Source organism: Triticum aestivum, chromosome 5B (genome assembly GCF_018294505.1).
Source record: "Triticum aestivum cultivar Chinese Spring chromosome 5B, IWGSC CS RefSeq v2.1, whole genome shotgun sequence".
In the NCBI taxonomy this organism is placed as follows: Eukaryota; Viridiplantae; Streptophyta; class Magnoliopsida; order Poales; family Poaceae; genus Triticum; species Triticum aestivum.
Window position 1 is genome coordinate 548,472,278 of NC_057807.1, and position 70,736 is coordinate 548,543,013.

The 70,736-nt window shown below is 47.8% G+C and overlaps 4 protein-coding genes across 5 annotated transcripts; 2 read left to right on the top strand and 2 right to left on the bottom strand.

Annotated features, from left to right (window-relative positions):
* Window positions 1–20,336: 20,336 nt before the first annotated feature.
* LOC123113111 (protein SUPPRESSOR OF FRI 4) lies at window positions 20,337–25,185 on the top strand. 2 transcript variants are annotated; one of them, XR_006455912.1, is made up of 7 exons: window positions 20,337–20,706; window positions 20,873–20,970; window positions 22,156–22,276; window positions 22,387–22,772; window positions 23,710–23,828; window positions 23,933–24,133; window positions 24,234–25,185. XR_006455912.1 is itself a non-coding variant. In XM_044534249.1 (7 exons), exons 1-7 carry the CDS (start codon window positions 20,516–20,518, stop codon window positions 24,828–24,830), a joined length of 1,038 nt encoding a protein of 345 aa, XP_044390184.1. In that variant the 5' UTR covers window positions 20,338–20,515; the 3' UTR covers window positions 24,831–25,185. The 2 variants fall into 2 exon arrangements, 1 of the variants encoding a protein (XP_044390184.1); XM_044534249.1 differs by having other exon boundaries at window positions 20,338–20,706; window positions 23,933–23,986; window positions 24,762–25,185.
* Window positions 25,186–25,732: 547 nt separating this feature from the next.
* LOC123113112 (extensin) lies at window positions 25,733–27,996 on the top strand. The gene is made up of 3 exons (XM_044534251.1): window positions 25,733–25,999; window positions 26,353–27,615; window positions 27,724–27,996. The coding sequence occupies exons 1-3, from the start codon at window positions 25,846–25,848 to the stop codon at window positions 27,753–27,755; spliced, it is 1,449 nt and encodes a 482-aa protein (XP_044390186.1). The 5' UTR covers window positions 25,733–25,845; the 3' UTR covers window positions 27,756–27,996.
* LOC123113113 (mitochondrial amidoxime reducing component 2) lies at window positions 27,982–31,081 on the bottom strand. Its single transcript, XM_044534252.1, has 8 exons — window positions 30,719–31,081; window positions 30,468–30,617; window positions 29,683–29,859; window positions 29,462–29,550; window positions 29,287–29,351; window positions 29,067–29,169; window positions 28,494–28,604; window positions 27,982–28,404 (listed from the first exon to the last, which is right to left on the bottom strand). The coding sequence occupies exons 1-8, from the start codon at window positions 30,867–30,869 to the stop codon at window positions 28,276–28,278; spliced, it is 975 nt and encodes a 324-aa protein (XP_044390187.1). The 5' UTR covers window positions 30,870–31,081; the 3' UTR covers window positions 27,982–28,275.
* Window positions 31,082–49,220: 18,139 nt separating this feature from the next.
* On the bottom strand, window positions 49,221–51,789 carry LOC123116870 (mitochondrial amidoxime reducing component 2). Its single transcript, XM_044537754.1, has 8 exons — window positions 51,507–51,789; window positions 51,250–51,399; window positions 50,561–50,737; window positions 50,344–50,432; window positions 50,167–50,231; window positions 49,936–50,038; window positions 49,643–49,753; window positions 49,221–49,558 (listed from the first exon to the last, which is right to left on the bottom strand). The coding sequence occupies exons 1-8, from the start codon at window positions 51,664–51,666 to the stop codon at window positions 49,430–49,432; spliced, it is 984 nt and encodes a 327-aa protein (XP_044393689.1). The 5' UTR covers window positions 51,667–51,789; the 3' UTR covers window positions 49,221–49,429.
* Window positions 51,790–70,736: the final 18,947 nt, after the last annotated feature.

Consider the following 70,736-nt stretch of genomic DNA (forward strand, 5'->3'; position numbering starts at 1 on the left):
AAGATGATGATGGCCATATCATATCACTTATATTGATTGCATGTGATGTTTATCTTTATATGCATCTTATCTTGCTTTGATTGACGGTAGCATTATAAGATGATCTCTCACTAAATTATCAAGAAGTGTTCTCCCTGAGTATGCACCGTTGCGAAAGTTCTTCGTGCTGAGACACCACGTGATGATCGGGTGTGATAGGCTCTACGTTCAAATACAACGGGTGCAAAATAGTTGCACACGCGGAATACTCAGGTTATACTTGACGAGCCAAGCATATACAGATATGGCCTCGGAACACAGAGACCGAAAGGTCGAGCGTGAATCATATAGTAGATATGATCAACATAATGATGTTCACCGATGAAACTACTCCATCTCACGTGATGATCGGACATGGTTTAGTTGATTTGGATCACGTGATCACTTACAGGATTAGAGGGATGTCTATCTAAGTGGGAGTTCTTAAGTAATATGATTAATTGAACTTAAATTTATCATGAACTTAGTACCTGATAGTATCTTGCTTCTTTATGTTGATTGTAGATAGATGGCTCGTGCTGTTGTTCCGTTGAATTTTAATGTGTTCCTTGAGAAAGCAAAGTTGAAAAATGATGGTAGCAATTACACGGACTGGGTCCGTAACTTGAGGATTATCCTCATTGCTGCACAGAAGAATTACGTCCTGGAAGCACCGCTGGGTGCCAGGCCTGCTGCTGGAGCAACACCAGATGTTATGAACATCTGGCAGAGCAAAGCTGATGACTACTCGATAGTTCAGTGTGCCATGCTTTACGGCTTAGAATCGGGACTTCAACGACATTTTGAACGTCATGGAGCATATGAGATGTTTCAGGAGTTGAAGTTAATATTTCAAGCAAATGCCCGGATTGAGAGATATGAAGTCTCCAATAAGTTCTATAGCTGCAAGATGGAAGAGAACAGTTTTGTCAGTGAGCATATACTCAAAATGTTTGGGTATAATAATCACTTGATTCAATTGGGAGTTAATCTTCCAGATGATTGCGTCATTGACAGAATTCTCCAATCACTGCCACCAAGCTACAAGAGCTTCGTGATGAACTATAATATGCAAGGGATGAACAAGACTATTCCCGAGCTCTTCGCAATGCTGAAAGCTGCGGAGGTAGAAATCAAAAAGGAGCATCAAGTGTTGATGGTTAACAAAACCACTAGTTTCAAGAAAAAGGGCAAAGGGAAGAAGAAGGGGAACTTCAAGAAGAATGGCAAGCAAGTTGCTGCTCAAGAGAAGAAACCCAAGTCTGGACCTAAACCTGAAACTGAGTGCTTCTACTACAAGCAGACTGGTCACTGGAAGCGGAACTGCCCAAAGTATTTGGCGGATAAGAAGGATGGCAAGGTGAACCAAGGTATATATGATATACATGTTATTGATGTGTACCTTACTAATGCTCGCAGTAGCACCTGGGTATTTGATACTGGTTCTGTTGCTAATATTTGCAACTCGAAACAGGGGTTACGGATTAAGCGAAGATTGGCTAAGGACGAGGTGACGATGCGCGTGGGAAACGGTTCCAAAGTCGATGTGATCGCGGTCGGCACGCTACCTCTACATCTACCTTCGGGATTAGTATTAGACCTAAATAATTGTTATTTAGTGTCAGCGTTAAGCATGAACATTATATCTGGATCCTGTTTGATGCGAGACGGTTATTCATTTAAATCAGAGAATAATGGTTGTTCTATTTATATGAGTAATATCTTTTATGGTCACGCACCCTTGAAGAGTGGTCTATTCTTATTGAATCTCGAGAGTAGTGATACACATATTCATAATGTTGAAGCCAAAAGATGCAGAGTTGATAATGATAGTGCAACTTATTTGTGGCACTGCCGTTTAGGTCATATCGGTGTAAAGCACATGAAGAAACTCCATACTGATGGACTTTTGGAACCACTTGATTATGAATCACTTGGTACTTGCGAACCGTGCCTCATGGGCAAGATGACTAAAACACCGTTCTCCGGTACTATGGAGAGAGCAACAGATTTGTTGGAAATCATACATACAGATGTATGTGGTCCGATGAATATTGAGGCTCATGGCGGATATCGTTATTTTCTCACCTTCACAGATGATTTAAGCAGATATGGTTATATCTACTTAATGAAACATAAGTCTGAAACATTTGAAAAGTTCAAAGAATTTCAGAGTGAAGTGGAAAATCATCGTAACAAGAAAATAAAGTTTCTACGATTTGATCGTGGAGGAGAATATTTGAGTTACGAGTTTGGTGTACATTTGAAAAATTGTGGAATAGTTTCGCAACTCACGCCACCCGGAACACCACAGCGTAATGGTGTGTCCGAACGTCGTAATCGTACTTTACTAGATATGGTGCGATCTATGATGTCTCTTACTGATTTACCGCTATCATTTTGGGGATACGCTCTAGAGACGGCCGCATTCACGTTAAACAGGGCACCATCAAAATCCGCTGAGACGACGCCTTATGAACTATGGTTTGGCAAGAAACCAAAGTTGTCGTTTCTGAAAGTTTGGGGCTGCGATGCTTATGTGAAAAAGCTTCAACCTGATAAGCTCGAACCCAAATCGGAGAAATGTGTCTTCATAGGATATCCAAAGGAAACTATTGGATACACCTTCTATCACAGATCCGACGGCAAGACTTTTGTTGCTAAATTCGGAAACTTTCTTGAGAAGGAGTTTCTCTCGAAAGAAGTGAGTTGGAGGAAAGTAGAACTTGACGAGGTAACTATACTTGCTCCCTTGTTGGAAAATAGTACATCACAGAAAACTGTTTCTGCGACACCTACACCAATAAGTGAGGAAGTTAATGATAATGATCATGAAACTTCAGAACAAGATACTACTGAACCTCGTAGATCAACCAGAGTAAGATCCGCACCAGAGTGGTACGGTAATCCAGTTCTGGAAGTCATGCTACTAGATCATGATGAACCTACAAACTATGAAGAAGCGATGGTGAGCCCAGATTCCGCAAAGTGGCTTGAAGCCATGAAATCTGAGATGGGATCCATGTATGAGAACAAAGTATGGACTTTGGTTGACTTGCCCGATGATCGGCAAGCAATTGAGAATAAATGGATCTTCAAGAAAAAGACTGACGCTGACGGTAATGTTACTGTCTATAAAGCTCGACTTGTCGCAAAAGGTTTTCGACAAGTTCAAGGGGTTGACTACGATGAGACCTTCTCACCCGTAGCGATGCTTAAGTCTGTCCAAATCATGTTAGCAATTGCCGCATTTTATAATTATGAAATTTGGCAAATGGATGTCAAAACTGCATTCCTGAATGGATTTCTGGAAGAAGAGTTGTATATGATGCAACCAGAAGGTTTTGTTGATCCAAAGGGAGCTAACAAAGTGTGCAAGCTCCAGCGATCCATTTATGGACTGGTGCAAGCCTCTCGGAGTTGGAATAAACGCTTTGATAGTGTGATTAAAGCATTTGGGTTTATACAGACTTTCGGAGAAGCCTGTATTTACAAGAAAGTGAGTGGGAGCTCTGTAGCATTTCTGATATTATATGTGGATGACATATTATTGATTGGAAATGATATAGAATTTCTGGATAGCATAAAGGGATACTTGAATAAGAGTTTTTCAATGAAAGACCTCGGTGAAGCTGCTTACATATTAGGCATAAAGATCTATAGAGATAGATCAAGACGCTTAATTGGACTTTCACAAAGCACATACCTTGACAAGATTTTGAAAAAGTTCAAAATGGATCAAGCAAAGAAAGGGTTCTTGCCTGTGTTACAAGGTGTGAAGTTGAGTCAGACTCAATGCCCGACCATTGTAGAAGATAGAGAGAAAATGAAAGATGTTCCCTATGCTTCAGCCATAGGCTCTATCATGTATGCAATGCTGTGTACCAGACCTGATGTGTGCCTTGCTATAAGTTTAGCAGGGAGGTACCAAAGTAATCCAGGAGTGGATCACTGGACAGCGGTCAAGAACATCCTAAAATACCTGAAAAGGACTAAGGATATGTTTTTCGTATATGGAGGTGACAAAGAGCTCACCGTAAAAGGTTATGTTGATGCAAGCTTTGCCACTGATCCGGACGATTCTAAATCGCAAACCAGATACATATTTACATTGAACGGTGGAGCTGTCAGTTGGTACAGTTCTAAACAAAGCGTCGTAGCGGGATCTACATGTGAAGCGGAGTACATAGCTGCTTCGGAAGCAGCAAACGAAGGAGTCTGGATGAAGGAATTCATATCAGATCTAGGTGTCATACCTAGTGCATCGGGTCCAATGAAAATCTTTTGTGACAATACTGGTGCAATTGCCTTGGCAAAGAAATCCAGATTTCACAAAAGGACCAAGCACATCAAGAGACGCTTCAACTCCATCTGGGATCTAGTCCAGGTGGGAGACATAGAGATTTGCAAGATACATACGGATCTGAATGTTGCAGACCCGTTGACTAAGCCTCTTCCACGAGCAAAACATGATCAGCACCAAGGCTCCATGGGTGTTAGAATCATTACAGTGTAATCTAGATTATTGACTCTAGTGCAAGTGGGAGACTGAAGGAAATATGCCCTAGAGGCAATAATAAAGTTATTATTTATTTCCTTATAATCATGATAAATGTTTATTATTCATGCTAGAATTGTATTAACCGGAAACATAATACATGTGTGAATAAATAGACAAACAAAGTGTCACTAGTATGCCTCTACTTGACTAGCTCATTAATCAAAGATGGTTATGTTTCCTAACCATGAACAATGAGTTGTTATTTGATTAACGAGGTCACATCATTAGTTGAATGATCTGATTGACATGACCCATTCCATTAGCTTAGCACCCGATCGTTTAGTATGTTGCTATTGCTTTCTTCATGACTTATACATGTTCCTATAACTATGAGATTATGCAACTCCCGTTTACCGGAGGAACACTTTGGGTACTACCAAACGTCACAACCTAACTGGGTGATTATAAAGGAGTACTACAGGTGTCTCCAATGGTACATGTTGCGTTGGCGTATTTCGAGATTAGGTTTCGTCACTCCGATTGTCGGAGAGGTATCTCTGGGCCCTCTCGGTAATGCACATCACACAAGCCTTGCAAGCATTACAACTAATGTGGTAGTTGTGAGATGATGTATTACGGAACAAGTAAAGAGACTTGCCGGTAACGAGATTGAACTAGGTATTGGATACCGACGATCGAATCTCGGGCAAGTGACATACCAATGACAAAGGGAACAACGTATGTTGCTATGCGGTCTGACCGATAAAGATCTTCGTAGAATATGTAGGAGCCAATATGGGCATCCAGGTCCCGCTATTGGTTATTGACCGGAGACATGTCTCGGTCATGTCTACATTGTTCTCGAACCGTAGGGTCCGCACGCTTAATGTTACGATGACAGTTATTATGAGTTTATGCATTTTGATGTACCGAAGGTTGTTCGGAGTCCCGGATGTGATCACGGACATGACGAGGAGTCTCGAAATGGTCGAGACATAAATATTGATATATTGGAAGCCTATGTTTGGACATCGGAAGTGTTCCGGGTGAAATCAGGATTTTACCGGATTACCGGGAGGTTACCGGAACCCCCCGGGAGTCATATGGGCCTTATTGGGCCTTAGTGGAAAGGTGAAAGGGCTGCCCATAAGGGCTGCGCACCTCCCCCCCTCCCCTAGTCCTATTAGGACTAGGAGAGGTGGCCGGCCACCCCTCTCCCTCTTTCCCCCTTGGGAATCCTAGTTGGAATAGGATTGGGGGGGAGTCCTACTCCCGGTAGGAGTAGGACTCCTCCTGCGCCCTCCTCCTGGCCGGCGCACCTCTCCCCTTGGCTCCTTTATATACGGAGGCAGGGGGCACCTCTAGACACACAAGTTGATCATTGAGATCGTTCCTTAGCCGTGTGCGGTGCCCCCTGCCACCATATTCCACCTCGATCATATCGTTGTAGTGCTTAGGCGAAGCCCTGCGTCGGTAATACATCAAGATAGTCACCACGCCATCGTGCTGACAGAACTCCTCCCCGAAGCTTTGCTGGATCGGAGCCCGGGGATCGTCATCGAGCTTTACGTGTGCTAAGAACTCGGAGGTGCCGGAGTAACGGTGCTTGGATCGGTTGGATCGGGAAGAAGACGTACGACTACTTCCTCTACGTTGTGTCAACGCTTCTGTTGCGATCTACAAGGGTACGTAGATCATACTCTCCCCTCGTTGCTATGCATCACCATGATCTTGCGTGTGCGTAGGAATTTTTTTGAAATTACTACGTTCCCCAACAGTGCCCCCATGTTTGGTTTTGGTAATTGATGACAATCTCTATGGACTAATGGTTGTCTTGAGTTATATTTGAAGGATTTGTCCATAGGCTTTTCTTGAAGTCCATGTGTTGGTTTCAAGGAGTTTATGAGTTTACCAAGGTGCTATTAAGGAATTATCCAAAGATTGGTCATGTGAGTGTTGAGCTTATTGCAAGCATGTCTTGAAGAAGAAGGTTGTGTGATCATTCATGTTTACCTTCAAGACATCATCCAAATGAAGAGAGTTGCAAAGATTCAAGGTTGATCAAGACTAAGTCAAGAGTGAATCAAGTTGATCAACTCACAAAGCATAGAAGATGTACCGAGAGGGATCAAGTGATCCCATGGTATGGTAAGCATTGTCCATTGCACTTTGTGTACTAACCCATGGTCTATGTGAGAGTTCTATGTGGGGTTAGGTACTTATCCATGGGCTTGCGTCAAGAGGAAGATATCATACAACCCATGGAAAGGATGACATCAAGTGGTGATCGTCATCAAGATTGTCGTGTGCAAGTTCAAGTGGAGCATCACGGAGAGATCAAGTGCTTGAATCTTGCCATCCATTGTGGTGTCAATGGACTTGTGAAGATGTGCCAAAGAGTGGCTCACCCATAGTGAACTATGGGGGAGCAATCATCTAGTCTTCATCGAGCCAACGCAATCAAGAAAGGTGGTCCAACTTGAGGGAGTCAAGATCGTCATCATCTAGCTCAAGTGGACCATGTGCAAGGTAATGGTTTGCCCTTGATAGGTTTTCTATTTTACCGATCTCGTGGTGGTAGTTGGGAGACCGGGTTATAGGATCGTTTGTCGTACTATCAAGGGGGGCTCTCAAGTTGGTAGCTTGATCGTATCATTAGTAGAGAGCTCAAACCTTTGCATCCTTTCTCCTTTTTTTCTTTCTTTTTTTCTTTTTCTTCTTTTTTTCCTTTTTGTAAAGTCCAAAGTCTCATCCCGACTTGTGGGGGAATCATAGTCTTCATCATCCTTTCCTCACCGACATAATGCTCTAAGAATGAAGATCATCACACTTTTATGGATTTACAACTCAAGAATTACAACTCAAAGCTAGAACAAAATATGACTCTATATGAATGCCTTCGGCGGTATACCGGGATATGCAATGAATCAAGAGTGACATGCATGAAAATTATGAAGGTGGCCTTGCCACAAATACGATGTCAACTACATGATCATGCAAAGAGCAATATGACAATGATGAAACATGTCATAATAAACTGAACGGTGGAAAGTTGCATGGCAATATATCTCGGAATGGCTATGGAAATGCCATAATAGGTAGGTATGGTGGCTGTTTTGAGGAAGGTAAATAATGGGTTTATGCTACCGGCGAAAGTTGCGCGGCATAATAGAGGCTAGCAAAGTGGAAGGATGAGTGTGCATATATCCATGGACTCACATTAGTCATAAAGAACTCATATACTTATCGAAAAAGTCTACTTAGGCCTTGAAGCAAAGTACTATTACACATGCCCCTAGAGGGATAGATTGGTAGGAAAAGACCATCGCTCATCCCCGACTGCCACTCATAAGGAAGACAATCAAAAGAGCGCCTCATGCAACAAATTTGTCACACAACTTTTACCATACGTGCATGCTACGGGACTTGCCAACTTCAACAAAAGTATTTCTCAATTTCATAATTATCCACTAGCATGACCCTAACATTACTACCTTTATATCTCAAAACAATTATCAAGCAACAAATTGCTCATAGCATCCAATTCACTTCCTATGATAGTTTTTATTATACCCAACTTGGATGCTCATCATTCTAGGACCAAATTTGTAACCAAAGCAAATACCATGCTGTTCTAAAAGACTCTCAAAATAATATAAGTGAAGCATGAGTGGCTAGCAATTTATTTAAAATTAATCCACTGCCATGCTCTAAAAGATATAAGTGAAGCACTAGAGCAAAAACTATTTAGCTCAAAAGATATAAGCGAAGCACATAGCATATTCTAATAAATTTCAATCAAATAGGCTTCTCCCAAAAGGTGTGTACAGCAAGGATGATTGTGGTAAACTAAAAATCAAAGACTAATATAATACACGATGCTCCAAGCAAAACACATATCATGTGGCGAATAAAAATATAGCTCCAAGTAAAGTTACCAATGAAAGAAGACGAAAGAGGGGATGCCTTCCGGGGGCATCCCCAAGTGAAAGAACATGCGGTGCCCCCATGTTTGGTTTTGGTAATTGATGACAATCTCTATGGACTAATGGTTGTCTTGAGTTATATTTGAAGGGTTTGTCCATAGGCTTTTCTTGAAGTCCATGTGTTGGTTTCAAGGAGTTTATGAGTTGACCAAGGTGCTATTAAGGAATTATCCAAAGATTGGTCATGTGAGTGTTGAGCTTATTGCAAGCATGTCTTGAAGAAGAAGGTTGTGTGACCATTCATGTTTACCTTCAAGACATTGATACGTCCATTTTGCATCATGCTTTTATATCAATATTTATTGCATTATGGGCTGTTATTACACATTATATCTCAATACTTATGGCTATTCTCTCTTATTTTACAAGGTTTACCATGAAGAGGGGGAATGCCGGCAGCTGGAATTCTGGCTGAAAAAGGAGCACACGTTGGAAACCTATTCTCCACAACTCCAAAAGTCCTGAAACTCCACGAAACCACCTTTTGGATTTATTAAGAATTTATGAGCGAAAGAAATAGGCCAGGGGGCCCACACCCTGTCCAGGAGACAGGGGGGTGCCCCCCCCTATAGGGTGCGCCCCCTATCTCCTGGGCCCCCTGGTGGGCTTCCGGCGACCATCTTCTGCTATATGAAGGGTTTTGTCCTGGAAAAATTCATGGGCAAGCTTACTGGACGAAACTCCGCCGCCACGAGGCGGAACCTTGGCGGAATCAATCTAGGGCTCTGGCGGAGCTGTTCTGCCGAGGACACTTCCCTCCGGGAGGGGGAAATCATCACCAACAATCCTCTCATCAGGAGGGGGTCAATCTCCATCAACATCTTCACCAGCACCATCTCCTCTCAAACCCTAGTTCATCTCTTGTATCCAATCTTGTATCCGAAACCACAAATTGGTACCTGTGGGTTGTTAGTAGTGTTGATTACTCCTTGTAGTTGATACTTATTGGTTTACTTGGTGGAAGATTATATGTTCAGATCCTTAATGCATATTATTACACCTCTGATTATGAACATGATTATGCTTTGTGAGTAGTTACTTTAGTTCCTGAGGACATGGGTGAAGTCTTGCTATTAGTAGTCATGTGAATTTGGTATTCGTTCGATATTTTGATGAGGTGTATGTTGTCTCTCCTCTAGTGGTGTTATGTGAACGTCGACTACATGACACTTCACCATTATTTGGGCCTAGAGGAAGGCATAGGGAAGTAATAAGTAGATGATGGGTTACTAGAGTGACAGAAGCTTAAACCCTAGTTTATGTGTTGCTTCGTTAGGGGTTGATATGGACCCCTATGTTTAATGTTGTGGTTAGGTTTACCTTAATACTCCTTTTTGTAGTTGCGGATGCTTGCAATAGGGGTTAATCATAAGTGGGATGCTTGTCCAAGTTAGGGCAGTACCCAAGTGTCGGTCCACCCACATATCAAATTATCAAAGTACCGAACGCAAATATTATGGACGTGATGAAACTAGCTTGACGGTAATTCCCAATGTGTCCTCGGGAGCTCCTTCATTATTATTAGAATTTGTCTAGGCTTATCCTTTGCTACACAAAGGATTGGGCCAACTTGCTGCACCTTATTTACTTTATTTACTTTTGCTCGTTACTATTTATCTTATCACAAAACTATCTATCACCTACTATTTCAGTGCTTGCAGAGAAAACCTTACTGAAAACCGCTTATCATTTCCTTCTGCTCCTCGTTGGGTTCGACACTCTTACTTATCGAAAGGACTACGATAGATCCCCTGCACTTGTGGGTCATCAGACATCATCCAAATGAAGAGAGTTGCAAATATTCAAGGTTGATCAAGAGTAAGTCAAGAGTGAATCAAGTTGATCAACTCACAAAGCATAGAAGATGTACCGAGAGGGATCAAGTGATCCCATGGTATGGTAAGCATTGTCCATTGCACTTTGTGTACTAACCCATGGTCTATGTGAGAGTTCTATGTGGGGTTAGGTACGTATCCATGGGCTTGCGTCAAGAGGAAGATATCATACAACCCATGGAAAGGATGACATCAAGTGGTGATCGTCATCAAGATTGCCGTGTGCAAGTTCAAGTGGAGCATCACGAAGAGATCAAGTGCTTGAATCTTGCCATCCATTGTGGTGTCAATGGACTTGTGAAGATGTGCCGAAGAGTGGCTCACCCATAGTGAACTATGGGGGAGCAATCATCTAGTCTTCATCGAGCCAACACAATCAAGAAAGGTGGTCCAACTTGAGGGAGTCAAGATCGTCATCATCTAGCTCAAGTGGACCATGTGCAAGGCAAAGGTTTGCCCTTGATAGGTTTTCTATTTTACCGGTCTCGTGGTGGTAGTTGGGAGACCGGGTTATAGGATCGTTTGTCGTACTATCAAAGGGGGCTCTCAAGTTGCTAGCTTGATCGTATCGTTAGTAGAGAGCTCAAACCATTGCATCCTTGCATCATGTTTCTTGGTTCTTGTTTGGTTATCTTTGTGAGTCTTAGAGCTTATGGTCATCTTGATGACAAGCTTGAGTTCATCGAAAATGGAGTTCGCATGCGTCTTCTATGATGTTTTCGGTGTTGGAGGTTTTACCGGTCTTATCTAAGGAAGGGTTCTCACCTTTTTCTTATGGGACTTTTCTATTTTGCTTCTTATTGATATTCTTTCAATATTGTGTTAGCCCTTGTCGCTAGCTTTCCAACAAACTTGGTTTCATCGAATTCGGAGTCCGTTTGCAAAAGTTGTGGCAGTTTTGGTGTTCTAAAAAGGCTGCAGCGGTACTACCGCGAATTGGAGCGGATGTAATTTTTTACTACTGCTCCAGAGCAGTACTACCACGGCTCCTACAGCGGTAGTACCGCTCCGGACCAAAAACTCGTTCCAAGTCATGCGGTGGTAGGCACAGATGTATTTTTTAGTACCGCTCCTTGGAGCGGTAGTACCACTCTGTGCGGGCTGTCAGGATAACAGTTGGATTTTTTTCCCACCTATAAAAGGGGGTCTTCTTCCCCAATGAACCTCATCCCTTCAGCTTGTGTTCTTCCCCCATTGTTGACCTTCTTCGAGCTTGCTAACTCTCAATCCCTCCATGGATTCTTGCTAGTTTTTGAGGGAAAAGAGAGAGGAGATCTAGATCCACATTTCCACCAATCACTTTTTTCTCTATGTGAGGGGAACCCCTTGGATCTAGATCTTGGAGTTCTTGGTGTTCTCCTTCTTGTTCTTCCTCTCATCTTCCTCCCTAGCATTAGTTGCTTTGGTGGGATTTGAGAGAGAAGAACTTGGGCACTCCGTGTGCCCTTGTCATTGCATTTGGTGCATCGATTTGAGTTCTCCACGTGATACGTGGAAGTTACAAGTTGAGAAGCTTATTACTCTTGGGTGCTTGGTACCCTTGAGCTTGTTACTCTTGGGTGTTTGGACACCCTAGAGCTTGTTCCTCTTGGGTGCCTTGGCGCCCTAGACGGTTGGTATTGTTCAGAGCTCAATCATTGTGGTGTAAAGCTCCGGGCAAGCATCGGGGTCTCCAATTAGGTTGTGGAGATCGCCCCGAGCAATTTGACGGATACCGGTGACTGCCCCCAAGGGTTGCGAAAGTGTACGGGTTTGGTGACCGCCCCCAAGGGTTGCCATTTGTATGGGTTCGGTGACCGCCCTCAAGGGTCCCTTAGTGGAATCATGGCATCTTGCATTGTGCGAGGGCGTGAGGAGATTACGGTGGCCCTACTGGCTTCTTGGGGAGCATTGTGCCTCCACACCACTCCAAACGGATATTAGCATCCGCAAGGGTGTGAACTTCGGGATACATCATCGTCTCCGCATGCCTCGGTTATCTCTTTCCCGAGCCCTTTACTTATGCACTTTACTTTGTGATAGCCATATTGTTCTTTGTCATATATCTTGCTATCACATAGTTGCTTATCTTGCTTAGCATAAGTTGTTGGTGCACATAGGTGAGCCTAGTTGTTTTAGGTTTTGTGCTTGACAAATTAACCGCTAGGTTTATTCCGCATTTGTTCAAGCCTTAACCGTAATTATTTTAAAGCGCCTATTCACCCCCCCCCCCTCTAGGCGACATCCTCGATCTTTCACCAAGCTTAGGCTTTTGGCTATTCTTGAATATCTTGGGGTGCCATAAGCATTCCCAAGCTTAGGCTCTTGCCACTCTTTATTCCATAGTCCATCAAAGCTTTACCAAAAACTTTAAAACTTCACAACACAAAACTCATCAGGAAATCTTATAAGCTCCGTTAGTGAAAGAAAACAAAACCACCACATAAGGTACTGTAATGAACTCATTCTTTATTTATATTGGTATTAAACCTACTGTATTCCAAGTTCTCTATGGTTCATACCCTTACATACTAGCCAACCCTTTCTGTCACTGGGTAAGGACACCGCAAGATTGAACCCAAAGCTAAGCACTTCTCCCATGGCCAGAAAGATCAATCTAGTAGGCCAAACCAAACCGATAATTCGAAGAGACTTGCAAAGATAACTCAATCATACATAAAAGAATTCAGAGGATTCAAATATTATTCATAGATAAACTTGATCATAAACCCACAATTCATCGGATCTCGACAAACACATCACAAAAAGAGTTTACATCGAATAGATCTCCACAAGAGAGGGGGAGGACATTGTATTGAGATCCAAAAAGAGAGAAGAATCCATCTAGCTAATAACTATGGACCCGAAGGTCTGTGGTAAACTACTCACAACTCATCGGAGGGGCTATGGTGTTGATGTAGAAGCCCTCCATGGTGGATTCCCCTCTGGCAGAACGCCGGCGACGGCTCCAAGATGGGATCTCGCGGATACAGAAGGTTACGGTGGCGGAAATATTTCTTCGGTGGCTCCCTGGATGTTTTTGGGGTATGTAGGCTTATATAGGAGGAAGAAGTGCGTTGGTGGATGCTCGAGGGGCCCACGAGACAGGAGGGCGCGCCCTCCTATCTCGTGGCCGCCTTGGATGCTTCTTGACTTGCACTCCAAGTCCTCTGGATCACGTTCGTTCCAAAAATCACGCTCTCGAAAGTTTCATTCCATTTGGACTCCGTTTGATATTCCTTTTCTTCGAAATACTGAAATAGGCAAAAAAAACTGCAATACGAGCTGGGCCTCCGGTTAGTAGGTTAGTCCCAAAAATGATATAACTGTGTAAAATAAAGCCCATAAACATCCAAAACAGGTAATATAATAGCATGGAACAATCAAAAATTATAGATACGTTGGAGACGTATCAAGCGCGTCTTCACCATCGCCCACGCCTCTCGCGCACCTTCCCGGCATGCTGACGACTTCCATAGTTCGAACCGGCGTCGGGCACCTTTGAACAGGTTCGCCAACCCCTCCATGCTTTCTGGAGGTGCATCAGATGGCCATAGGGCTTTGATCATGCTCTTCATTGCTTTTTGGGCCCGCTCGTTCACTCTAGACAGTTCCTTTAGAACATTGCCTTGAAATCCGGACACTTCTTCTTCAAGACATCCGGTTAACAGACCTGCAAGGACGGCATTATAAAATGTCGTATTATTAGATGAGTCCCCTGGATAGTTCAAAGGACATACTGAATATACCGCCTTTAAATTTTCTGTTCTCTTCTTGCGCGGTCGATAATTGAGCCTTTAAGATCCTTATCTCTTCGGCTTGCTTGTTCCTTTCCTCCTCCAGTTTTTTCCGTTAACCAGTGGTCATTGGGCTTTTCTTCATTTCCTCTAGTTCTGAGGAGGTTGCATTCAGCTGTGTCCGGCTTGCTTCAAGCTCTTGGGACAGCACGTTGTTCTTCTCTTTAAGAACCTACAATCATAACGATCCTTAAAACGGTTAGTTTATACCGCTTCAAGTCTCGGAGGCCATTGGCACATATCTATTAATTTGCACAAATTTTCACCTGTATATCTTTTGAGAACAGGCGAGCAACTCTAGTAAGTCCATCCCGGGCAGCTCGGATATATGTGTCCACGGTGCTAAGGGCGGTAAATTCCTGCTCAGCAAAAGCTGGAGCGCGCAGGGTCTCTTTTAGGCGTCGATGATTCATCGCACTCTCCACTTCGGAATTGGTGACGGATATGTCATCCGAATCCTCATGAGGTGGATGAGTCGATGCCGCCTCCATATGGTCCCTCGTCCTAATCGACGAGTCCGACGCTGGATTGGATGAAGCTCGGCTAGCCGGGATCTTGGGTACGGTTCGTCATGCACTTCTCCTGAGATAATAGAAGGGGGAGAAACATGACAATTTGATCTTATGCCTAGGCATATATTAAGAGTTATACCTCTTTGATGATGGAGGAGGATCAGCGGCGCTCTTGGACTCCTTTCGTTTTGAACGCTCACCCCGCGAAGATGCTGCCTTCCTTGGGGCTGCCCTTGATTTGGTTCGGCTCGTTGAATGCCGATCCTATAAGACATGGTTCAGTATGATGGGTGAGGTGCAAACAAGGGGTCCTCTTTTTGAATATGATTTCCGAACACTTACCTTAACAAAAGAGTAAAGGCCAGGGTAGTCGGCCGTAATGGCCAGTTCTGAGCCGTCAAAACTCGCTTGATAATAGACTCCATCATCAAACTCCACAAATATATCTGGATCCTCATGGAAGCCAGGGTCTTCGGTGCGAGCATGATCCTCTGGCTGAGGGGAAGGGCAGTGAATGTTTTCAACTACCTTCCTCCATGTCTGTTTCAAACGACAGTCGGAATGGTTAGCGCCCCTCGATAACGAGGTAAAACAATGCTGATGAAACAATAAACTTACCCAGTCTATGGGGTTATACATGGAAAAGCCTTCCCGGCAATTTAAGCGGAGAAATTCTTATCCCCCCTTGTAAAGATCTGCCAGAATGGCGGCCGAGGTATCAGGACCCTCGCGCTTATAGAGAGATGAGTCGCCATCCCCGTTGTAGCACCATAACGGGGTCACTCTGGATTGGAGAGGCTGGATACATCGCTTTATCGCGATAGCCATGACTTCGATTATCGAGAGTCCGGAGTGGGCAAGTAATCTGATCTTGCTAACTAACCTCATTACTTCCGCACTGTCTTCTTGCTTGGGGCTTCGAGGACGCCAATTAAGTAACTTCTTCGGAGGGGCACTGGAGAATTCGGGAAGCCCGCGTCGAACTGGGTCCGGAAGGGGAACTGATACGTCCATTTTGCATCATGCTTTTATATCGATATTTATTGCATTATGGGCTGTTATTACACGTTATGTCAAAATACTTATGCCTATTCTCTCTTATTTTACAAGGTTTACATGAAGAGGGAGAATGCCAGCAGCTGGAATTCTGGGCTGGAAAAGGAGCAAATATTAGAGACCTATTCTGCACAATTACAAAAGTCCTGAAACTCCAGGGAAGTTACTTTTGGAATTAATAAAAAATACTAAGCGAAGATAATACCAGAGGGGGCCACCCACCGTCCACGAGGTTGGGGGGCACGCCCTGCCCCCCTGGGCGTGCCCCCTGCCTCGTGGGCCACCTGGCAGGCCTCCGGTGCCCATCTTCTTCTATATGAAGTCTTTTACCCTAGAAAAAATCATAAGCAAGCCTTGTGTTCGACCGGCCACATTCGAAACGGGATCCTGTTCATCGGGAGGGGTCTGGCGTACCGCAAAATGAAGGAAACAGACCTCCTATGGTTAAAACGGGGGTCCTATTGATCGGGAGGGGTGTGGTGTACTGCAAAACGGACAAGACGGACTTGTGTTGGAGCGCTACGGTCGAAACAGGGGCCCTGTTCATCGGGAGGGGTGTGGCGTACCGCAAAACGGGACTCCACGGGATACTGTTCATCTCCACCATCGACCTCCTCTAGCCTCCACGGGCTCCTGTTCATCCAGCCTCCACCGCGCGCTACTCCACCGACTACTGTTCAACCACCCCTCCACGGGCACCCCTCCACTGTCTACTGTTCATCCAGCCCTCCACGGGGTCGTCCTGTTCATCCAGAGACAACGCCACGGGGTCCTGCTCATCCACGCGCCCATCGCTCACTGTTCATCCACCCCCCCCCCCCCCCCCCGCAACGCGCAACGCTCACTGTTCATCCAATCGATCGGCTTCAGTTAGCAGCAGTAGCTAAGGAATCGCTCGATCGGGTTCAGTTAACAGCCATCGATCGATCGCTCGGGTTCAGTAACGCATAGCCTGCAGTGCAATCGCTCGGGTTTAGTTAGAGCCCAACGCCTCACTCGGGTTCAGTTAGAGCCAACGCCTCGCACACACGCGCGTGCGTGTACGAGAGAAACGCAAATCGCTCGGCCCCCGACCTCCCACCGTAACCGGGAACTCGCCGAAATTTTCCTCGCCCTCGCTTCTACCACGGTTTTTTCCGTCATGGACGGCCCAAAGAATGTCATGCAGCTGCGTCTCCGGCCCGCTCAGGACGAAAAGCCCATTTACTGTCATGATTTTTTGTCATAGAAGTAGGAGCCCACCACATCTATGATGATACCGGGTTTTGTCACAATTATCGTCATAGAAGTGCCATAAGTATGACAGAAAAAAGTTTCGTTCGACCCAAAATGTCACGGATGTGTCTTTTTTTGTAGTGTAGGAGCCCAAGTAGGATTCCTCCTACTTGGGCGCTCCTAGGGTTGCCTGTCTCCCTCTCCCTCCTTTATATATGTGGGGAGGGGGCGCCTAAAACACAGATCAACTATTCCTAGCCGTGTGCGGCACCCCCCTCCACAGTTTACGCCTCCGGTCATATTCTCGTAGTGCTTAGACGAAGCCCTGCGCAGATCACTTAACCATCACCGTCACCACGCCGTTGTGTTGGGTTGGGGAGGTAAACTCTAGAATGATACTTTTAAGATGATCAAGCAACACCATTTGAAATTATTTTACAGAGCACATTGCATAAGCTAATAAGACAAAAATGATTTACGGGTTTAGAAGAATCAATCTTGGGGATCATTACAATTGTTGTATTATTCCACTCAGCTGGAATCTGTCTCGAGTTAATTGCTAGAATGACCTTTTGGGTTATTTTTCCCCCAATATATGCTAGGACTTCTTGAAAAATATATCATGCAAATATAGGTCACCAATAATAAAGATTGCTTTACGAACATTATCATGAGTAAATGGGGCAAGAAGCATATCATTCATTCGCATAGTGACTTTTGTATCAACATTTTCCAAATTAAAAGGATCAGTTTGTTCCACCTTAGACGTGAACAAGTTAACAAAATAATTCCGAATGAAAGGATTCAAAGATGTTGTAGCTTCCACCCAATTTGCATCATTATATTTATCTTTTAACTTTCCCATAAAATTCCTTTTCCTTCTTGCAGTAGCATAAGCTTGGAAAACCCCGTGTTATGGTCCCCACAATTCAAGCAATTCACCCTTGATATTTGCACCATATGAATCACTTCCAATTCTACTAGACACTCTATTAACTCTGATAGCTTTTCTTAACATCATTTTCATCATCCAGAGGCCCTGCTATCACCTTCTCAAGAAATCCTTTTGTGGCCTTACGAAGATGTCTTTTTGGTTTGTTGAGCGCTCGCTAGTCCCAGTCATGGAACTGATCATGCATTCAGTGTAGCTTCTCAAACATACTGTTAGCAGTTGGATCAACCCCACCTTTGTCCAAGCTTCCATGACCACCTCACCGAAACCCTTCTCCCTAAGCCATGACCTCAAATCTCCTAGTTTGATTGCCACCCTCCCCTTGCTGCACATAGTGTTTGATGTTAACCATTAAGGGACGGTGATGCAAGTGATTATATTGCAAATTCTTATGTAGAACATGAGGAAACATTTGCGCCCAAGAATTATTAACGAGACCATGATCTAACCTCTTTGCCAAGTGAAACAGTCACCAACAAAGCCTAGATCCTGAAACTCACGAGCATCTATGGCACCTTGAAATGCCTGCATGTACTATTGTGGTCTTGGGTTACCACCTTCGTTCTTGTGCAAGAAATGGATTTCGTTTAGGTTGCCGATTAGTATCCATGGAAGATCATGAGCCTGATGTAGTTGGCACATGTGCTCTCATGTTTCAAATTTATTTTCCCACCGAAATTCACCATATATACATCCCCGTTAACCTCCAGGTTTGATTGTTTCCATACTCAACCCTCACATCTAGATTTTAATCACTTGCAGAAGAATACCAGATTGTCTCTGGATTTTAATCTCCTTCTATATATATGATCCAGACCGCCTATGGATTTCAATCTCCTTCTTCCAGAAGAATACCGGACCACCTTTTCTTCCATCACTTGCACACACTATTTTTTGGTCCAACTCCAATTTTTTCCACAAACACTATGTTGGATATCTATCTAAGTGAGTATCCGACAAAAACATCACATCTAGGTTACAACCTCGTCGGGCATTCAGCAAGGCTCGAACGGCCAGGGCATTCCCAAGCCCCCAGGAGCTCCACGTTAAGAGTTTGATTATTCACGACTATCTCCCATGCTGGGAGCCGCCGACCCATCCAAAATTTGTAGAGAACTATTCACACCGAGTGCCTCTCCATCAGCACCTTTCCGCTTCTTCTTATTTGCATTCCTTTGTGGAGTGTTAGGGAGTTTTGCAACCATTACCGTCCTCGGAATGATTTACAATCGCAAAAACTACTGAGTTCTTGTCAACCGGGACAATTGCACTATTAACCAGAGAGGGGTCAACTGAATGCGCTAGTAATAAAGCAAGTATACCAGTGTCATCATCCGACCTTCTTCCCAGGACATTTTCCATCATGCATATGAACATCTTGGTTACCTAAAGCATTTTTTGGGTGCATTACTAGCAGGAGCATTCGTTCCACCAGTCGCCTGTGTTTGGAAAACACTATTAAATCTCCAACTCCCTCCACGAAACGTTCCATCTCCTGTACTTCGAACCCTGTTGCATCAAGGCCTCTACCTCTCCCTCTTCCATTCCTTTCCCGGCCATAGCATGAGCCACGTCCTCCCTGTCCACGACCTCTAGGATAGCAACTAGGGTGAAGTCACCCCACTCAAAATTTGCCTTATCATGCTCACGGTTACCACATTCTCGATGCGAATGACCGAATAAACCACACTTTGCACAAAACACTAGGAGCTTTTCATACTTAACTTGATACCACTCCTTTCTCATCCTCTCCGTTATTGACACAAATATCATGATTTGCTGGTTTACTTTCATCTTGAAACGAAGCCTCGCAAATTTTCCAATGAACCATGCATGTAGCTTGATTTGAACCTCAGCTTATGTACCTGTGCCCAGACCACAAGCTTGTTAAAGGACCATTGCCCTAGGGTTCTGAAACCTACCGTACTCCATGAATTGAGCTTGATTCCTAAAGAACCACAGACTCATCACCATCGCCTTCACCTAAACAGCCGAACCACACCATGAAGAGATTGACATCGATCCGCCTCCAAACTACATTTTCAGCTGGATCCACCGCCGATCCCATGTCGGCAAACAAAGCGCTAGGTCTAAAACCTCTCGTCGTGTGGACTTCCGCAATCAGTAGCCACTTTTGCCTTCTACGATTGATCATGGATCTCTTCTTCTTTTCTTTAAAAAAAAAAGACTGCCGGTTCAATCGTCCGCACCTTCCAATTCTGTTTTTTCTTTTAGACAAACCTTCCAATTCTGGTGCAGACGAAGATGGCCCAACCTGGGCCAGCGGCTCCAACGAACGAGCAGGCCCATCCCAAGCCCGCCCGCAGCGACACGGGGCACGGCACACGCAAGGCGCTGACCGCAAAACACCCAAACCCAAGGGGCCCCGAAGGAAAAAAGGCGCAACCCCAAGGGCGCCCGTGGTGGCCCACACGCCAGCCTCCGGACCCCGGCGCGGCCACGCCATATTTACAAACTCCCCCTCCGGACCCCCGCACCGACCCCGTCACCCCCTTCCAAATCGCACCGAGGACTCGCGTGCTCCCTCGCCGCCTCCTCCCTTCCTCCCTCCCCCCGCGGCGTCGCCCAACGAAACCCTAGCTCGCCCGCGCCGTCGTCTCGCCGGAGGGCGGAGAGGGCCGGGGAGCGGAGCGGGAGGCGGGGATGGGGAAGAAGAAGAAGCGGGTGGAGAAGGTGTTCTGCTACTACTGCGACCGGGAGTTCGACGACGAGAAGATCCTGGTGCAGCACCAGAAGGCCAAGCACTTCAAGTGCCACGTCTGCCACAAGAAGCTCTCCACCGCCGGCGGCATGGCCATCCACGTCCTCCAGGTCCACAAGGAGTCCGTCACCAAGTACGCACCCTCTCCTCCTCCTCCTCCTAGCCATGGATCCGCGCCGCCCCCTCCTTGCCGGGGCGGCCCAGATTCGGGGTCACCCGATTGGATCCGTGCCGGTGCCGCGGTAGACGGGGCTCTGGTTACCCGTTGGTGTCTAATCTGTTTTCCCCTTTGGCCGCAGGGTTCCGAATGCCAAGCCCGAGAGGGATTCCACCGAGATCGAGATCTTCGGCATGCAGGGGATCCCCTCCGACGTGCTCGCCGCCCACTACGGGGAAGGTATCCGCCGCACCTTGCTTATTTCCTCCGCCCTGGCCTTTTGTTTCTCTATCCACTAAACTTCTTTAGAGGCCAGAGTGTTTGCTCTAGTTATTTTCTCCGCTGTAATCTGGATGGCAGTGTTGCTTCTGTTGACTAGTTTTTGCTTATGACGATGGCCAATCACGCCGCTAATTATCCGATTCCTTAATATCGTCTAAACGTCGAGCGTGGTTCACGCACGCCTGACCATAATTACCCATCAGCAAATGAAAACCCCCCCGCCCCAAGAGTTCAGTTGTGCATGTTATTTCTCTCCAATGGCCTGCTGTTTAGCCTTTATGAGTAGTTTTCCTTGGTGATTAAGTTGCCATGTTGTTTCTCTCCAATAGCATGTCATTTTAACCTTTACATGCATATAATTCCTAAGGTATGAACTTGCCTTGTTATTTCTCTCCAACAAGCATGTTGTTCAACCCTTACATTTGAGAAGGCGGGGTGGTGTGCTCCGCTGCGCTCAAATATAGTGGTGTTTGGTGCATGTATAAATGAATGTTTTGTTAGCTTGGACGACGGTGTGCATTTATGTATCGTTGTGGCAGAGCTACATGCTACTTGGCACCGCTCCCTGGCTGTGGTGCAATTAGCAGCGTCCCAGTAGCCCACCACCATTGCGCACATGGAAACAGCAATGCACTCACAGCCGGGCCCACAGTTCGGCTAACACATCGACCAAAAAAAATCCATGCACACACATCGCACATCCACGCACAAGTGCGGCAGCCAAGGCAGGGGCCCCACACCCCATCCCATAGGCCCAGACGCAGCCACACAAAGTGAAATAGCTACCTTTCTCAGGGAATAACCACACGCAAGACCATCCCAAAGGCCCACCATCCAGCCTCAGCGAAACACCAGACCCCCTCAGCGTTGGCCTGGTTAGTCACGCTTAAACGTGCAGGGGATTCCTTAAGTGCCGAATTTACTGTGTAATTTCCTGCATAGCATGTTGTTAACCTATACATTTGATATTCCTTAACTGCTGAACTTACCATGTTCTATCTCTACAATAAGCATGTTTTTTAACCTTTATTACATGTAAGCGCTGAACCTTTTGTTTTTGGCGGGCAGTGTAAGTAAGGGCCTGCCATGTTATTTCCCTCCAATACTATGTCGTCTAACCTTTTACACGTGTTCCACATGCAGAGGAAGATCCTTCATCGAAGGTGGCCAAAGTAGAAGTGCCGACAATAAGACCTCCTATTATGCCTAATTATCCGATAGGCATGCCTTTTCCTCCTCGGCCTTATGGTGCAGCCCGCCCTATGTATGCTCTCCTTTTTCTTCTAGCTAAATTTTTAGTCCCAGTCTGTGTCCAATTGTATTGTTGGCACTCTTTTTGGAACAACTTCTAATTTCTGTCTCATTTTTTCACAGGTATAATCCTGCAATGATGGTCCGACCTCCGATTTGGCCTCTTCAGCAGCCGCAACCTTGGTTTGCTCAACAACCACCGGTTTCAGTTCCCCCAATGATTGCTGGGCAAGCACCACAGCAACCACTATTTCCCATTCAAAACATGCCCAATCCTATGATGGCATCAGCACCTGCTAATTTACTTCAGACATCATATGCTATGGCCACCACAGGGGTTCCTTCACCTGTTGCCCCTCAGGCTTCCCAGCCTTTGTTTCCTGTTAACACCACTGGCAATGGAGCCGCAAATTCCTCATTCAGCTCGTCAATTTCACCTGCAACTATTGCAGCAAATTCTCCAGCATCAGTTGGTACGGCAGGATATGGCTATGTAGCTAATAACCATGGTATGTTGATTTTCCCAGAACTTTTGAAGCCTATGTCTAAGCTTTTTGTTTGAGACATATACATACATATAGGGATGAAAACAGAGCCGAAATGGACAGAATTGGGTGCCACCACATTTGTTTTCATATTTTTGTCCGGAAGCAGAAATGAATACAGAAACCCCAAAATGAATTTTGAAACAGATACTACCGGAAACGAACACAGAGCAGACACGGCAACGGAAGCGGGTGTCCACTGGAACTTGAAAACCCCCTTGAACCATAAAGAAAAACAAAACACAAACCAACAAACTTAATCAATGGTTAAAAGGGCTACAAAATAATATGATTAGGTTAGTGACTTAATGTAGTACTGTAGTAGTACTGGGAAATTACATATACGGTCAGTTAAGTGTGCGTGTGGTAGTAGAAGCCAGGCCTCACACGGGCCAGTTTGTCACTCTCATTGTGTATTGTTTGGTGGTTGGGCTACAAAGTAGCCATAGGCCCATTAGTAAAAATGGAAATTCCATATTCACGGAAACGGAAAGTTCCATTTCCGTGTCTGTTCCGTCTGAAACCACCGTTTCATTTTTTTTGTTTCTGCATAAAAAATTCCATGTCCGTTTCTGTTTTGCAAAGTTCAGTATTTCCTCTCTGTTTCCGCTTTTTCTCGCAGTTCATCCCTGCATATATAACACATCTACTGTATAGAGTATTTATAGTATATGAAAGGAAATCAGAGAACAATGTGGACTAATTAAATCTTATTATAAACACCTGAGAGGAATTTAGGCAAGATTTTATCTGTTGTTTAAAACAATACACAACATATAGCTCATTTTATGTGAAGGGGTACTTCTGAGTTGACGTTTTGTATTTCCATTTGATATTTATGTTTGCTCTTGTTGTTTAGGCATGGCCTTTGTGAATTCACTTGTGCATGCATCTGTTCCAGGTACAGGAGGACCAGCAGTTGGACATCCACCTGCACCTACCACTAATAGTAAAACGTCTGCTACTCAACCAGCTACAAGTGAGGTCTATCTGGTGTGGGATGATGAAGCAATGTCAATGGTATTTATTCCCTTCCCTTTACTCTCATCCTTACAGGTGACCTGGGAATTTGTTTGATCATCAGATACAAGTCTAATGTCTAAAATGGTTGTTGATTTATGTAGGAGGAAAGAAGGTTGGCGCTGCCCATGTACCAGGTGCATGACGAAACTAGCCAGGTAAGTTCTGGCTTTTTATGTTTCCATTACCAATGATCTCTCAAAAATCATTGGAGTGCGGCACCCGTAGAGCAAGTTATACGAGCTTTGAAAGAGAGAAGTACATGTTGAATTTCCATGGAAATATGAGATGTTGGCTTGTTGCATACTTCCTCCGTTTGAAAATACTTGGAAGTTCTAGGTTTGTCCTAAGTCAAACATATCAAACATCTGTATGTTAGACCAAGTCTAATAGGATAAACCTAGAACTTCCAAGTATTTGGAAACGGATGGAGTATGTGAGATGGTTCCCTATTAATCTACCCTTTTACATATTCATGACATCTCCTTGGTGTTTATTTGTTTGATCCTCTATATCCTGCTGATTTCGCGCACACCAGGAGTTCCAAGTAGGTATTTACATACATTGTTCTTCCTGCTAGTAAGCTTTTTTACAATCTGACAAATCTCATGGTGCTAATGACTTGAGGGTTATCGGCCAAGCCCTGGACAGTACGCAAACGTGTATGTATTAATTTCAGTTTAAGCATTATACTTATATTTTTTTTTTACGATTCACCACGTGCGGCTGAGCTTCTGCCAGTACTGTAGCATTTATAACTTAATTTTGATCGAGAATGTGGTGAGAGTTTGGTTCCAGGTCAGCTTTCATATGGCCTGTGAGCCATCAACTTTTGTTCATAAAGAGGAAATTCTCATGCTCTGTTATTTGTTCCCAAGTTGCAGAGGTCAAATCTAATACCACCTTTCTCTGTTTTGAAACTTTTGTGGACAGATGAGCTCGGTTGATGCAGCGTTCGATCGAAGAATATCAGATATTACATTTTCTAGACAATCCACATAAACAAGCTGCGCCCGGTGTTCAGTAAACAGCTTGATGCGATTCACCAACGGGCTCACCCGTGCATCCGTAGGAGGGACGCCGTGCAATCGGTGATCCTGGATCCCCCCTGTTGTTGATCTACTTAGTTAGTGACTGGAGCTACTGCAGTTGAAAGATTGTATTGGTCTGACTTGGAGATTTTGGCTCAACATCATTTGTGTCCTGTCTATTCGTGTCGTGAGTGGAAACCTGTGAGACCTAGAAGTCATTTGTTCCGTTGTCGATTGACTGATGATATGAGAGTATCGTCAGCTCTGTAAACCCGAGGATGAAATTAGCAGTGTCTTTTCACCAGCTGTGCTGCTGTTGAGTACCATTCGTTGTTAGCACCGTCGTTTTGCCTTCGGCGCCGTGATCGTGTGTCCATGGCTAGCAAAAGCAAAAGAGGTGTTGCTTGTTTCAGCAAATTTCTCAAAGGGAATGCAATTCTTCTCTCCGGTACCACTCGTCTGTTCCTTTTACCTTTCGCAACGATCTGAGATGCCGCCTGTCTGCTGCTTTACGCCGATCTGAGATGCCCTTTTAATTTGCCGCAAATTTGAACTTTCTGAGAATGCTAGGACGTGCAAACTATGCCATAAATAAGGTAAGATCCTTGCGTGCATGAACACATTCTACAACATTACACGGATGCCGACCTGTGTGTGGGGTGGGGACGTATGTTGAGTGGATCCCAAGCAAACGAGGAGGAAAAAGGAGCCATGGAGTCGGCCGGAGGACCCTCCCCGCGTCTCTCCGTCTCCGGGCAAGCAGCGAGCAAGCAAAGCATCTGTGCCAAGACTGCCAAAGGAGAAAAGAACCTCAAACCCACCAACGAATCCAATCATTCCCATGCTCTGCCTCTGCCTCTTCCTCAGTGTGTAGTACCAAACACACCCTAAAGCTCACTCTTTCACTTCACTGGATTCTGCTAGTAGCTTTGCTGCATTTGCAATGTCATCTCCTTTAACCTTTAACCTTTGCACAGCCATGCTCCATGGCTATATCACCAGCCCCAGCTCCAAGCCCCTCATTGCACAGAAAAAAGCACCTGCCCGCCATGGGGGAATGCAAGAGCTCCCGGCGCACCTCGCGCCCTCTCCTCCTCCCCGCCATTGTTGTCGTGCTCGCATTCTTCGTCGCGCAATGCGGTATGTATGCTCCTGCTTCTCTCATCGATCTTATACACTTCTTCCCTAGCATGTGTAGAGGACGCACACTTGAGTTTAAATTTTGTGTGTTTGCCACCTTCACCCCTCAACAAAATTTTGCTTCCACTTGCTGCGAAAGAGTTTCACGCCGAAGTTTGCTGAAATTTATGCCAATTCTTACTGACAATGCTTTGTATGTTCAAATTCGGTTGATCTTAGCATGCTAACAGGTTGATCTTACTGAAATTTTGCTCACACTTGCTGAGAAATATGTGCAAATTTAGTAAAATTAACTTGACAAAACACTAACGACTGTCACACTGACTGATGGGTTTTGTTGGGTGCACAAGCAGGAGCGAGGGTGCTGACGGTGGACGAGCTGCTGGACCAGTACTCCGAGTCCGACCACCACTCCGCCTCTCCGCCTCCGGGCTCCCCCGGCTGCGCCCCGGAGCCGGAAGCGTCGCCGCCGCCCGTCATCCCGGCGCCCTCCTTCGCCTATCTCTCGCCCCCGCCGCCCATGCAGTTCTACTCCCCTCCGCCCCCCGAGGTCGTGCCCAGCCCGCCTGAGATCACGCCGAGCCCGCCGGAGGTCGTGCCTAGCCCGCCTGAGATCGCGCCACTGCCGCCGGTCGTTGCGCCCAGCCCGCCTGAGATCGCGCCACTGCCGCCAGTCGTCGCGCCCAGCCCGCCTGAGATAGCGCCACTGCCGCCTGTCGTCGCGCCCAGCCCGCCAGAGATCGCGCCGCTGCCGCCGGTGGTCGCGCCCAGTCCGCCAGAGATTGCACCCCTGCCGCCGGTCGTCGCGCCCAGCCCGCCGGACATCGAGCCGTTCCCGAGCCCGCCGGAGGTGACGCCGCTGCCGCCGATAGTGTACCCGAGTCCACCGGAGGTTGCGCCCAGTCCACCGGAGGTCGCACCGCTCCCGGGGCCACCAGAGGTCACGCCTAGCCCGCCGGAGGTCGCGCCGTTCCCAGGGCCACCAGAGGTCACACCCAGCCCACCGGACGTGACGCCATTCCCGGGGCCACCGGAGGTCGAGCCCAGCCCGCCGGACGTGACGCCGTCCCCGGGGCCACCGGAGGTCGAGCCCAGCCCGCCGGACGTGACGCCGTCCCCGGGGCCACCGGAGGTGACTCCCAGCCCACCGGAGGTCACACCGTTCCCGGGGACACCGTACGTGGCGCCCAGCCCACCGGAGGTGACGCCGTTCCCGAGCCCGCCGGAGGTGACCCCCAGCCCGCCAGACTACGCGCCGTACCCGCCGCCGGAGTCCTCGCCGGGGTCGGGGTCGTCCCCGAGCCCGCCGGGGGGCAGCTTCCAGCCACCGGTGGTGCTCCCGCCGACGACCGGGCCGCCGTCGCCGTCGGCGGGGCACGGCGAGTGGTGCGTGGCGAAGCCGTCGGTGCCGGCGGCGATCGTGCAGCAGGCCATGGACTACGCGTGCGCTTCGGGCGCCGACTGCGAGTCCCTCCAGGCCGACGGCGCCTGCTTCAAGCCGGACACCATGACCTCCCACGCCTCCTACGCCTTCAACAGCTACTGGCAGCGCGCCAAGTCCACCGGCGCCACCTGCGACTTCGGCGGCACCGCCATGCTCATCACCAAGGACCCCAGTAAGCCACATCACCTCACCTCCTTCAACCCCATTGCCATCTTCCATTCTTCTTTGCTCTTCTTGTGATTGAGTGATGCTGTAACCATTTCTTGATCTTCCTTTCCAGGCTATGATAACTGCCATTACAGTGTGATGTGAAGAACAGAACAGCCTCCCAACAGATGCCATCAGTGGCGTATGGTTCTGGAAGCTGGACACCATTTTCTGCTCAAGTTCAGATGAAGTAGTGCAGATATACATACAGATATATATACATGTAGGCTGTTTTGAATGTGAGCATGTTCATTTTGTGAATGTACCCATCTAACTTTTGCTTCCTTTTGACACATATATTGTTTTGTATAATTCAGAATAATGCTATATGTAATGTAATTTTCCATCCTCATGAATTTCATGATCGCGACCACGTTCGTCAGTTCATAAGTCTCTGACAAAGGCTTCGCTAACTTGAACATGAACAGAAGTGATCACCGAGAACTATTTGACCGATCGACAGACTAAAGAACCAGATGATACGATATTGTTTGACATGATGATCACGCTCCTCGAGCCTTTATTGCTAAGTTCAATTTACGTAATGCGCGCACAAAATCAACCGAACAGTCGTCTCTTCGACACACACATAAAACATGTATGGTACGTGCTGCCACGCCCTTGCTCAGGCTGGAACTTCGTCGCAAGAAGGGTATGTCTGCAGAACGTAAACCGGGTCGCCGACTTTCACGACCCTCCCTTTGCCCTTTGCTGACACCGACTCCTTGCAGACCAGATTTTGCCCAAAGTAGACCTGCAAAATAAGAGAGGTTAACTAACAGCTTGTTCTTCTACTCTTGAAGGTAGCAAGAGTAGAGTAGGTTGAAGGGGGCAATTAATTACCTTGTGTTTATTCTCGTGGCTCGGACGGAGCACTTCACCGGACCGGAATGTCAGCATAGTTTCTGTTGGTTCGGTGCCAAGCATTCCGTTCTCTTGGTTAACAGTAGGCACCTGAATCAGCAAATACATAAACTAAGCATAATATAGAGTACGTACTCTTATTTATATTGCCTTGTGAATAAAGTGTGCACAGCATGCTATTGAATTCTGGTCGTAACGAACAAGTTCATAATTATCAGTATTGTGAAACCTATGCGCATCACTCAATCTGGTGTTGAGTTACTTGCGCAATTGGAGGTACTTCTGGATTTCATCAAGATTACCTAAGGAGGTCAGGATTATGGCAAACTCACATATCAATTATTCGCTTGCAGTCAAATAACTAGAAGGCTGTTCAAGAAGTAAGCCAACTTAGGGCTTCAGCCTGTGCTAATTTTTCTACGGAAAGATTGGGACAAAAAAGAAGCAAGCAATTCACTGTCAGTGATCAAGTTCCTTTTCAGAAAATGATTGCAGAAATAAGTTTCAAGCAAGGAGAGTAACAGCCACAACACTGGATCTGGAAAATTTTACCTTGCAACGGTCGCATAACTTCACACCGTCAAATGTTAGCTTGTTTATCTTTATGGTTTTCCACAGATCCTCTGCGTACGGGTGGCATCCGTCCACTAAAATACTGTCAAACCAAACCATGTCTGTAAGAAGGTAATATACTAAGCAAACTGCTATCATAATTCATAATACATAAACCGCCAGCAAAGAGGTTGTTCCGAAAGTACAGTGTGCTGCTTACTTTGGTCTGAAGCGATTGATTGGTACAGGTTCTTTAAGAAGCTCATTTAGTGCATCCAGTGAGCCCTGAAAATCATTTGAACTGTCAGCTTGAGCTTTGTTTTTAGCAGCAGTGCACATAGCCTTGACAGTTCATACACAGGCAAACAGTCTGAGCTGTGAACTATGAACTGTACCTGGGATGCTATCAGGAAAGGGAAGCAATCCGTGAAGGTGATCTTGTAGCCTTGAGCATACTCAGGATTAGTCGGCCTGATTTCGGACTCTGTGAAAAGCATGAAAAGGAGACATTCTCCATAAGTACCAGAGACGATCTCACTGAGAAAACATTCTCTGAATATTTTTGACAGGCATCCAAGGTATATTTTGTGATGTAAGAACATCACAAGGCACACACCTTCTTTAAACCGCACGAGCCGGCTTGGCTTCCCGAAATAGGCGGAGAGCCATTCAGCTGCCTCAGCTCCTTCATCATAGGCAGAACCAGACCACTCCCAGACGGAGACGTCGTCAAGCGTGGCGTGTTCCGCAGCAAGAGGGACCTTCAGCGTGTCCATCCCGGGTGCTCTTATAACTACAATCAGCAGGGGATCAAACAAAATTGATGTTTAGGAGATTACAGTGCTCTTATAACTGCAGTTAGCGTCTCTGAAGCATAAAAAAAAGGAAGCGGCATCACAAGTCACAATGTATCAAAGAGTATATACAAGTTGGAAACCTTAGTAATCAATTTTGTAGGAAGAAAAACACAATTACTTCTGACCAAATCTACTAGTGTTAGTGTATTTCTTGATCAAACAAACAAGCAGTATTCAGCAACACATGGGAGACAGAACATTTTGCTGAAAACTAAATTAGTCTGAAAAATTGTCTGTTAAGCTTTCTCCCATGATGCTCCATTGGGGTTTACACACCTTAATTTAGAAAATACTTAATCAGGAAGAAAATTAGAGCACATCTTCTTCTGAACCAAAATTACTAGTAGTACAACTTGGTGAACAAACAACTGTTGGTCAAAATTAAATTACTGCAACCCATCTTCTCCTTGGTTGTGGGTTCAACATATCATACTCCAGTACTAAATCAGTTGGAACAGATCAAATGCCTAATGTAAATTTTTTTTTTTTGAACACAATGCCTAATGTAAATGATCAAGAAAGAAAGAAAGAAAAGCAAGAGTACCCAAGCAGGAGTCGGGGGTGGGCTGCCAGTCCTCGTCGAAGGCCGCCGGCGGCAACTCCACCTCGACGAGCGCCATCTTGGGCTCCACCCGCTGCGTGAGGGCCCTGCCCTTGGCGTTCACCACCACCCACTGCCGGTCCCACCTGAACCCTGCAGTCCGTCCATCGGCCGCCGCCATCAGATCAGAGCTCAGCATCACGCAGGAAAATGATTGGTTTCGGTGAGGCTGGGGGACAGTGGAGGAGTAGTACCGGTGGAGGTGACGGGGGCCTGCGGCACGGAGACGCCCCTGCAGGACTTGATGGGGTATATGAGGATGGACGCCACCGTCGCCGCCGGCTCCCCCGCCGGCCCCTCGCCGCCGCCGAGGAGGGAGGAGAGGAAGGACGCCGCCTTCTCCATGGGCCGGCCGGTCGAACGTCCCGCAGAAGCGCGCGAGAGGGAGGGAGGGAGTGAGGGAGGAAGACGAGAGTGCAGAACGGAGGCCGGAGGAGCGACAGCGACAAGCGCAAGCTCGCTGCTTTCGCGGCGTCTTATCTCGCCGCCTACGTCCGGCGGCGTTTCGCACGCAGCGTCCGGTTTATATGGAAAGAAACGAGCTGTGGATTTCCCCGGACGAGCTGAGGCCAGCTGAGCGGGCAGCTATTGCTTTCCATTTCTTGCCACGGTAGTAATTGCGGGCCAGACGACTCAATACATGATGTCCAAAAAATCATGCCATTATATTTGGCACGAAATAGATGTTGATTGATAAGCCCTAAAATTTGCTATTCTTCGGGCGTCGGTTAGTTTGATGCGAGGCGTTCCGCACCCAAGACGGGACGCGGTGTCGCTGACCGAGGTGAGCAAGAGGGCTGACGGTGCAAGTACGGTGGTGGCTGGCGCCGGAGAAGGAGGGTTTAGGATGGCAGGGGCAACAACTAGACGGACGGGACGGCATGGGAAGGCGGTGATGAGGGAGCGGGCGTAGCCGCCGCCGCGAGAGGAAGGGAAAGAGAGGCATTGGGGTGGGGATGTTGGGGTAGGGGACTTGAAAATGGTACATTGGCCGATTTCACACGTTATCGGCTGGAAAGAGAAAGAGAGACTGCTTAGTACTTTTTCTATTGTATTAAAATTAGTACGAAGTTGAGACACTTATTTTAAAATGAAGGGAGTGCTTATTTGCTTAGTCACTTGCAAGATCTGTCGTGGATGTGTGTCATCCACATAGAGCTCTACTCGATGCTGCGCTAAACTTCCTCTAGTTAGGAGTACTTGATACGATTAACTTGTTAGTGTGATGCGAGGTGTCACGTGCGGCCAATGTACATGTTAAGTATGTAAGACATGATTGGCATTTTTTATTGGGCAGCGATCTTCGAGGCCCAGCCGTCTGATGCGGTTTGCTTGGACCGTTAGATCTGCGCGCATACACGGACTGAAGCAACCGTTGCAGCAAAAAAAAACAGTTTTGTTGCGACCGTGTACGAACAGCCACAGCAAGGAAAACAGGGGAGCTGGATCCCCCCGCGACTGCCCGTCCCCGATCCGCGGCGGCGGCGGCTAGATCCGCCTGTTATTCGTTCCCCGCGGCCGAATCACGTCGACGAGGGGCTTCCCCACCTATCAAGCCGCCTTGGGATTGCTTCCATCATGTCTTACATACGTCATGACCTCCTTGCCGCCATGGATTTGGGCTCGAGCTCCGTTACGGCCGGTCGAGGTTGCAGCTCGCCGGCGACCGGTTGCAGCATCCTTCCCTGCCCCCATGCTGGATCTCGCCGCCAGAATTCACGGAAACCCGTGCTGGGTTGCAGCTCGACCGTGATGGATGTAGCAAAACATTATGCCGGTTGTAGCAAAAACGATGCTAGTTGTAGCAAAACCGCGACGCCGGCTGTGTGTTGTAGCAAAACGGGACGCTAGTTGTAGCAAAATGCTATGCCAGTTGTAGCAAAAATCTATGCCGGTTGAAGCATGTAGCAAAACTGCAGCATTTCATGTCAACGGTTGTAGCTTTCCGGCGATGGCCCTGACCGCTTGTAGCTTTCTCTACATCCGGTTGAAGCTTTTCATCTAGGGGATGAAGCTTTTTTTAAACGGTTGCAACATGAGGGGGTGCGACGATTCTGCAGAAGCCTCCGGTATTGACCATCGCCGTCCGGCTCGTCGGCGGCGAGGCAGAAGCACGAGACGTGTGGGAGTTGCAACCGCCGGGGATGGGGATTGGTCAACGGGCTGCATCCAATGGCGAAACGGGCTGTAAAGCATGGCGGGGTGAGATCTACATCCATGGACGCGCGGGGGATTCGACCTTCCATGGCCGACGGCGAGATGTGGCCGCCGGCGCTGCAGGAGATGAGGATGGGGGCGAGATCCGCGGAGCTGCGAGACAGGAATGAGGCGAGATTCGCGAGATCCGCAGCGCCACGTGGTTGCTCGCGACTGGATCGCGGCGTGCACGCGTGGACTGGACCGGCCGAAGCTTCGGCCGGTGCCCCGGCCCCAAACGTTTCCCTTTTTTATTTGCCTTGTGTGAATACGATTTTCAATGAGAAGATACACGCATGTTAGGTATGTAAGTCATGATTGGCATTTTTCATTTGCCTTGTGTGGATACGATCTTTTATGAGAAGATACATGCATGTTAAGTATGTAAGTCATGATTGGCATTTTATTTGCCTTTTGTGGATACGAATCTTTTATGGGAAGATACATGTATATGCGATCTTCTCTTACAAGATGTTATTTGATTGTATATGTGATCTTCTATGCAGCTGGCTACTTTGTAGCTAGCAGCTGTTATTTCCATGTGCCCTCCACAACACATTAGGTCTTTTTTTGAAAAGGAGGATGATCCCGTACCTCGCATCAGAGAGATGCATGCAACCACTTTATTAATTATTCATAAAGACCTTACAAAGTAATACATCAATATCTCTGAAGCCGTCGTCTTGGCAACATCTGTCGCTACTCCTATCCGTTGATGAAGGGGTGCAGAAAGTATGAGCCGAATACCCAGATCTCTCACCTAGCCTAACATCTAATGCTGGAGGGCCCGACCAAGCCACATACCGGGTCTGGGGCACAAACCAGTCCGACGCACACTAATAGGTCGTCACTGTTGTCTTCCATCAATCCATCTTTAGAGCAGGTACTGACGCATCGACCTTACCAGGCCTGCCGTCAGCGCCCCCACGGCGCCAGACAATGCCTCTTCCCTACGTGTGTTCATCATCATGCATCCGTCGGCGCCCCCACGGCGCCAGGCAACACCTCTTCCCTACACGTGTTCATCATCATGCATCTGTCGGCGCCCCCACGGCACCAGACAACGCCTCTTCCCTACGCGTTTCATCATCATGCATCCGTCGGCGCCCCCCGGCGCCAGACAACGCCTCTTCTCTACGCGTGTTCATCATCATGCAGCCATCACCGAGACTTTGCCGCGCCTCGCCGCCGAGACTCCATGACATCGATGCGTCATAGGGAATGCCGCTCCACCGTAGATGCCATCCACTGGTCCCTCGAGCCTACGCACACCTCCAAGAATGACGCCCTCAAGAGGGGTACGACATATGAGCGTCGCCGTCATCCGATCGATTGACCTAGGGTTTCCTCCGGAGGTAGCAGATAGGGGTCTATAGCTTCTCCACGACGATGCCTTCAAGAAGGGGACGACACAGAAAAACACCGCCATCGCCGACCTTGGCAACGTGCCAAGAGTAGGATTTTCACCCGGATCTACTCGAGGACCCTCCATCTAGCATCGTGTGCACGAGGCCGCCACCGATCACCGCCACCACGCATGGGGGCAGCACCAGTCGGATCATATCTGACTGGAGATTAGACCCACCATGCCGCCGCCACAGTACCGAGGTCAGATCCCAGACACCAGTGGCGCCCCAGCACACTGCAGAGGCCCAGTCGGCCTTCCTCCACCACCCGTGACACGAGTAGACACTGGTGCCAGATCCAGACGGACCTCGCTAGTGCGCCGCCCACACGCTCCCGCTCGAGACGAATCCCTCGCTGCTGCGGCGCCTTGAAGAAGCAGGAGCACGCCACCGCGTCGCCCTGGGATGCACACGCCACCGCACCGCCTGCCCTCCACCACGCCGAGGAGCACTGCGCCAGCTGTCGTGGTCCTAAGGCTGACAGTAGAAAGGGGGTAAGGTATGGAGAGGTAAGATCTTAGCTATGGCGAAGATGTACACACGAGGTTTACGAGTTCAGGCCCTTCTCGGGGGAAGTAACAGCCCTACGTCTCGGTGCCCGGAGGCGGTCGATTGGATTATATGTGTAGTATTACAGGGGGTGCGAACCCTTGTCCTAGAGGAGGGGGTGGCTTATATAGAGTGCGTCAGGACCCCAGCCAACCTCCATTACAAGGGGCTTAATGTACATAAAGTAAGGGCGTTACTGGTAACGGTAGTCTTAAATACTCTTAATGCTCATGAAGACTAAGGAGTGAATGCCCGGCCGTTGCGTGCTCTTCCGACTCCTGGTCCTCGATATAGTCGAGTGACCTCCCATATGGTCGAGTGACGGTGGGGGATGTGGTCGAGTGATTCGGTCGTCGAGTGGATTCTTGGTCTTTTTATCTTCTGGGGTAGTGACCTTGGGTAGGACGTATAGGTCAGGCCTATGACCCTACCCCAGGTCTGTATCCTCATTAGTAGCCCCCGAATGGATTAAGGTGCGAGTGCAAAGTAGGACAAAGTTGGACCTGTTCTGAGCTTTGTGCCTTCGCGAGTGTTTCCTGAACGCCCGCATTGGTACTTCAGTGTTGATTCAGTCGCCTTGATCCATTCAGAGAACTATCGATTAAAATGGTGACCTTATGCGTCGAGTGCTGTGTTGAAGCGCGGGATCTTGGGCGCGATTGTCTGTGGTGAATCCCGGATTTCGTGGGATACGAAATTTCTGGGAAGCGCGCGGGCCGGAGAGCGCTGAAAGGGGCGGTCCGGATAAGTAGCGATGCCTCGATCCCCGCACCGCCTTTTTCGCCACGTACGCTGCACGCAACTGTAGCAGGATTTGATGGGATTGCTCGGCCCCACGCGTCAGTCACTCAGAAGTGACCCTTTATAAGGCGACGAGCTGGGGCGCTTGCACTGTGCACGCCTACTTCTTCCTCTTTCTTCTCTGTTTCTCTGCCACATCTAGCGCCTCCGCTCCCGACACTGCTGCTCCCTCACCATGGTGAAGGACAAGATGGCGGCGCTAGAGCGCGCTAAGAAGGCGACGGGGGCGGCGAAGGGCAAGAAGCAGGGCCACGGATCGTCGTCGCGTGCGGGGCTGCCGCCGGGCTGGATCCAAGGCGATTGGATCCGGTCTTCGGTCCGGCAGGAGGATTTGGCTGAACTGGAGGAGTCCGGGCTGATTGCCAAGGGAGCGGCGAGGCTGCCAGAGGGGGAGACTGAACCGCAACCTCGACCGGGTGAGTGTGTCCTGCTTGCCACTCACGTCGACCGGGGTTTCTCGCTCCCCCCGCACCCTTTCTTTCGTGGGTTTTTGAACTTCTTTGGTGCACAGCTCCACCACTTTTCCCCCAACACCATCACATACCTAGCCGCATTTGTGTCGATGTGCGAGAACTTCTTAGGGTGTCGACCACACTGGGGTCTCTTCAAACACATTTTCACCATTCGTTCCCAGTCAGTAAAAAGGCGAAGTCGAGTGACTCGAAAACCCATGTTATCCAGATGTGCGGGGGTCTAGGTATCCAAAAGAGGAATAGGAGTGCTTTCCCTGCTGTGACCCTTCCTGAATCTATTAGGGGTTGGCAGTCGTCCTGGTTCTATTGCCAGGACGTTGCGGCTCCAGGTCAGTCGATCGGTCTTCCTCCTTTTTCATTCGACCGTGTCCAGACTCCTGCTCCACTGAAAGTTACTACTGCTGAGACCATGGAGACGAGGATGTTGGTGGGCCGAGTGGTCCAGCTCATCAATGATGGCGTTAATGGCTTGGACTTGCTGGAAGTGTTCCTCAGTCGACGCATCCAGCCTCTCCAGGCCAGTGATCACCCGATGTGGTTGTATTCCGGACCGGATGACACCGCTTGGGTCCATCCAGAAGAAGTGCTGCTCGAAACCGTAGCCTTGTGGCTGAAGGGTATCACGGGCAACCAAGACAACCCTAGAGGATCCAGGAGAGTCGTCCCTTTCAGTGATGGCAACCCACCCGACAAGGTACATTCTCTGTTCCGACTATTTTTCGCTCGCGTTCCGACTGTACTTGTTGTTGGATGACTCTTGCTTCGATCGATTTGCTTTGCAGGTATTCACTAAGATGCACTCAATTCCCAACGGCGAACATGCTTTGGTGCAGGACCAGGAGGGGGAGGACAGTGCGGAGGAGAGTGACGAGTGGGAGTCCCCAGGAGAAGAGGAGGAGGAGGAGAGCGAAGAGTCGGACGAGGAGGAACAGTTCGACTCGCCGCCGCGCTCTAAACGTAGATCCAAACAGCAATATGACCCGTCTGGCGGGCATGGGAAAAGCATGGCTTCGAGTGCCACTACCCAGAAGCGCACTCGGACGTCGACTCCGGAGCCTACGGAGAAGGTGGCCAAGCAGCCTAAGGTTGCTCCTCCCAAGGCCCAAAAGACACTGCCATAGATCAAGATGGGCGTCCCTGTCGCTTCAGGGTGAGCATCTCGCTTGTGTTTTTGTAAGTCGACTGAAGACTTTCTTGTTCTGACTCACTAACTCATGTGTCTTTCTAGCCCCACCTCTGCTGCCATTGACATGGACATTGACAAGGCGCCAGGAGACGAAGAAGCCACCTCACGAGTCGGTAAGTCTGATCGGCCAAGCTTCGTTGAATCGTGTAGACTGTCAATAGATAGGGTTTCTAACATTTTCTCCTTTTCTGTAGTTCCGCAAGAAGTTGTTGTGCTCCCTGATGACGAAGAAGAAGTGCCTCTACAGGAGAGGAAGAGGAGGAGTGGGAGTGCCGGCAGGAGGAGGCTTGAGGTTCAAATTCCTCAGTCGACGCCGACGCTCGAGGCGGTGGTCGAACGCTCCGGAGAGCATGTTCGGACCAGTGTCACGTTCGCCAGCCCGCTAACGACTGATTGTCCGGCGGGCTCGACCACACCGACTCCCGCTGCTCCAGTGCAGCTCCACGCCTCTGACCCAGCAACTACCTCGGCTGCTCTGCAGCCATCACTTTTTGCTGTGTATCAGACTTCGGATAACTCGCCGAGTGCCGCTAGGGAAGCTCTGCGCCAGGTGAACCTTGTCATGGAGCAGGTGAAGGTGGTGCACGAGGCCAGCCAAGTGGCTTACAACGCCAGTACTGCCCTTCAGGACAATGTTCAGGTCAGCAAGACTCTGACTGAACTTTCGAATGTTATCTTGTATCTGATCACCCACTAGGGTGTTTCTTTGCTTAGAGCTTTGAAAATTTTCCATTGCACTCGACTTGAGTAGAATCTTAGTAGACTGTCCGAACTCACGCTGGGCAGACCCTGCTGAGTATTGATCTGAACCAGTGGGGGCACGCTAAGTGCACCCACTGGGTGTAGTCCCCGAGACCGCGGTTGACTGCTGGCAGTCGACTTAGGTCTTAGAATGTATATCTCTTTCTTTTTCTTTGGGCAACTCTCCCCGAGTATTGATTTGATCCAGTGGGGGCACGCTAAGTGCACCCACTGGGTGTAGTCCCCGAGACTGCTGTTGAATATTTGATTTGGCAGTAGTCTTTGAGTAATTCTTCTCCTTCATTGTCGCTTATATCTGTCGACTGACATGTATGTCTTTCTGTCTGCAGAGGTCTTGTGATCTTGGAGCTCGGCTCACCGAATTAAAGAAGAAGCATATCAGTGTTGAACTTGACCTCGAACTTGCGAAGAAGAATCTGAAGACTGCTCAAGAAGAAACGGCCATCATGGGAGGTAATCACTCAGCCATTTTGTCTGCTCTGTAGCTTCACACTTCGCACTGGTTTTTCTTTCAGTCTCTTTGAACTGAGTGATTTCACACAAACAGATGTGCATAGTGAAAATCGCCAACTTTAGTCTCGTCTGAAGAGTGTTGTTCTTTAGAGAGGATGAAGGAAGCTTTGGAGCAGAAGGATCTGGATCTGACAGCTGCTCAGAAGGAAGCACGTGAGAAGACGAAGCTGGTGGACCAGAAGCTGGCTTCAGTCGGCAAGTTGGAGGACGAGAACGTGAAATTGAAGACGGCCGTCTCGGACGCCAATCGTGAAGTCGAACAACTGAGGAAGGACAATGAGAATCTGACCGCTGAAGTTGATGGTCTCATGACCAAGACGGGCAAGCTAGAGTCTCATTTGCAACAACTTGCGGCGAAGCTTGTCTTGAAGCTTGAAGGTATGACTGTTCAGTTAGATAACTGTCGTCAACTGAGATTTGCAATACTGTCAACTCATTGTTTGTTGTGATGGAACAGAACTCTGTCAGGACTTTGAAGCTGAAACTGGACGGGCCGAGACAGGTCTCGACCCTATCAACTGTCCCATGAAAGATGAAGTTGCGATGAACTTGCTCCGACTGGAATGATGCTTGGACGGTGCAGTCGACTAGCTAGCTCGGCTGAAGGCCGCGATGGCCCGAGTGGACGCCGAACTCTGGCCTCAGGCAGAACTTCCTCAAAGTCTCGAGTCGCTGATGACTCGACTCAACCAAATCCCTGACCGAGTGCAAGAGTGGAAGAAGTCTTCTGCCCGCTGTGGAGCTGACGTCACCTTGTCCCTGGTCCGCATGAACTGCAAGGAGGCCAAAGAAGAGAAGCTGGCGGCTCTCAAGGTGGCGAATACTAAGAAGCACTCTTTCCAAGACTTCATGGACACCTTCCTCGAGGCAGCCACTCGCATTGCCGACAGCGTCGATCTCGACAGCTTCCGCGATCCGGCCAGTCCTTCTCCCACCGAGTGATTAAAAAAACATCATGCCTCACCTTTATTTGCCTCGAGATGCCGAGTGATTTTGTAACCATTAAAACTCCTCCGGGTCTGGTGCCCGAGTACTTTTAATCTGCGGTTATGGAACTCTGGATTTATCTTTGAATATATTGGGTTTATCTTTGAGTGAAGTCTGCTCTTTACTTGGGTCGGTTTTGTCATCACTTGCTGCAGGTGCTGAAGAAGGGTCAACAATTGACCTGTTGACGAGCCTGTGGTAGCATTGATCAGCTCATCAACGAGGTACTCAGCAATGGTCTTGATGTTCCTATCATCAGGGAGGGGCCAATCGTTGGGTTCACACAATCTCGTCCTTCTTCTTGACGGTGCATCACCCGGGTGGGGGGGGGAGGGGTGTGGGCAACCCGCGGCCTCACTCACCACTCGGTGGGATTTTTCAAACTTAGGCGAGCACTGGGCTGTAGCTAAGTCCCCCGAGAGGGAGGGTCGCTCATCACTCGGTAGGATTTTTCAAACTTAGGCGAGCACTGGGCTGCAACTAAGCCTCCCGAGTGGGAGGGTCGCTCACCACTCGGTGGGATTTTTCAAACTTAGGCGAGCACTGGGCTGCAGCTAAGCCCCTGAGTGGGAGGCAGACTCACCACTCGGTAGGATTTTTCAAACTTAGGCGAGCACTAGGCTGCAGCTAAGCCCCCGAGTGGGAGGCGGACTCACCACTCGGTAGGATTTTTATAACTTCATCTTAGGCGAAACAGATTCACAGCTAAGGCAACACATACAAAAGAAATAAACAACAATCATTCAGAAGACTATAAAATTATGTCTTTTGATAATCAAACTAGGAGGTACTTCTTATTACATCAGTCTAAGTACTTAAGAGTAAAAAGGGCAGAGCAGTTTTGCATTCCAGGCGTGTGGTTCATCTTTGTTGTGCTCGACCTTGAAGAGACGGTATGCCCCATTATGGAGCACCTTGGTAACGACGAAAGGGCCTTCCCAAGCGGGGGCGAGCTTGTGTGGCTTCTGTTGATCAACTCGGAGGACCAAGTCCCCTTCCTGGAATGCACGGCCCCTTATGTTCCTGGCATGGAATCGACGTAAGTCTTGATGATAAATGGTCGACCGGATCAAGGCCATCTCTCTTTCCTCCTCCAGGAGGTCGACTGCATCTTGTCAAGCTCGCTCTGCTTCTTCTTCTGAGAAGAGTTCGACTCGGGGAGCATTGTGGAGCAAATCGCTCGGCAAAACGGCTTTGGCTCCGTAGACTAAAAATAATGGAGTCTGTCCAGTCGACCGATTGGGGGTTGTCCTCAGCCCCCAAAGCACCGATGGGAGCTCATCGAGCCAAGCCCCTGCCGCATGCTTGAGGTCACGCATTAACCGGGGCTTCAGTCCTTTGAGAATAAATCCATTCGCTCGCTCAGCCTGCCCATTCGACTGGGGATGGGCGACCAAAGCGTAATCGACCCTCGTGCCTTGGGAAGCACAAAAGGATCTGAACTCATCAGAGTCGAAGTTTGATCCGTTATCAGTGATGATGCTGTGCGGTACGCCATATCTGAATATCAACTCTTAATGAAGCTCACAGCAGTGCTTGCTTCAAGGTTTTTAATAGGCTTGGCCTCGATCCACTTGGTAAACTTGTCGACTGCTACCAGTACGTGGGTAAATCCGCTCCTGCCGGTCCTCAAAGGTCCAACCATGTCCAATCCCCAAACAACAAAAGGCCAGACGAGTGGAATAGTGTTCAGAGCTGATGCAGGTTTGTGGGACATGTTGGAATAAAACTGACAACCTTCACACTTGTCCACTATTTCCTTTGCCATCTCGTTGGCGTGCGACCAGTAAAACCCGGCTCGGTATGCTTTGGCCACGATGGTCCAAGAGGACGCATGGTGACCACAGGTCCCCGAGTGAATATCATTGAGGATCATCCGTCCTTCTTCTGGCATGATGCACTTCTGCAGACCCCAGTTACACTTTCTCTGAACAACTGTCCTTTTATCACAGTAAAGGCTTTAGACCGTCGGACGATCTGCCGAGCTTCTTCTTCATCCTCTGGGAGTTCCTTCCTAAGAATGTATGCAATGTATGGCACTATCCAGTCGGGAGTGATGACCAAAACCTCCATGACTAAGTCGACCACGGCTGGGATTTCGACTTCAGTCGGATCTGTGGCACTCTTGGGCTGCGGTGACTCTTCGGTGGAAGGATCTTCCTGAAATGAAGGTGAATGAATATGTTCCAGAAACACATTTCAGGGAATGGCCTCTCTCTTTGAACCTATCTTGGCCAACTCGTCTGCAGCTTGATTTTTCAATCGGGGTATATGGTGGATCTCCAAACCTTCAAACCTCTTCTCCATCTTTCTCACTGCATTGCAATAACCGGTCATGGCTGGGCTCCTGACATCCCATTCCTTCATCACTTGGTTAACCGTCAAATCTGAGTCGCCATAGACCACAAGGCGACGGACACCGAGCGAAATGGCCATAGGCAACCCGTATAGAAGTGCTTCATATTCGGCTTCATTATTGGAGGAACCAAAATGAATCTGGAGAACATAACTAAGCCTGTCTCCGCGGGGGGATACCAAAACTACTCCAGCGCCTTAACCATTCAACATCTTTGAGCCATCAAAGAACATAGTCCAATGCTCCGAGTGAACTTGAGTCGGCAATTGCTGCTCAAGCCACTCGGCAAGGAAATCTGCAATTGCTTGGGACTTGATAGCCTTCTTTGCCTCGAACTTGATATCTAATGGAAGGAGTTCAATCGCCCATTTTGCCTCTCGACCAGTTGCGTCTCTGTTATTCAGAATTTCAGATAGTGGTGCGTCGCTGACGACTGTAATGGAGTGGTCAGGGAAATAATGCGCAACCTTCTTCATGGTCATGTATATTCCATAGACAAGCTTCTGATAATGTGGGTATTGTTGCTTGGATGGAGTCAAAACTTCAGAGAGATAATATACTGGGCGTTGAACCTTGTAAGCTTTTCCTTCTTATTCTCGCTCGACCGTGAGTACTATGCTGACAACTTGTCCAGTGGCTGCAATGTAAAGCAGTAAAGTCTCTTTGCTGATTGGCGCAGCGAGCACCGGCTGGGTGAAAAGCAGGGTTTTGAGCTCTGCAAACACTGCATCAGCTTCATCAGTCCACTCGAACTTATTAGACTTCTTCATCAGTGGGTAAAGAGGCAAGGCCTTTTCACCGAGACGAGAAATGAATCGACTCAGGGCGGCCAGACAACCAGTCAGCTTCTGAACGTCATGCACTCGCACGGGGCGTTTCATCGGAGGATTGTATCGACCTTTTCTAGATTGGCGTCGATCCCTCAATCGAAAACGAGAAAACCGAGTAACTTTCCTCCTAGAACTCCGAATGTGCACTTTGACGGATTAAGCTTGATATCATATCTCCTCAGGTTGGCAAAGGTTTCTGCAAGGTCGGTCAATAGGTCGGAACCTTTGCGAGACTTGACCACAATGTCATCCATGTAAGCTTCCACATTCCGACTGATTTGAGTGAGCAGGCACTTCTGAATCATTCTCATGAATGTGGCTCCGGCATTTTTCAGACCAAATGGCATGGTGACATAGCAAAAGCACCCAAATGGGGTGATGAAGGCTGTTTTTATTTCATCGGGACCATATAGTCGGATCTGATGGTATCCGGAATACGCATCTAAGAAAGACAAGCGCTCACACCCCGCAGTCGAGTCAACAATCTGATCGATGCGAGGGAGAGGGAAGTGATCTCTCGGGCAGGCCCGATTGATATGCTTGAAATCAATGCACATACGAAGTGAATCATCCTTCTTAGGAACCATAACTACATTGGCTAACCACTCGGAGTGGTAGATTTCACGGATGAACTCTGCTGCCAATAGTCGAGCCACTTCTTCGCCAATTGCTTTCCTCTTCTGCACGGCGGACCGCCGAAGGTGCTCTTTGACGGGCTTTACTTTGGGGTCGACATGCAAACGGTGCTCGGCCAGTCCCCTGGGTACACCTGGCATGTCAGAAGGTTTCCATGCAAAGATTTCCCAGTTCTCATGGAGGAACTGAACGAGCGCTTCTTCCTATTTGCTATCGAGCGTCGTTGATATATGAGTCGGTGCAGCATTGGGATCCGTCGGGTGAATATGAACTGGCTTCATCTCACTAGTCGACTAGAATGCGGAATCTATGGCAGGCTTCTTGGCTCGAACCAAATCACTCGGATCTGCATTCTTCTGATATTCTTGGAACTCGACTGCTGCCATCTGTGCGTCGGCAATTTTGGAACCTTTCTGGAAACATTCCTCAGCCTTCTGCCGATTGCTAGTAACCGTGATCACACCTTTGGGGCCAGGCATCTTTAGTTTGAGGTACACATAACATGGTCGAGCCATAAAACATGCATAGGTTGGCCTACCCAGAATGTCATGATAGGCACTCTAGAAATCCACAACCTCAAATGTCAACTTCTCCTTTCGGTAATGCTTGGAGTCACCGAAAACCACGTCAAGGGCGATCTGGCTGAGTGATTCCGCTTTCTTTCCAGGGATTACGCCATGAAAACTCATATTTCTCTCGCTAAGCTTGGACATCGGAATGCCCATCCCCTTCAAGGTCTCAACGTAGAGGATGTTCAGACCACTGCCACCGTCCATCAATACTTTGGTCAGTCGAGTGCCTCCAACCACAAGGTCGAGGACCAGTGCTTGCCTCCCGGGGGTGGCCACACGAGCGGTATGGTCAGACTGGTCGAACGTAATGGCTGTCTGAGACCATCTCAGGTAGGTGGTCATCGCCGCAGGAGCGACCATATTCACCTCCCTTTTGATGACCTTCAATCGACTCTTGCTTTCAACTTCAGCAAATATCATCAGAGTGGAATTGACTTTGGGATAACCATCGTCCTCCTCTTCATCTTCACCTTGGTCCGACTCCTTCTCCTTCTCATTGGGTTGTTTCTCTCGGAACTGCTGGATTAGGAGTCGACACTGCCGAGTGGTATGCTTTGGGTAAATTAGATTACCTTCCTCATCCTTCTTCGTGTGGATGTGGCATGGCAAATCCATCACATCATCCCCTTCTTGATCCTTCACCTTCTTAGGGGGCCAGGGCCCCTTAGGTTTTCCCTTAAACTTTCTTGATTCACTCCCGCAATCTCTCCAGGTGCCGCCGGCTCGGCCTTACACTTCTGTTTCCGACTGGAGTTACCTCCATCGACCTCTTGGCCGACTGGTTTGATCTTCCCGCTACGGAGTCGATCCTCTTCTTCCCCGTTAGCGTACCGGGTGGCTATCTCCATCATTCGAGTCAGAGTCATATCCCCAGTTCGACCGAATTTCAAGACCAACTCCATGTATTTGACGCCTTCCTTGAAAGCACATACAGCTTGATGCTCTGAAACATTCTCGACGGTGTGATGCAAAGTGGACCATCTCTGGATGAACTCCCTCAAAGTCTCATTCGGGTTCTGCACACAATGCAACAACTCGGGCAATCCTGCTGGTCGCTTGCACGTGCCCTCAAAACTTCTCACGAACACTCGAGATAGCTCTTCCCAACTGTGAATACTGCCCGGAGTCAACTGAGTCAGCCACGCTCGGGCCGACCCTTCCAACATAAGAGGGAGATGCTTCATCGCTATCTCGTCGTTACCGCCTCCAATCTGCACAGCCACTCGGTAATCTTCAAGCCAAGTTTCAGGCTTGGATTCACTGGTGAACTTACTGACCCCGGACGCCAACCCGAAGTTGGGAGGTATCACTGCTGCCCTGATGGCTCTGCTAAAACACTCGGGACTAGAAACATGCACTCGGCTGCCACTTGGACGATCTCTGCCAGGGTCTTCTCTGTGTGCTCTGTTCTGGTCGACCAGGCCTTGAACAAGGATAGACCTGGCGTCGAAGCCCGGTTCCCTTGGGTTGACTGAAATCCTGCGCTCACCACTGTGATGGCGCCTGTCATCGTTCCGCCGAGGCACATACGACGCACACCTTGGAGGAGGCGTGGGTCCCTGACGATGATTGTCACGGTCGAGTGGATGATCATACTGCCCACGCCCTTCACGCCGCGGAGGCAATCTTGGGCTATGAGCCGACTGAACCATGTCCACTGCAACGGATCTGCTGTGAATCCTATTCCGCGACTGAGATACTGCTGTATTCTGCTCTCCTGCTGCCCTGAGCAGGGCCTGGATCTGCATCAACCCTCTGCCAGGTTCTGACTGGGAAGGTTGGATCGACTCTGCTATTCGGGCCGCAACTGTGAGATTCTGAATCGGAGTGCGGTATACCATAGGTGGAGGCGGGAAAAGCTGTCGTCGACTAGACTCATGAATCCGCTCCTGGGCGCGCTCGTCGAGAGCACGCTGAAGGTTATCCAGTCGAGTGCGCTCAGCCAAGTTAGCTAGGCGCACCTCCTCCAAGGCCCGAGCCTCGGGGGTTTCTCCAACGATGGGCGTGTGGAGTGCATCCATGTTGCGGCGACGAAGTTCTTCCCTCTGCTGTGAAGAGAGGGGCTCGGGTCGGTATTCCTCATGGACGTGCGATGGATTGCCGCCCCCATCTCCGCCGCCCTCGCGGCGGAAACAGGGCGGGCTGTGAGGCCATCGACCATCAAGACTTCGGCCGCAGGATCGCTGCTATCGCACTCGGATGCGGTCTCCGCGGAGCCAGTCGACAGATCGAACAGGCCGTGGAGAGTTTCGTCGGGCTCGATTGCCGCGATTTGATGGGTGGTCGAATGCCGAGCCACCGCGTGTTTCACCCAGCGCTGAAGCCGCGATCGACCAGACCGCTTGCAACGGCGAACAGCGGGGAGAGAAAACACCATCGGAGCCGACTGATACTGAGTCGACGGCTGCCGAAGAAGGACGCCGCGAACGCACGCGCGGAAGTGCGTCACCCCTCGGACGGGGAGCGCCTCAGCGTCTAGGGGAGCTTCTTGAAGCCACGCGGAGTCGTCGACGATGAAAACGAGCGCGCCGAGACGGATCTCGTGGCCCTCAACCAATTCGCCACCGGAAACCATGATGATGATGATCAGTAAAACTTGCAACTTCACCAACAAGTCGCTAAGACACCCGCCCCATGGTGGGCGCCAACTGTCGTGGTCCTAAGGCTGACAGTAGAAAGGGTGTAGGTATGGAGAGGCAAGATCTTAGCTATGGCGAAGATGTACACACGAGGTTTACGAGTTCAGGCCCTTCTCGGAGGAAGTAACAGCCCTACGTCTTGGTGCCCGGAGGCGGTCGATTGGATTATGTGTGTAGTATTACAGGGGTGCGAACCCTTGCCCCATAGGAGGAGGGTGGCTTATATAGAGTGCGCCAGGACCCCAGCCAACCTCCATTACAAGGGGCTTAATGTACATAAAGTAAGGGCGTTACTGGTAACGGCAGTCTTAAATACTCTTAATGCTCATGAAGACTAAGGAGTGAATGCCTGGCCGTTGCGTGCTGTTCCGACTCCTAGTCCTCGATATAGTCGAGTGACCTCCCATATGGTCGAGTGACGGTGGGGGATGTGGTCGAGTGATTCGGTCGTCGAGTGGATTCTTGGTCTTTTTATCTTCTGGGGTAGTGACCTTGGGTAGGACGTATAGGTTCGGCCTATGACCCTACCCCAGGTCTGTATCCTCATCACCAACCTCCGCCTCCGCCTGAGAAGAGCTGTCCCGCGCTAGCCCAAGACCCAAGCAAAGAGAAATGAGATCTCCGCCCCCACCCACGCCAGCCGGGCTTTGCCTAGCGGTGGCTCACGACAGCGGCGGGGAAGGAGGGCCTGGAGGGGAGGGGCCTGCGGCAACGCACTAGGGTTCGCCATTGTCGCCCGCGGAGGCGACCTGGGGCTAGTTTCTTTTCGTGACAAACTGGCAGAAAATACATCAGTGATGATTATGACTAGTCATCAGTGACTGGTCAAACGGGAATGACACTGCTAAGGAATAACCAACTAAAAAACAATACACGAATTTGCCCAAATCCCGATGGCCTAAGCTATGCCGACGGCCCCCGTTGGCATATATGGAGGTATCCCGACGGCCTAGGGCAAGCCGTCGACGTAGCAAAGCCATCGACATACCTCAACCTATGCCGATGGGAGCCGTCGGCATAGCTCAACGTCGGTAGTACTGGCTCTATGCCCGCGGTGGCCGTCAGCATAGATGGGCCGTCGGCATATATGTGGGCCCGGATACCCGGTGGGCGACGGGCATTTGACGGCGTCATATCTACGCTGACGACACTAGCAGGGGCCGTCGGCATAGGGAGTGGCCCACGTCATCGATCCGGGGGACGCGACACGCCATCGTCGGTCCATGGAGTGACATAGATATGTCGACAGGGTCCCCATCGGCATAGGCCTGACCCATGTCATCGATCTGCGGGCTCTGCCATGGCATCGATCTGAAGCCCTCATAGAACCGGGAGCATAGCTATGCCAATGGCCTTCCGTCGGCATAGATTTGTGTTATTTTTTCTATTTTTCTATTTTTCTATTTTCTCTTTTTTATAAACTAATTTGATTAACTTAAATGTGCCTCATCTAAACAAAAACATACCTAAATTATATATCGACTGACCCTCCTCCCGGACATCACTGCCGCCGTCTCACAGAGGGGGAAAACGGCCACGTCGGGCCGACAAGCACTATTGCAGGATGCTGCTAACGCGACACTACGATCAAAGACCCTTTGACGAAACTGTGTGCGATGCATTAATCGCAAACGGTGGTGTAAAAAAACCGTCAAAAAAGATGCAAAATATTTGCGATGACGGATGCATCAAACACAGTTCAGATTTTAGTTCTGTGTGTGATGTAGGGCATACGGTTCAGTACAATTAACTGTTTGCGATGAGGAGCAACAAAAGAAACGGGTAGCCAGATGAAGGTGTGTGCGATATACAACATACGGTTCACTAGGATGAACTATTTGTTATTAGGCAACACAAAAGAAATGGTCAGCCAGATCAAGGTGTATGCGATATACGGCATGCGGTTCACTCGGATGAACTGTTTGGGTTGAGATAAGAGAACATAAACGGTTCAATATAATAAGATGTGTGTGATACGTGGCAAACCGGTCTGTAATCAGAAATGTGTGCGAAGACCGATAATAACACAGACGATTGCTGCTAATAAGACATGTGTGTTGTGCGATGGGATTGCATACAGAACAACAACAACAACAACACACACACACACACACACACTTATAAGGACATGGTTGCATAACCAAATTAAACATCCACTTATATAGGTGGCTACTACAACCATGGTTGTGTGGACGACAAGGTGTGTAATGGCGGGAGGCTCAGGCCTGCTCTTGCAGTACCCAGATCTGGGGTGACAAGTTGGCCATCATTGAGGTGGTGGCTGGGACTCCTCTGGATGGTGTAGGTGAGTGTCCAAGTGAAAGTTTCATACTTCTGGCGCCGGTGACCCGTGGGCGCGCTTGCTTCTTGAAGACGTCGTCGTGGATCTCGTCCTTGTGCCAGGGCTTCAGGTGAAAACCTTTGTCTGTCTTCAGATTCGGCAGCGGCGACTGTTCGCGCCGTCACCCTCCTGGGGGCGTTGTCATGGAGCTCAGGAGTTTTTGGTCGGGCCTTGGCAATGTGTTTGGCTTGTTCTAGGTTCTTGTTGTATCTTTTGATCTGCTTTGTAAAGGGGCCTTCCCACCATATTGTACCTTTCGGTCCTGTACTTTGGTTCGTTGCTTTACTTATAAAGTGGGGCGAAAGTCTATTTCGAGATGTCTCCGACAAAGGATTTGCTAATGAACATCAGTGAGTGACTACATTCTACTGTTTGGCCGATCAATGGGCTAAAGAACCAGATGACGATATTGTTTGAGATGGAGAGCATGACGATCACGCTCGTCAAGATTTTATTGCTAAGCTGATTTACTTTATTGCAAAGTTGAATTTACGTAGAGTGTGCACAAATTCAACCAACAAGTCGTCTCTTCGAAACACACATAAAACATACTCCCTCTGTCCCAAAAATGTCTCAACTTTTAGTAACATTAGTATTAAAGTTGAGACACTTGTTTTGGGACGGAGGGAGTATATGGTAGGTGCTACCATGCCCTTGCTCAGGCAGGAACTTCGTCGGATGAAGGGTACGTCTGAAGAACATAAACCGGGTCGCCGACCTTGACGATCCTCCCTTTTCCCTTTGCTGATACCGATTCCTTGCAGACCAGATATTGCCCAAAGTACACCTGCAAAACAAGATAAAAATGCAAGCAGTAAATGGCTTGTTCTACTGCCAAAAGTAGAATAGGTTGAAAGAGACAATTAACTACCTTGTGTTTATTCTTGTGGCTCGGACAGATCACTTCACCGGACCGGAATGTCAGCATAGTTTCTGTTGGTTCGGTGCCAAGTATTCCATTCTCTTGATTAACGGCTGGTACCTGAATCAGCAAACAGAGAAACTAATCATATGGTATACTCCTATTTATATTGTCCGGTGTGAATGTTTAGTGTAAACATCATATATTACTGAATTATGGTGGTGCAAGGTTTATATGAAACAAACGAACACGCCTCTTGGTACTTTGCATGTCAACCACAGAAACAGTTCTTGAAATTTTACCTTGCAACGGTCGCATAACTTCACCCCGTCAAATGTCAGCTTGTTTATCTTTATGGTTTTCCACATATCCTCCGAGTATGGGTGGCATCCATCAACTAAAATACTGTCAAAGCAAACCATTGTTTGTAAGAACGCAAAAGGTAGGTGAATATTAAGCAACCTGGTATCACAATTTTTAATACATAAGCCCCCGGCAAAAAGGTTATTCGGAAAATACAGTGTGCTGCTTACTTTGGTCTGAAGCGATTGATTGGTACAGGTTCCTTAAGAACCTCATTTAGTGCATCCAGTGAGCCCTACAAATTATTTGAACTGTCAGCTTGAGCTTAGTGTTTAGCAGCAGTGCACATAGCCTTCATAATTCATACATAGGCAAACAGTCTGAGCTGTGAAGTATGAAGGTACTACCTGGGAGGCCATGAGGAAAGGGAAGACATCCGTAAACTTGAGCTTGTAACCTTGAGCATACTCAGGATCAGTCGGCCTGATTTCAGAGTCTGCCAAAAACATAAACAGACATCCTTCATAAGTATCAGAGATGATCTCATCAACAGAACATTTTCTGCACAAATAGACAGGCATCCAAGGCATTTTTGTGTGACTAAGAACACCACAAGGTATGCACCTTCTTTAAACCGCACGAGTCGGCTCAGCTTCCCTAAATAAGCGGAGAGCCATTCGGCTGCTTCAGCTCCTTCATCATAGGCAGAACCAGACCACTCCCACACGGAGACATCATCGAGCGTGGCACGCTCCGCAGCAAGAGGGACCTTCAGCGTGTCCATTCCAGGTGCTCTTATAACTGCAATCAGCAGAGGATCAAATAAAATTTATCTTTAGGAGAGTTCCTCTGAACCATAAAAAGAAAATGATAATGACACAAGGATTTTCCCCTGAAACATAAAAAAGGAAGCGGCATCACAAGTTACAATGTATCAAATCAAAGAGCATAAAAATGCAGGAAACCAATTTTATGAGCAGAAAAACACAATTACTTTTGATCAAATCTACTAGTGTCAGTGTATTGCTTGTTCAAACGACAAGCAGTGTTGTATTCAGCAAATCATGGAGACAGAACATTTTGCAGGAATCTAAGTTAGTCCGAACAAACTGTCTGTTAAAACAAAACAGAGAGATGCTGGCCAAGCTTTCTCTGATGAAGTTCCATTGAGGTGTAACTACACGCCTTAACTCCGAAAATATTTAACTAGGACGAAAAAGGGAGCATATCTTGTGAACAAAAAATACTACTAGTAAAAATACTGACAAAGCATATCATATATACTCCTGCAGTAATAAATCAGCTACTAATACCCAAGCAGGAGTCGGGGGTGGGCTGCCAGTCCTCGTCGAAGGCCGCCGGCGGCAACTCCACCTCAACCAGCGCCATCTTGGGCTCCACCCTCTGCGTGAGCGCCCTGCCCTTGGCGTTCACCACCAGCCACTGCCGATCCCACCTGAACCCTGCAGTGCAGTCCATCAGAGCCATCAGATCAGAGCTGAACACGACGCAGGACAGGGGGACACGAAGAAAATGATTGGTTTCAGTGAAGCTGGGGGACACACAGTACCGGTGGAGGTGACGGGTGCCTGAGGCACGGAGACGCCCCTGCAGGACTTGACGGGGTATATGAGGATGGACGCCACCGTCGCCGCCGGCTCTCCCGACGGTTCCTGGCCGCCGCCGCCGCCGCCGAGGAGGGAGGAGAGGAAGGACGCCGCCTGCTCCATGGATCGATCGCCGCGCAGAAGCACGCGAGGAGGGAGTGAGGAAGAAGAGAGTGCAGTGTGGAGACAGCGAGAAGCGCAGCTCGCGACTTTCTCTCGGCGCCTTATCTCACCGCCTAGCGGCTTGCGCGGCGCGCCATTCGGTCCGTTTTGGCACGCAGCGTCGGCTGTTTTCTTGAAAAATAAACGAACGCCGCTTTCCTTTCTCATCCCCACACGAGCTGAGGCCAGTGGAGTGGAGTGGGTAGCTAGTAGTTTGCCTTTTTGCCTCGGGTGGTAATTGCAGGTCAACGACGCATAGACGATCTCCAAAAATCTACCACTCATGATACATTTAAAAACTATAAGGAAATAAAAATCATATACCATTGTGTTTGGCAAAAAATAAATATTGCTAGGACCTAAAATTTTACAATGGTTAGCACCGAAGAATGAGGTTTAAAGGGACAACATGCTACAACTAGATGGAGGAGGCAACAAGGCCACACGGGTGGGGGAAGGGCGGCGCGACAAGCACGTCGGCTACGGGAGATGGCGGCAAGAGGGCGGGTCGACGAGGTTAGAAGGAGGAAGATGAAGGCGATAACTCGGGGGAGGAAGAAGACGTCATGTGGAATCAATGGACAACATTCTTTTCTAGGCATCTACATAATTCTTTGAGTAAAAGTCATTTACGGTCACTGAAGTCGTTCGTTGCATGCAAAAAAATCAATTAACTCAAAAACTGCAATTTTCGTGTTGAATAAATTGTTCCATGTTCCATATGCACATGAATGGTCATTGGAGGGCAATATTCTATGTATTATGTATTTCTCGACGTCGGGTGGAGCGACGGTTCCCTGCGACGTAACAGTGGGCTACTGTGCTGAAGGAGCTGCACATGCATGTTCTGGTAGATCTACACCCTAGTAGTTGGTTTCATGAGCGTGTGGTGCTAGAAGCTCTAGGCTTCCTTCTGGTTTGGGCCTAGTGGCTGGCAGGGCAGTGACATTCTCGAATCGCCGGTACCCATAGTTGTGTTGGTTGCTCCTAGGAGAGGAGCAACGGAGAGGGTTGGTCCTAGCCTACTCTAGCTGCTTTAGGCGGTGGGGCCGATCCAAGGCCCAATAACTGCCACCGTAGTTGTTCGTGGGTGACCGCCGGGTTGGACTCTCCTTCGCTCAAAATCCGTCGGTTTTGCCATGTAGTTCAGGGTTGGGGTTGCCTTAAGGTGGGGAAGGAGTGTCCTTCCCACTAGTGCCATCGGTGGGTGGCAATGTGGGTGAGGCTTGGGATGTGCGCTTGGGGCCACGGATGCCGGGGCGGCAGCCCCGATAGGTGAGGCTGTGCGGGTGGCTTGTTGGCGAGCAAAGCTGCATCAGTGGTGGCAATTTTTCTTGGATATGAGGGTAGCAAGAGGAGTAGTGGATGGCGATTTCTGGTGTTGTCGTGACTTCGGTGTTGGCTACGCGGCCTTCCCATCGGGTTGAGTTGGTGCCCTTGGTACCTCGGGTGTCACATGGGAGGGTTTGAGTGATTGTTCTGTGCTTACGCCAGTGACGATAATACCTATGGGTGTCACTTACCTCTTGGGGGCATCACTGTGGGCACCCTCTCCGTTTCAGGGTTCTAGGTAAACCCCTTGCCTATAGTTCCGGGCACGGTGGCGGCGACTCTGTCGTTACATTCTTGGGGGCATTTGTCAAGGAGCTCATGTGCCATCTGGTGTTGAAGCATGTAGACGTCTTCAGACTTGCTTTGATCCTGGCGTGAAACTTCTTTAACTTTGGCATGAAGTGGACTCTTTGGTCTCCTATCTTTACACGTGCCCAGATACGTCTCCAACGTATCTATAATTTTTGATTATTTCATACCATTATATTATCAATCTTGGATGCTTTATATGCTATTTTATATCATGTTTTGGAAATAACATATTAACCTAGTGACTAGTGTCGGTTCCTGTATTTTGCTTGCTTTTGGCTTTTCAGAAAATCAGTACAAGCGAAGTCCAAACACGATGAGACTTTACAGTGATTTTTCTAGACTAGAAGGGACCCTAGAAGGTTCGGGAGGAGGCCAGAAGACGTACAGGAGAGCCACAAGCTTACATGGCACGCCCCCTGAGGTCGTGACTCCCACGCAACTTCGTTTTACTTAATTCCACCTCTATAAATTTCCAAATATCCTCAAACCAACAGAGAGCCACCCGGAACACTTTTTCATCCGCCGTAAGCTTCTGTTCTTCCGCAATCCTCTGGAGGCTTTTTTCGATACTCTGCCAGAGGAGGAATCGATCATGGAGGGCTTCTACATCGTCATTACTGCCTTCGATGATGAGTGAGTAGTTCATCATAGACCAACGGGTCCATAGCTAGTAGCTACATGGATTCTTCTCTCACTTTGATCTTTAATACCATGTTCTCCTTGATCTTCTTGGAGTTCTATCCGATGTAATCTTCTTTTGCGGTGTGTTGTTGGGATCTGATGAGTTGTGGGTTTATGATCAGATTATTCATCGAAAGTAATTGAGTTTTTTCTGAACTTTATTATGCATAATTTTTATAGCTATGTATTTGTCTCTGATCTATCCACTTCGTTTGGCCAATAGATTGATTTATCTTCAGTGGGAGAGGTGCTTTGTAATGGGTTCAATCTTGTGGTGCTATATATCCCAGTGACAGTACATGTATTGTTACTATTAAGGGTAAAACGATGGGGTTTATTCATATTGATTGGGTTTACTTTCTCTACATCATGTCATCTTGCTTAAGGCGTTACTTTGTTTGTCATGAACTTAATAACATAGATGCATGCTGGACAACGGTCGATTGGTAGAGTAACAGTAGATGCAGTCAGGAGACGGTCTACTTGTCTCGGGCGTGAGCTTATATACATTGTTGGGGATATAACTACTGAGTATAAACCGCCCAGGTGGGGCCGGTTCACCCTCAACTATATTGAAGCCCATGAAGACCTAGAAGATGGCGCTTTACTGATGATGCTTAGAGGCCCAGAGCCCGAAGGCGTATTAGGGCCCATAATTGTAAACCGCCATATTGTATAACTTGTGTTGTAAGTTAGGGAGGCAGAGACCGAGCTGGACACTGTATGAGCCGGCCTCGGAACTCTGTAAACCGTCCGGGCGTCAACCTGTGTATATACGGGGACGACCCGGTGGCGGTTCAGGGACAAAAGAACAACAACTCGAAAGCCAGGCATAGCGTGTTTGCTCCCTGGTAATCGAAACCCCAATAATTCCATCACAACTAGACGTAGGCTTTTACCTTCATCGTAAGGGGCTGAACTAGTATAAAACTCCTGTGTCCTCTGTCCGGTTTAACCCCTTTAAGCTAACCCGTCGCGATGGCTCCATGACTAAGTCCTTTCACGAGGACATCTAACGTGATATTTCCACGACAGTTGGCGCCCACCGTGGGGCTATTGCACGATGGTTTCGAGTTCTTGAAGGGCAGCTTTGAAGGACTCAAAGGGTACGCGGTTGGCCGGATGACCAAGAGTCGTCGCTGCAAGCTCTACATCGACGACGCATGATGGGGCCCCGAGGCTGGTTCAATTGAGTACGGGTATCGGGTCCCCTTTGGCGGAATTCACGTTTTCATCGGCAAGATCGGCGAACCGGGCCCTAAGCCGGACATCTGCACCGACCTCGTCGAGACGGCTCAGCGTGCAAGCCCCGCTCAGATTCAGCCCGACATGAAGCGTGCGTTCATAGGATGTGTCCACGGGATCGGATCTAAACCGGTGTCCGAAGGTGAGACGGTCGCTTATTCCGGCGGCGGATCATCCACCGGCGAAACCGAGTCCCTGTACCAAGTTCATGACGGTGTGTTCAAAGGGTATTCCGATGGCACAAGTATTTCGGAATTTCTTGAACCGCCCAACCGAGTCGCAATCTTTATGGCCGGTACACAGCCAACCTTGCAAAATTCTGCTGCGGCGGCATCCGGACCAGCAGCTGGGGCAGGAGGCCCCGCGCGCTGGCCGGCTCAAGTTCTGTCTGGTTTGTTGGACGCTTGGACGACATTATTGGCCACAACAGTTACCCCGGAGACTCAAGATCGGCATAACACAGAGGTCACTAAGTTACGGGATCAGATAACGCATGCCAAAGAGGACTTGGCGGCTGAGGAGACCAGGATGGCTGAGGAACGGGCCGCTTTAGATGCCCAGGCGCAGAGGATTCAAGCCGATAATTATCGACTTTTTCTGTATCAAAACGCCTCGAACAAAGTGTTGAGGAGGAGACATCAGTCTTGCTTGCCGGCGGATTATAATGCAATGAACCTCTTCAGTACGCCAGGGGCAGGAACCAACAACCCGGCAGCAGTAAACCGGACTGTCGTGCCAAGGACCGGAGCGTCGATTAACCTCAGATGATGGGTCCACCCCGACGAATAGACAACCTGCCGCGGTATACAACACCCCCACCGGGTCACTTCTCTACCCCTTTGGATAACATGATAGCAGCGGCATCCCGGCTGGCAGCTATTCCGATGGAGGGCGAATCGCCAGCGGTGGTTGAGACACGGCGGGCCAGGGATCTTCTTCAGACGGCCATGGTATAGCAGCAGGCTTACTCATATAGCCGAGACAGGATTCACACGACCCCACTTCCGAGCAAAAGCTATAGCAGGCACATAGATGAACCATAGGTGTCCGGCAGTGCGCGGCGCCGCAATGTCCCTCAAGGACCCAATCCGATGCGTGGTGAAGTGAACGCTCAGGACGTGGTGGATAATGGCAGAGCACGAAGGGAGGCCACTTTAGCAACACAATATGTGGGTCGTTATCAACCCGCCCCGGTTCAGCCAGCAGCACCAGTAGACCGAGGCACCGGGCTTGCTTTCAGTTCCTGGGGAGTGTCGTGTCTCATTCCGGCTCTCTGTAATGTGCGGCTACCCAAGGATTTCAAGGGTCCATGTAAGGTGCCTAATTATACCGCCGATTAGCCACCTGAGGCATGGATTGAAAGTTATGAGATGGCAATGGAGATGCTGGATGTGGATGAAGCGGCCTGTGCAAAATACTTCACAATGATGTTGGAAGGGACGGCCCGTACATGGTGGAAGAACCTGCCAGCTAACTCCATCGAGTCATGGGACCAATTGAAGGCCCGATTTATAGCAAATTTCAAAGATACATGCAAACAGCCTATGTCCATTGTGGATCTGGATGCCTGTGTTCAAGGAGAGAACGAGTCAACAACTCATTGGGTACGCCGGGTTTCAGAAGTTTTGCATTCGTTGGACTGGATTAACACTGGCCAAGCAATCATAACACTGGAGCGTAACTGCCGGTTTAAGTCATTAAAGATGAAGTTGGGACGGCTCAAACGTCAATGCAATGACATGGGGACCCTTATGGCAGCCTTGGTTAAATATGTCGATTCTGATAATACCAAGGATCCCGATTCTGATGAGGAGAAATCGGAGAAGGGAAAGAAGAACGTCAGTGCAAAGGGACAGTAGCACAACCAAGGGGGCCATGGGAATAATGGTAAGCGCAAAGCAGATAATTCAGATTTTGTGGCTAACGCTAATGTGCAGCATCATAAAGGTAAACCGTCCCAGCACGGTGGCGGTATGAATCTGGAACGACTGTTAAACCAGCCCTGCCCGAAGCATGGGACCAAGGAGGTTCCAGCAACACACCTTTGGAAGGATTGCTTCATCATGAAGGAGTTCAAAAACTCTGATCTCTTCCGGTATGATCAGGGTCCATCAGGCGGTTCAGGTCCAGGCTTTGGTGGTGGCGGCGGTTCAAACTCTGGATTTCAGAATAATCAGGGCAACCAGAACAACCAAGGTGGTAATAACCAATAGAATAATCAAGGGAATCAACAGCAGTCAGGTTATCAGAGTCACCCAAAACCGTTGAATGGCGGACAATATCATGTGTTCACTACTAGTTTGTGCAAGCGCGATCAGAAGCTTCACAACAGGGCAGTTAATGCTGTTGAACCGGCAGTACCACGTTATTTGCGGTGGTCCAAGCAGCCCATTGTGTGGAGCAGAGAGGATCATCCGCCCTGGGTTGACAATCCAGGTCATCTGGCTTTGGTGGTGGCACCTCAGGTGGGAGGTTATAAATTTACCAAAGTACTGATGGATGGAGGGAGCAGTATCAACATCCTGTGTTATGAGACTTTCTGTCGCATGGGATTGATCGACAAGAGTCTTAAACCATCAAACACTGTTTTTCATGGTGTAGTACCAGGTAAATCGGCATATCCTGTTGGCAAGATTGCTTTGGAGGTTGTGTTTGGAGATGAGCATGATTCCAGGTCTGAAACATTGAGCTTTGAAGTGATGAAAATCTAGAGCCCGTATCATGCACTTTTTGGATGGCCGGCTTATGCAAAGTTCATGGCGAGGCCCTGTTATATTTATTTGTAGCTCAAGATGCCGGGTCATAAGGGGACCATCACAGTTCACGGAAGTTGTAAGATCGCTTTGGATTGCGAGGAAGGTGATGCGGCCTATGCTGAGTCGGTTTGTGCTACAGAGGAGTTAAAGTTTTATAAGGACAATGTTGATCCAGCAGACATGACCCCTCTGAAGAAGCCCACCACTGAGCATGACCCGACCCTGAAGTTCAAACCGGCTGATGAGACTAAACTTGTTGACTTTGTTCCTGGCGATTCATCCAAACAGTTTAGCATCAGCACCAATCTGGATCCGAAATAGGAAAGCGCTCTCATCGAGTTCATCCATGAGAACCGGGACATTTTTGCATGGAAGCCTTCTGACATGCCAGGTGTACCAAGGGAACTCGCTGAGCACACTCTTAATATTGATCCCAAGTTTAAACCGGTCAAGCAGTTTCTTCGCCGCTTTAATGAAGAAAGACGCAAGGCTATTGGTGAGGAGGTAGCCCGGCTGTTGGCTGCTGGGTTTATCATCGAAGTGTTTCACCCTGAATGGTTGGCTAATCCGGTGCTAGTCCTTAAGAAAAACGGCACTTGGCGCATGTGTGTGGACTACACAGATTTGAACAAAGCTTGTCCAACAGATCCTTTTGCTCTCACACGCATTGATCAGATCATTGATGCAACAGCGGGTTGTGAGCGTTTAAGTTGCTTGGATGCCTATTCGGGTTATCATCAAATCAAAATGGTAGTTAAGGACCAGGAGAAGATAGCCTTCATCACTCCCTTTGGATCCTTCTGCTATGTTTCTATGCCTTTTGGGCTCAAGAGTGCCCAGGCAACTTATCAACGATGTGTGCAAAATTTTCTTCACACTCAGATTGGGCGCAATGTTCATGCCTATGTGGATGACATTGTAGTAATCCAGGAAGAAGGAGACATTGATAGATGATCTCAAGGAGACCTTTGACAATCTGCGCGTTTATAAGATGATGCTCAATCCGGAAAAATGTGTTTTTGGTGTTCCAGCAGGCAAGCTTCTAGGTTTTTTGGTGTCCAACAGAGGCATTGAGGCTAATCCGGAGAAGATCAAAGCGATTACATCTTTGTCTAAACCGGCGTGCATTAATGATGTTCAACGCCTGCAGGTCGAATTGCAGCCCTAAGCCGGTTTATCAGCCGCTTGGGAGAGAAGGCGATCCCTCTATATCAGATGTTGAAGAAAACAGACACTTCTATCTGGAGTAATGCGGCTGATGCGGCGTTTGAAGACTTGAAGCGGCAATTGGCTGAACCACCGGTCCTTGCTGCTCTGGTTGACAAGGAGCCCTTGTTATTGTACGTGGCTACTAATGCCCGTGCTATTATTGTGGCAATTGTGGTTGAACGCAAGGAGGCTGGGAAGGAATATCCGGTTCAACGGCCTGTTTACTATATCAGTGAGCTGCTCATCGAGTCGAAGCAACGATATCTGCATTGGCAGAAGCTGGTATATGGGTTTTTTATGGCGAGTCGGAAAATCAAGCAATACTTTCAAGGCCATCCCATCACAGTGGCCATTTCTGCTCCTTTGGGCGATATAATTCAGAACAGGAAGGCAACTGGCCGGGTTGAAAAGTGGGCAATTGAGCTTGGTCTACATGGGTTGAAGTATATGCCTCGAACGACCATCAAATCTCAGGCGCTTGTTGACTTCATCAATGATTGGATCGAGTTACAGGCACGAGAAGACAAACTGGATAACACATACTGGACTATTCACTTTGATGGATCCAGGCAATTGGAGGGCTCGGGGGCTGGAGTTGTCCTTACTTCCCCTCGAGGTGATAAAATTTGTTATGTTCTCTGCTTAATGTTTCCTTGTACTAACAATGCAGCTGAGTACGAAGCATTACTCCACGGTCTCCGTGTATCCAAGGAAATGAATTTAAGTCGAGTACGATGCTTTGGAGATTCTGATCTGGTGGCCCAGCAAGTTTCTGGCACTTGGGATTCTAAGGATCCACTCATGGCGGCTTACAGACGTGAGGTGGATATTGTGGTGGGTCACTTCAAAGGTTATCAGGTTGAGCACATTGACCGGCGCAAAAACGAGGCTGCAGATGCTTTAAGCCGGCTGGGATCTCAACGTAAACTGGTACCACCCAATACCTTTTTAGATATCTTGCATAATCCGTCTGTTAAGTTGCCTACAGAGGAGGATTTAGCTGTTCCTGATCCGAAGGCCCAGTTGGTAGCCGCTTTACATGTAATTCTGGATTGGACGGTTCCATATTTGGCATACATGAACCGGGGCGAGCTACCGGACAATGAGGTTCTAGCCAGACAGATAGTCCGGCGATCAAAATGCATGGTTATTCACAATGGCGAGTTACACCACTCCAGTGTTTCAGGGGTATTCCAGCGTTGTGTTTCTCCTGAAGAAGGCCAAGAGATCCTACATGAGATCCATGAAGGGGATTGTGGTCATCATGCCGGTTAAAAGTCCCTGGTGGCTAAAGCTTTTCGTCACAGGTTCTACTGGTTGACAACTCATGTTGATGCCGAGGATCTGGTAAAGCGGTGTGATGCTTGTCAGAAGTTTTCCCGCCGAGCTCATGTTCCGGCTCAAGAGCTACGGATGATTCCCATCACTTGACCATTTGCTACTTGGGGGCTTGATATGGTGGGACCTTTTAAGCGGTCCAAGGATAAGAAGACCCACCTATTAGTGGCGGTTGACAAGTTCACTAAGTGGGTTGAAGCGGAGCCCATAAGTAAGTGTGATGCAGCTACGGCGGTTCAGTTTATCAAAAAGATTATCTTCCGCTTTGGCTTTCCACACAGTATCATCACAGATAATGGCACAAACCTTTCTAAAGGTGAGATGGAGGACTTCTGTTAGAGAGAGCACATACGGCTCGATATAGCATCTGTGGCGCACCCCCAGTCCAATGGTCAAGTTGAGAGAGCTAATCAACAAATCTTGAAGGGTATCAAGCCCCGGCTCATGGTTCCTTTAAAGCGGACGCCGGGATGTTGGGTGGAAGAATTACCTTTGGTGTTATGGAGCATCAACACCACCCCCAACAGATCAACATGTTACACACCTTTCTTCATGGTTTACGAGGCAGAGGCGGTCCTCCCAAGTGATATCCGTCATGGTTCGCCCCGGGTTGCCAATTATGTTGAAGCGGACAATGAGCAAGCACGCCAGGAGGCGTTGGACCTGTTAGATGAAAAACGGGACATGGCTTTGGCTCGCTCGGCGGTTTATCAGCAAGACCTGCAGCGTTATCACAGCCGCCGGGTTAAAACAAGAACCTTTCAAGAAGGCGACTTGGTGCTCCGGCTCATCCAGGATCAGACTGATATGCACAAGTTATCCCCACCTCGGGAAGGGCCCTTTGTGGTCAGCAAGAATCTGCACAACGGATCATAGTACCTCATTGACGTTCGAGACAACTCACGCAGTTCTGGGGAGGAGACCCGGCGGCCGTGGAACATAGCTCTCCTTCAGCCTTACTATACTTGAGCCATAGGCTTCTCTTATGTACATATTTTGACAATGTATATATTATGATCAATATAATAAAACGACATCCTTGCTATAAGCAGGGCCTCTGCTGTTTTTTCCTCAAATATCTTTTGAGTTACATGGGGGCTTCAGCTGACAAAGCAGAGTATTACCTGTTAAACCGGCTATCGTGCCACAATACAGCTTGGGAGCTTCACACCCAAGGGGCCAAAGAGAGTCTGGATGCTATGCATAGCTCAAACATAGGCACCCAATGAGCATAGCTCACAAAGTTACTTGGGGGCTCTTTGTGCACTACAAGAAAGAGTTTGAAAGGACCCTTGTAATATGCTATCAAGCATGGCTTGGAAGCCTGGTGTATTCACCTAAAACCCCGGGTTAACCTGCCTTCATCAAGTAAGCCACTCCTATCGAGGTAATCCTGGCACGACCCGCCAAACATTTGACAAGTCAATCTTATACAGACCCTGAACTTGTCAAAGTTAAAACAACGATTGGTTAGTTGGAGGTCCATCTTAAAAGGCTTTACAAAATGGTTTAACTCAGTGGCCTGGCAGCCGTGAAAAGCCTCGAATTTGGGCCTGGCAGCCCTTGAAAAGCCTCGACTACATGGTTTTATTCGCTTTTGCCAAGTTTTTCCACTTCTGTTAAAATTTATGTTAAACCGGTGTCAGTTGACTCGGTATGGCTTTTCAGTCACTATAATAACCCGACATTTGTTAACCCGACTTGGCTTTTAACTACAAGTTTTCTGACCATATTAATTATCAAACCGGCGTTATAAAACCCGGTCTGGCTTTGACTATATGTCGCCAGGTTGATCATCTGTTGTTCATCGTAACACGGCATGACTTGTTACACACCAGCACTGCATGGTGAGAGTTATCAATACTCAAGATTAGGGTTTTCACCCTTACTACAATCAACGTTGGTAAACCAACTTAGTGATTTAATATCACAGGTATGATTTATTTCATATTTTAATAATTATTCAGCCTGGTAATCAACCAGGCTTTGTCTTGGGCATTGTGACCCATCCGGAGGTAAACCGCCCGGATAATTCTCTTTATGCAGACATCAGGATTGCATGAAATTATCAAAATATAATCAAGCACATCGAATATCATGGCGGATCAACAAAGTCATGCATCAATACCACATATAAAAGTATTTTAACTAGCCTATTAAAAGGCACTTTGAGGCCCAAAATAATGATTGTTTTTCCACAGAACAAAGTCTGTGACAATAACCTGATTGCCGGATCAAGACTCATCGCCAGGTTGACGTGATGTTGATGGATCCTCAGGCATCGTTCAACCTCCTCCCCACCCAGTGGCTGCAAGTCAAGGTGGTCCAGTCAATCCGGGTTAAAGCTTGAAATACAGCCTCTTTACTTATAAGATTCGACGGTTTAATGTCGGGGGCATAAGTGTGCTTACGAATTGGCGGAATAAGATTCTACACTTCCTTCGCAGCAATGTCAACTCAATGGTTGTTGGCATTGTAGAAGGACCGATGAGAAGTCAAGTTCACCTCTTCCGCCAATTGACTTGCTACTGGATGCATCTCCTTCGTTAGGGCTTTGAGGGCTTCATTATCAAACACTGATCCGTTTTCTTGTTCATCCGGATAGCCCTTGGCGATATCAACTGGATCCAGATCAGCTATCCATGATTTGGCACGAGTCAGTGCTAACAAAGCACCAGCCCTGGCAGCAGATCGCTTCAACTCCTCTATCTGAGCAGGAGTCATTGAGAGCCTGGCCAAAGTATCCTAGATCAAGGTTGGTGGCGGTTTGTTGTATGAAGCTACACAAATGACTCTTTGTGCACTAGTATACAGTTGCTCAATCAATGTGTAAGCTGCCTTCAACTTATTCAGCATATCTGCGCCTAGATGAGCAATGCGAGTACCTGCAGACAGTTTAGAAACTTAATGTTAAACCGACGGAGTTGAAGATACTTTAGAACAGGATAATATAAAGTACTTACCAAAAACTGCAGCTGTCATGGCGTTCACTTGATGTTTCAGCCCAGTCAACTCTTCTTCCACCGGTTTAAGAGCTGCTTTGGCGTCTTGAGCCCACTTCAACAAAGCAGCCCTTTCGGTTTCCCAGTTAGTGTGTTGAACTAGAAGCCATCCTTCAGTTCTTCCATGGTTGTCAAAGCGCCCTTCAGTTCCTCTTTGGCTTTAGAGGTCTCTTCTTGCTAGGACTTGATGTTTTCTTGAAGATCGGCGATTTGAGACTCTTTGGTATTTATATCAGTCTGCAAAAGCCAGAAGAGAAAGCTGTCAAAATTTCTCTCAAAGTCCCAAGCACATAACAAGTTATACACTTGGCACTTGGGGGCTAATGCGGATTTCTTCAAGTCCAAAGGCTCAAAACAAAGTATTAAGCTTGGCACATGGGGGCTAATGCACTATTGATCTATTAAGTATAAAGTGAAGACATTTAATAAGAACAGAAAGTCCCGGTTCATCTAATTAAGGTAAGCCGGCCCTTGAGGGATACTCAGTTGAAATGTTCTTGCTCTTTAAAGTCTCGGTTCATCTAATTAAGGTAAACCGGCCCTTGGGGGCCACAATGGAGTTGATATACAAGCAAACGAAAAGTGTTTTGAAGATTACCTCATAGCGTTCCTTCATTAAGTTCACCAATCCGGCCTCATAATCCCGGCTTGTGTAGAGGCGGTTTAAGAATCCGGAATGGAGTTCGTCGGTGCTAAGGTTAATGAAGCTGGACAAATCTGCTTTCCCTTTCCCCTTGCCCATAGCAGCAAATTCCTCCTTGGCAGTATGCTTGGACAAGGCAACTGGGTTGCCAGGGATAGTGAAACCATGACCAGTGATAACAACATCATCATCATCACCTTTTGATGGGGTTGGCGGATTGACGGTATCCCTGGCCGGGCTTGGCACGTCTTCGCCCTTGGTTGGGCTTGGAGGATTAGCATGCGGACTGGCCGGGTTGACTTCTGGCGCTTCAACATATAGATCCTGACTTTGGGGTACAGGATCATCAATGGCCTGTTGGAAATATGCCCTAGAGGCAATAATAAAATGATTATTATTATATTTCCTTGTTCATGATAATTGTCTATTGTTCATGCTATAATTGTATTAATCGGAAACAGTGATACATGTGTGAATACATAGACCACAACATGTCCCTAGTGAGCCTCTAGTTGACTAGCTCGTTGATCAACAGATAGTCATGGTTTCCTGACTATGGACATTGGATGTCATTGATAACGGAATCACATCATTAGGAGAATGATGTGATGGACAAGACCCAATCATTAGGAGAATGATGTGATGTAGTGGGCCTAGAGATACCTCTTCGTTTGCTAAAGCTTTTCTAATGTCAAGTATCAGTTTCTTAGACCATGAGATTGTGTAACTCCCGGATACCGTAGGAGTGCTTTGGGTGTACCAAATGTCACAACGTAACTGGGTGACTATAAAGGCACACTACAGGTATCTCCGAAAGTGTCTGTTGGTTGGCGCGAATCGAGACTGGGATTTGTCACTCCGTGTGATGGAGAGGTATCTCTAGGCTCACTCGGTAATGCATCATCATAATGAGCTCAATGTGACCAAGTGGTTGGTCACGGGATCATGCATTACGTAACGAGTAAAGTGACTTGCCGGTAACAAGATTGAATGAGGTATTGGGATACCGACGATCGAATCTTGGGCAAGTAACGTACCGATTGACAAAGGGAATTGTATACGGGATTACTTGGATCCTCGACATCGTGGTTCATCATGAGATCATCGTGGAACATGTGGGAGCCAACATGGGTATCCAGATCCCGCTGTTGGTTATTGATCGGAGAGTTGTCTCGGTCATGTCTGCATGATTCCCGAACCCGTAGGGTCTACACACTTAAGGTTCGGTGACGCTAGGGTTATTAGGAAGACTTGTATGTGATTACCGAATGTTGCTCGCACTACTAGGAAAAGGGCTATAGATGATATGGACACTAATGGCGCACCAGACATGTGGTGCGCCATAGTATATACTAATGGCGCACCATGTGTCGGTGCGCCATTAGTGTCCAAATACTAATGGCGCACCACATCCACGATGCGCCATTAGTAACAATTTTTTTTATTTTTTTTTCAAAACTAGTAATGGCGCACCAGGGGATAGTGCACCATTACTAGTTAAACTAGTAATGGCGCACCACATCTAGAGTGCGCCACTAGTAAATTTTTTTCATTTTTTTTCAAACTTTTATTTATTTATTTTTCAAAGTTAGTAATGGGGCAGCGTGGCTCTGATGCGCCATTAGTAGTTAAAACTAGTAATGGCGCACCACACCCACGGTGCGCCATTACTAACAATTTTTTTTATTTTTCTTTATTTTTTTATTTTTTTCAAAGTTAGTAATGGCGCATCGTGGTTGTGGTGCGCCATTACTAGTTTAACTAGTAATGGCGCACCACACCCACGGTGCACCATTACTAATTTTGACCCAAAATTCCCCTGAATGCACCCCCATGGACCGCATTTTCAGTTTTAAAACAAATAAAAGAAAATGATGGAAACGTTAATAAAATAAAATAAGTTTTCCATGTGATATGTGGTCTAGTTGTTGGGAAAATTTACAAATATGAATTTCGACTTTATTTGCAAAATCTCTGAGGAATTTGTAAAATGGGCATAACTTTTGCATACGAACTCGGATTAAAAAGTTTTTTATATGAAAAATCATCTACTCGAAAAGTTAAACATTTTTAAAATCCTCAAAATCCTAACAGAAAAAAAATTTATGGGGCTTTCAAGATCTAGAGGCAAAAAAATTCAAAAATTTTCAAACTTACCAGTGGCGCATCGTTTGCTAGGTGCGCCACTAGTAACAGAAAAAAGATATTAGTTTCGATTTTTTTTTCAGGATTTTTTTTCAAAATATGATACGTAATATGAACGGAAGTTTGAAATAATTTTGAAAAATTTCATCACACTCATGAACATGAACAAAGTCCTAAACATCAACAAGGTTTAATAGGATTGATATGCTAAATATATCAACAAGTGACTGTGAAGTGAGATGGTGCTGGGGTTGGATAGAACTCTGAAGTTAAGCGTGCTTGGGCTGGAGTAGTGTGAGGATGGGTGACCTTTCGGCAAGTTTGACCATGGAGTGTGATTTGACCCGAGATTAAGCCATAGTGACCCGAGATTAAGAAAAAAATTGAAAAAATTTTGAATTTTTTTTTTGAAAAAAAATTGTTACTAATGGCGCACTCCTATGTGGTGCGCCATTACTAAGTGAGATAGTAATGGTGCACCTCTAGGCATACTAATGGTGCACTACAGGTGCGCTGTTAGTATCTGGTATACTAATGGCGCACCAGTGGTGCGCCATTAGTAAAAATACTAGTGGCGCACCAGTAGTGCGCCATTAGTAGGCAAAACTGGTGCGCCACTAGTAGGCCTTTTCCTAGTAGTGTCGGAGTCCCGGATGAGATCCCAGACGTCACGAGAAGTTCCGGTATGGTCCGGAGGTGAAGATTTATATGTGGGAAGTTGTAATATGGTCACCGGAAAAGTTCGGGGGCATACCGGTATTGTACCGGGGCCACCGGAAGGGTTCCGGGGGTCCACCGGGAGGGGCCACCTCTCCCGGAGGGCCTCATGGGCCATAGAGGGAAGGGAACCAGCCCTTAGAGGGCTGGGCGCATCCCCTCCCTTGGGCACATGCGCCTAGGGTTGGGGGGGGGAGGAAACCCTAAGGGGGGTGCCCCCTTGCTTGGGGGGCAAGTCCCCCCCTTGGCCGCCCCCCCCTCTAGATCTCATCTAGAGGGGCCGGCCCTCCTTCCTCCTCCCCCTATAAATAGAGGGGTGAGGGGAGGGCTGCAAACACACCTCCGAGGCGCAGCCCCTCCCCTCCCCAACACCTCTCCTCCTCCGCAGAAGCTTGGCGAAGCCCTGCCGGAGTGCTGCCTCTCCATCACCACCACGCCGTCGTGCTACTACTGGAGATTTGTTCCTCAACCTCTCCCACCTCCTTGCTGGATCAAGGCGCGGGAGACGTCTCCGCTCCGTACGTGTGTTGAACGCGGAGGTGCCATCCGTTCGGCGCTAGGATCTTCGGTGATTTGGATCACGACGAGTACGACTCCATCAACCCCGTTCTCTTGACCGCTTCCGTTTGCGATCTACAAGGGTATGTAGATGCAATCCTATCTCTCTCGTTGCTAGATGACTCCATAGATTGATCTTGATGATGCGTAGAAAATTTTATTTTCTGCAACGATCTCCAACAGTGGCATCATGAGCTAGGTCTATGCGTTGTTTGTATGCACGAGTAGAACACAATTTTGTTGTGGGCGTAGATTTTGTCGATTTACTTGCCACTACTAGTCTTATCTTGTTTCGGCGGCATCGTGGGATGAAGCGGCCCGGACCGACCTTACACGTACGCTTACATGAGACAGGTTCCACTGACTGACATGCACTAGTTGCATAAGGTGGCTAGCGGGTGTCTGTCTCTCCTACTTTAGTCGGATCGGATTTTATGAAAAGGGTCCTTATGAAGGGTAAATAGAAATTGGCATATCACGTTGTGGTTTTGGCGTAGGTAAGAATCGTTCTTGCTAGAACCCTATAGCAGCCACGTAAAAACTTGCAACAACAATTAGAGGACGTCTAACTTGTTTTTGCAGCATATGCCTTGTGATGTGATATGGCCAAAAGGATGTTATGAATGAAATATATGTGATGTATGAGATTGATCATGTTCTTGTAATAGGAATCATGACTTGCATGTCGATGAGTATGACAACCGGCAGGAGCCATAGGAGTAGTCTTTATTTATTGTATGACCTACGTGTCACTGAATAACGCCATGTAATTACTTTACTTCTTTGCTAAACCGTTAGCCATAGTAGTAGAAGTAATAGTTGGCGAACAACTTCATGGAGACACGATGATGGAGATCATGGTGTCATGCCGGTGACGATGATGATCATGGCGCCCCGAAGATGGAGATCAAAGGAGAAAAATGATATTGGCCATATCATGTCACTATTTGATTGCATGTGATGTTTATCATGTTTTTGCATCTTATTTTCTTAGAACGACGGTAGTAAATAAGATGATCCCTCATAAAAATTTCAAGAAAGTGTTCCCCCTAACTGTGCGCCATTGCAAAAGTTCGTTGTTTCGAAGCACCATGTGATGATCGGGTGTGATAGATCCTAACGTTCACATACAACGGGTGTAAGCCAGATTTGCACATGCAAAACACTTAGGTTGACTTGACGAGCCTAGCATGTACATACATGGCCTCGGAACACAAGAGACCAAAAGATCGAACATGAGTCGTATAGAAGATACGATCAACATGGAGATGTTCACCGATGATGACTAGTCCGTCTCACGTGATGATCGGACACAGTCTAGTTGACTCGGATCATGTATCACTTAGATGACTAGAGGGATGTCTATATGAGTGGGAGTTCATTAAATAATTTGATTAGATGAACTTAATTATCATGAACTTAGTCTAAAACCATTGCAAAATGTCTTGTAGATCAAATGGCCCACGCTCATGTCAACCCCAACTTCAACGCGTTCCTAGAGAAAACCAAGCTGAAAGATGATGGCAACAACTATACGGACTGGGTCCGGAACCTGAGGATCATCCTCATAGCTGCCAAGAAAGCATATGTCCTAGAAGCACCGCTAGGTGAAGTACCCGTCCCAGCGAACCAAGACATTATGAACGCTTGGCAGTCGCGTGTTGATGATTACTCCCTCGATCAGTGCGGCACGCTTTACAACTTAGAACCGGGGCTCCAAAAGCATTTTGAGCAGCACAGAGCATATGAGATGTTCCAAGAGCTGAAAATGGTTTTCCAAGCTCATGCTCGGATCGAGAGATATGAAGTCTCCGACAACTTCTACTGTTGTAAGATGGAGGAAAATAGTTCTGTCAGCGAGCACATACTCAAAATGTCTGGGTTGCACAACCGCTTGTCCCAGCTGGACATTAACCTCCCGGATGATGCGGTCATTGACAGAATCCTCCAGTCGCTCCCACCTAGCTATGAGAGCTTTGTGCTGAACTACAATATGCAGGGGATGATGAAAACTATTCCTGAGGTATTTTCAATGCTGAAATCAGTGGAGGTAGAAATCAAAAAGGAACATCAAGTGTTGATGGTCAATAAAACCACTAGTTTCAAGAAAGGCAAGGGTAAGAAGAACTTCAAGAAGGACGGCAAGGGAGTTGCCGCACCCGGTAAGCCAGTTGCTGGGAAGAAGCCAAAGCACGGACCCAAACCTGAGACTGAGTGCTTTTGTTGCAAGGGGAACGGTCACTAGAAGCAAAACTGCCCCAAGTACTTAGCGGATAAGAAGGCTGGCAACACCAAAGGTATATATGATATACATGTTATTGATGTGTACCTTACCAGTACTCGTAGTAGCTCCTGGTATTTGATACCGGTGCGGTTGCTCATATTTGTAACTCAAAACAGGAGCTGCGGAATAAGCGGAGACTGGCGAAGGATGAGGTGACGATGCACGTTGAGAATGGTTCCAAGGTCGATGTGATCTCCGTCAGCATGCTACCCCTACATTTACCTACGGGATTAGTTTTAAACCTCAATAATTGTTATTTAGTGCCAGCTTTGAGTATGAACATTGTATTTGGATCTCGTTTAATGCGAGATGGCTACTCATTCAAATCCGAGAATAATGGTTGTTCTATTTATATGAGAGATATGTTTTATGGTCATCCCCCGATGGTCAAAGGTTTATTCTTAATGAATCTCGAACGTGATGTTACACATATTTATAGTGTGAATACCAAAATATGTAAGATTGATAACGATAGTCCCACGTATCTGTGGCACTGCCGCCTTGGTCACATTGGTATCAAACGCATGAAGAAGCTCCATACTGATGGACTTTTGGAGTCTCTTGATTTCGAATCATTTGACACGTGCGAACCATGCCTCATGGGCAAAATGACCAAGACTCCGTTCTCCGAAACAATGGAGAGAGCAACCAACTTATTGGAAATTATACATACTGATGTGTTCGGTCCAATGAGCGTTGAGGCTCGCGGTGGCCACCGTTATGTTCTCACCCTCACTGATGACTTGAGTAGATATGGGTATGTCTACTTAATGAAACACAAGTCTGAGACCTTTGAAAAGTTCAAGGAA

Bases quoted from the DNA above. Each gene is read 5' to 3' on its own strand.
- LOC123113111 (XM_044534249.1), top strand. From the start codon at position 20,516: ATGGGGAAGAAGAAGAAGCGGGTGGAGAAGGTGTTCTGCTACTACTGC. The intron at 20,971-22,155 runs GTATCCGCCGCA...TTCCACATGCAG, and splicing joins CGCCGCCCACTACGGGGAAG to AGGAAGATCCTTCATCGAAG. The intron at 22,773-23,709 runs GTATGTTGATTT...CATCTGTTCCAG, and splicing joins CTATGTAGCTAATAACCATG to GTACAGGAGGACCAGCAGTT.
- LOC123113112 (XM_044534251.1), top strand. From the start codon at position 25,846: ATGGCTATATCACCAGCCCCAGCTCCAAGCCCCTCATTGCACAGAAAA. The intron at 26,000-26,352 runs GTATGTATGCTC...GTGCACAAGCAG, and splicing joins ATTCTTCGTCGCGCAATGCG to GAGCGAGGGTGCTGACGGTG. The intron at 27,616-27,723 runs GTAAGCCACATC...CTTCCTTTCCAG, and splicing joins GCTCATCACCAAGGACCCCA to GCTATGATAACTGCCATTAC.
- LOC123113113 (XM_044534252.1), bottom strand. From the start codon at position 30,869: ATGGAGAAGGCGGCGTCCTTCCTCTCCTCCCTCCTCGGCGGCGGCGAG. The intron at 30,618-30,718 runs GTACTACTCCTC...GACGGACTGCAG, and splicing joins GGCCCCCGTCACCTCCACCG to GGTTCAGGTGGGACCGGCAG. The intron at 29,551-29,682 runs GTGTGTGCCTTG...TGCTTTTCACAG, and splicing joins GCTCGTGCGGTTTAAAGAAG to AGTCCGAAATCAGGCCGACT.
- LOC123116870 (XM_044537754.1), bottom strand. From the start codon at position 51,666: ATGGAGCAGGCGGCGTCCTTCCTCTCCTCCCTCCTCGGCGGCGGCGGC. The intron at 50,738-51,249 runs GTATTAGTAGCT...TGCTGATTGCAG, and splicing joins CACCCCCGACTCCTGCTTGG to TTATAAGAGCACCTGGAATG. The intron at 49,559-49,642 runs GTAGTTAATTGT...CTTGTTTTGCAG, and splicing joins GCCACAAGAATAAACACAAG to GTGTACTTTGGGCAATATCT.